We start from the raw sequence: 54,525 nt of genomic DNA on the forward strand, positions 1-54,525 counted from the left end.
GACGACAAGTCAGCAGCAAAGGATAATTTTTTGTTTAGAATAACTAAATCTTTGGGTTAAAAATTTTTTTTAACTGTTTTTTTAGTAATTTTGTATTTATCTATTTTATTGAAAAGCTGTTATCGAAAATTTTAGTTTAATAAAAAGTAAAAACATATGGACATTATATATATATCCATTCCTATGTAACATGTAGTTACGTTTGTACTTTTTTTAGACTAAGTCCAAAAAATGATAAATTCTATTCTCATTTTTTTTTAGGACACTGTAACTAATTTTCAATTTATTTTACTTTAAAAGTGCTTTATAAAAATTATTACGTTTCTTTTAAAATATTTTGAGTTAATTTAAACCTTACAGACTTGAAAACATATAACTTTTGAAAATTTACTTTATGTCTACGATATTAGAAAATTTTCTATTCTATAGAATAACTTTTTCAGTACCTACTTACATCTTTAAAAGTTAGTCTTTTTAACAATTTTTTGTTGAATGAATTTATACTGTACTTAAGTAAATTTTTTACCTTTATAATGATAATTTATAAACTATAAAGTGAGTAGCTTCAGACATGTTATGTAAGAAGAACTTTACCCTCTACCTGTCCCATTCAGTTTATGCATGGATGATAATGAATCGAAGCGTAAACAACTCTTTTCAACGTTGGATTTATAAATGTGTTGAAAGTTTTGAGCTACGCTTCTAGTTTTTTACCTTTACAAATTTTTTGTGTTGAGTCTTTTTCAAAAAAGTTTCAAAGTTTGTATTTTCACCTTTTGTTTCTTTTTTTACCAATGTTTAAAACACTTAGACTTTTAGGTGTATAAAAAGTTGTATTTTAATTACTACTTTAACTTTTTTGTAGAGATTCTTTAACTTTTGGTCTGTATAATTCTTTACAGGCTTTTTTAAATGTTGATTATTTAGATTTAGTGATTAATACTGAGTTTTAATTAAAAATTTAATTTATCTAAGCTAGTTTTAAATCTGAACTGTAATAATATGATTTTCTTCAGTCAAGTTCTCAAGCCATTTAAACTGCAAGGTCCTTTATTTTTACAAACTTCTGGCTTTTGAAAATATTTATGTATTTATTTTAGTTGCAGAGAACTTTTTAAATTACTTTAATCGACAAAAAAAAGCTAAACAAAAAGACCGTAAAGTACTAAGGAAATTTTATGCTTTATTTTTTATACGAAACTGACCTCGACATATGCTCAGTGTTATGTACAGAAAACGTAATTACTACTTTAGTAGCTCGCCAAAGTTTTTTTTCAGTGGCAAAAAATGTTTTATGTTTGTAGTATATAGAAGCTTTCAAAGCTGAGTAATATTTAATATTTCAATAACAATAATAATTTTAATTGCAAGTACTTTTTTTTACTAATTATGCTTACAGGATAATAGAGCATCAAAAATTTACACTTAACGGTTTTCAATGCTTCAATAAAAATTATTACTATTTACTTAGAAAACGCCACTAATAACACGTTTTTATTACATTAAACATCTTTTAAACCATTGTTATTTTAGGTTTTAATTTTTGATAACATATAGGTTTTAAAGTGCGTATCCACTTGCGAGCTTTATAAAAACCTTGTCAGTTAAAAAAGTTAAAGAACATTTAATACATACATGTTTGCATATATTATACAAGTATATTTTTAGAAACAAAATAAATTATATCAACTATAACTTTAGATTTAACGTACTTGAATTAAAATGGCAAAGAAAGTGATCTTGTGGTCGAGAGTAGTTTTGTGTATTTTGATGGGTGTCTGTTTTGCTTTAAACACTTATGCAGCATTAAGTCCTTATTGGAGCAAGCCTGAAGATAGTAGCAGCATTGAAGTTTGTTACTTAAATTTATTCTATCTATAAAAATATCAATAAAATTTATAAAAAAAAATTATCTTGTGAAGTTTTTTTCAAAAGTGTAGATTAATAATACAACTTCTTAAAACTAAACATATATACGGTCTTTTTATCAGTATAGTAATAATTAAATGATAACTTATTGAAAAATGTTTTTGAGGTTTTGAAAATTAAAAATTAGTCGAGCTTAATTTTTATTATAATAAAAATATTTTGTTAATTATGTAATGTGGTGATGCTTAATCTATCTAAACCAAATCTAAAACTAAAAGTGTAAAGTTATTTTAAGTTATTAAAAATGTTTTTGTTATTTAAATACTGAGAAGAGCCTATTTTATGTTTATTTAGCAAGCAATGTTTTATTAAACAAAAACTAACTAAACAATAATAAGAAAGTATGGTTTTTTGTCAAAATAATGCTTTATTTTTTGTTATAAAAAATATACAGTATTCGGTTTATACTTCGAAATTATGTAAAAATTTTATTTTTAAATATTTGCAGTACGATGGTTTTTGGGCAAGCTGTAGAGGTTCAAGTGCCGAAGACTATTCGTGTGAGGCAAATTTGAAAATTGTAGGCGTTGGTAGTGATACTGTATTCGGTTAGTTATATTCAGGATTTTTTTTTTTGAACAGGTTGATTTTTTTTTGTTTTTGTTATGAATTTGTTAGTGGTTAAAATAAGTTCATATTTGTATTTATCTCAGAAAAACTTATATACTAACAAAACTAAAAAAATAATTATATAACGCTACGTTTAGTACTCTTATATAATGTTTCTAACAAAATATAACTTTGTGAACAAAAAATACTACAATATTATTTGTTTTAATTTCATATATTTTTGACATTACTTTAAAGTTTGCAAAAAAAAAAACGTTTACTAGTCTAAGTGTGTATTATATTAACTTTAAATTTTTGTTGGTCAGGTCGAGCTATGGGTTTGTCATCTGCAATTTCAGCTTTTTTTGCATTCAGCCTGATGATGTGTCTGACTTATCAAGTATCCAATGTAAGACTTTTGCAACTGATTTATGCTTTATATAATGAGTTTAGCGACTTAATTTTACTTATTTCTAAAAGTTGTTTTAACTGGTAGTGTTTTAAGTAAAATTTAAAAGTAATAAAATTTCGCTTTATAAAATAAGATTGATTCACACCTATTTTGTAGTAGTTTATAACAATGATATTTGATTTAAACTTGTTTAAAATTAAAATTAAGTTTATGTTTGTCAAGTTTATTAATTTTTTTTGTCTATAGAGCTTATAAGCAGCATTTTAAAGTATCTTTTACTATATAAAAGGCCTTTATAAAATTAACTTTATGACTGAAACTTCAAGGAAGCTTTTTTTTTTTCGAAATTTATTAATGGAATTCTTTCTAATGTATAAAATATTTTAAGCTTATCAAATTTATGTAGCTTAAAGTTACTTAAATATAAAATGAATTTTTCTAATCTTCTTTGATTAATATGATAGTTTTCAATTTAGTTTCAACATATCTTATTGCCAACAACTGGGTTTTTAATGTTGTCTCTACCTTTTAAAATGATAATAAAAGTTTACCTTGAAACTACAATTGTATACACCTTAACTATATATCTACTAATTATATAAAGTAGGTTATTTGAATGTTTTAAACTAGAAGATCGGGATCATTTTATAATTAAAAGTTCAGTTTCACCAAAAATCATGAAAAATTGCTGATAATTCAACTGCAAAAACTTATAACTGGTTTTATCAATTTTTTTTACAAAACGAAAACAACTGATGCTTCAAAACTTAAAGTTGCTTTAAATACCCTTCCTTAAAATTTATTTTGTTTTTAAGTGATAAATATTAATTTGTTTCAGTTTTATATACACTTTCTTTTTATTTACTGTTTTTACAAAATAATAACTGCTGTCTATTTTATTAACTCGTTTTGAAGAAAATGTTACCCTGATTTTGGTTTATTACATTTAATTTATTGTTTCAGGGAAAACCAGTGCCAAAGTGCACGTTTGCCGGATCAGCAGTGTTTTTGTTCGGTGTGACGTCATCTACCTTGATTTCGGCACTGGCTTACTGGAAACTGAACAAGGTCACCCAGTCCTACCAGTCAGATACAGTCCACATGAGCAGTGGTGCTAAAGTTCTAAGGTTTTTTTTTTGTTTTGAGGGTTTGAGATTAATCAAAGTTAATTTTTGAAAATTATGCTAATCACGTCACTGAATGAATAATTCTGTGTACTCTTAAGCATAGTTGCATTGTGGCGACAAGCAATGAAAAATACTCCAACATGACATTTTAAATTTTTAAGTTAAAATAGACTAACGTTCACTAGTTGTTCAGAATTCTTTTTCTGACAATCTGGCAGCCCTGCACTAAGGTGTTAAACATAATGTTAAAAAAATAATACTTAAAATGCAAATAAGTTGAATTAATTGATTCTAAATATTAAATGCTTAGAACCAAAAAACTTATTTTATATAAAACAACAACCATACTTTTTTTATTATTCAACACTTTTTTCTAGACAATGAAATACTTCATACACACAATACTACACATTATACAACATAGATAATAAATTTAAGAAACACTTCTATTATATAAGCTTGAAAAATAACTTAGTAAAAAGGTTAACACACTGAATTCGAACAATTTGAATGCAGTTCATAAAGATAGTACTATTTCTTTATTCAACAAGCTGTTGTTCTATTAATTTCTGGATTACAGTAGCTTTGAGCTTTCTTATGAGCTTAATGCATTCCATTTAATTTTAGTTAAAAGTTGTACAGCCTGTTTTTAATTAAATAATTTTCGAATTGAAGTGTTTTTATATTACTATTTTTATGTAATTTTATTATTACTATTTTATATTACTATTGTCCTGGACAAGACGTTAAAAGGTATCCAAGTGAGATGCAGCTCGATAACCGAAAGGTTCTTCAAGCACCAGGATCTTAGGGCAAAATATTTTGAGCGCTTTTTTTGTCTTTCAATAAACAATATATGTAATAAGTAATTCTTGATAACTTTAAAGAATATCAAATTGAAATGTTAATGTATAAATAAAATATTGTACAAAGCTCAAATTGTCGAAAAAAACTTTTTAGGCTAGTAAACTTTTTAAGGTGTTTAGAATACTGAAAAACTCATCTTTAAAATTTAAAACTATAAATGTGCTAATGCGTAAAGTTTATAGCGAAAGAGTTGTAACTCGATATATTTTCTCATCAGCAAGTATTGTGTAAACACTGAAAGTTACTTGCCTATCAGAGTTTAATATGCTGTGTTTGCTTAAAGTTTTTCAAGATGAAGATATGCATAAGTGTATTACGGTTTCAAACACGTAAATTCTTGAGTATTTAATTTTGAATTATTTGAGTATATACCGAAATTATAACTTTAAAACTTGTTAAGCTTTAAAATGAAACTTAATTAGCATGTTTTTAAATAAATTTATTATGAAATTAAACAGGTTTAGTCAAAACAGCTTCGTAATAAAAAACAGAACTAATTTTTAATTTAATGAATGTTTATGTAAGTTTATTAAACATCTTGTAGTGCTTTAAGAATGTTATACTTTTGTACAGTTGACACTCAAATTTATATTATTGTAGATTAAACTTATTTTAAATATACAAACTTATTTGTTATAGCTAAACGTTTTAATAAAAATCACAAGATATAAAAAAAAAGGTTACTACAGTTTTTTACACAATTAGCGTATTTTTGTGGTCAATTATTGTATAATGTTAAAAGTTTAATAAAAAATAAAATGCAGAAAAATTGTTTTTTTCTTAGTTTGGTTAAAAAATAAATTTATTTGTTGTTACAAAATGTACTTACGTAATAAACATGGATTTTATTTATTACGAAAAAATAATAAGTACTACTTATTGTTTAAGTAAAAAGTAAGATAAAAAACACAAAAATATAAAGTTTAGAAAGTTAGGTTTCTCGTAAGATTGTTGAGCTTTACTGTTTTATTTTTATTTTATGTAAAAGCACTTACAGGTTATATATTTGTAAAAGAAACAGTTTTTTAAATCATGCTATAGTTTTTAATTTGAGTAAAATAAAAAAAAAATGAATTTGAGTAAAATCAACCACCTCACGGATAATTGCTGTTACTTTGCGCGAGTTGATGGTTACCAGAAAATTTAGAAGCAGAAATTTTTTTTTAGTAATATTTGTAACTGACGGTTCTTTTCTCTAGTTTAAATTAAATAGTTTCGTTTATCTTGTATTTTCAGAAGAAAATTTTCATTATATAAACAAATTAATTTGGGTCTATTATGGAGTTTTTAAGTAATTTTTAAAGTTCTGTCCTGGAAAAGACATTAAACTGTATCCGTGGAGTTTGATGCTATAACTGAAAGGTTTTTTCATACACCAGGTCCTTGGACCACATATTTTTTTAACCAATAAACAATATATACCTATACACTATTAGCTTTTAAGATTTTTCTTCTATTTAAAAGATTAAATATTCTGTTAGTTGAATACCTCAATTTTTTTGGATTTAAATAGTAGTAAATAAAATTTTACTATAAAGTTTGCATAATACTTATACATGTATAAACAGAACAACGATCGGCGAAGCATTTTTCGTAGCTTGCGTGGGAGGGGGTCTCACTTTGGTTGTGACTTTGATTCATCTGCTCTACGAGATGCAGCTGGTTGGTATTCTTCCTAAACAGGTTAAAACTGGAGCGGAAAACAAAACATTTGAGGAGAATGACTCAAGTGATAGTAAAAAGGAAATTGCATCTGTGTATGTATAATGTGTTAAATGTTTTTGTTTTTGATTGAAGATATATGAAAGTTTAAGACTTTATAAAAGTTGTTTGAAATAAAATATTGTACTATCGTTTTAAATTAGGAATAGTTTTGACTTTTTTATTTTAACCTTAATGAATGTTCTTAAGGCGAATACTTTAAGTTGAAATTAATTAGATTTAAGATAAATTTAAAATTTATACAGTTTACAGTTGTGTACGACTCGATAACCGAAAGGTTCCTTTGTACACCAGATCCTTAGACCAAACTTTTTGAGCGCTTTTTTTTTATCGTTCAATAAACAATATAAATGTTTTAGCAAATTATTTGAATCGACTTGCATTTATGGAACAAATCTAAAAACTTATTTTTTTGTTATTTTCAATTAGAAAAAATTACAAAAAGATTAGATTAAAATACATTTGTCCTGTTTAAAATGTATTTCCATATAAATAAATTCGTAGTTTTAAATATGCTCAGATTAAGAGCTTTTTAAAATATTTTTGTAGGTTGTATAAACATTTGACGAAGAAAAAATTGTTATGTAAAAATTAATTAATACTAAACTAATTTACCTTAAAACTATAGTTACTAAATTTCTTAAGTAAAAATGTCTAGACTTAAGTTTTTCACCGTAGGAAGTTTTATATTTATATTTTTTTTCTCATGGGTATTTAATTAACAAAGCTATAAAAAATTTACAACATAATTACTTTGAAAATAAGCAATAATTTTTTATAGGTTTTTATAGTTGCTTAATGTTTGCTCATTAGAAGTATACTTACAAACTTTACGGTTTCTTTTAGAAATAATTTAATCCTTTCTTTTAAATATGACAAACAATATTTAAAAACAAATAATCTAAATATCCATTAGCAGCTTTTTGTAATAAATACAGCTCACATAGTTTTCGACATTTCTCTTAGCTTTTGATTTATTTTAAAGCTAGAATCAAAAAAGGGAAGTTGTTATCATAAATTTTTTCAAGTAATTTCAGAAGTCAAGTAATAGCACACAACAATAGTGTATTAAACAAAAACAATAAAGTCGATATAAGTACCACAAAAGATTTGAAATTGCCGCAAAGAACTTTGCCCTTAAACAATCAATGTCTAGTCTCAAACGTAATATATAGAGCAACAATAACATCAAGTGAAACAACAAAACTGTATTTCGGGTCCACAGGAAATACTTTCAAACAAATATACAGAAACCACAAATCATCATTCAACAATACTAAATAAAGACATACAACAAAGCTGGCGAACTACATTTGAAATTTAAAAGATAACAATACAGAATACAAAATTAAATGGGAAATATTAAACAGGACAAAATCAAAATTCAATACTAAATTCGGTTGCAAACTTTGTAACTTAGAAAAATAGAAATTGATAAATGAAAAGATTGATAAATCACACTAAATAAGAAAAGCGAAAGAAAAAATTTATGCATTCATTACCAAAAATACTTTTTTAGCAAAATTAAAACTAACTAAATATTAAAACAAAGTTAAATTATGCCGCAAACACGAATAATTTAAAATAGTTTTCTAATAGCTTAAAACATTTTTCTAATATAACATTTTCGAAACTTTCCAAAATGCATAAATAACAAGTTCAGCGTATTTTTACAAACTCAGCTTACTGTAAAATAAACTCTATCTACTATTACTACGTCATGATTATTATAAAAAATTAAATATAAAAAATTCAAATTCTAAATTTCTGTTTTACATTGCACTTTATATATGTTATACCGCAATAAACTTTAGCTTACTGAGTACATGGGATTTATATCTTATATACGAAACGATCGTCTAAAAACTATTGTTTTTTATATGATCGAATAAATAATTAGCTCTAATTCAATTTGTCGAGCACTATCGACCAGAAATTTTCATAAAATTTTCAATATATATATATAAGTTGGCATGCGTTTTATTTAATAGGATCATTGAAAGTATGTTAAGTAATAAAAATGTTCCCTTTTTAAAAAAAAAAAACTAAAAATCATTTTGTTTTATGCACTCTAAAAATGTTTAACCTTTATTTAACTTATCTTTGTATAACTTATTTAATGTTTCATAACAAAGCTAATAGAATTAAAAAGCATTAAACAAAAAAGTAGATATCCAAACTAATAATCTTATATTTTTACAACAAGGTAAAAACAAAATTATGTTCGGAGTGTATTTATTTTATTTTTAGAGTGCAGAAAACAAAACAATTTTTAGTTTTTCTTTAAAAAAAGAGGGAAAAAACTTATTACTTAACATACTTTCAATGATCCTATTAAATAAAACGCATGCCAATAAAATTTTAAATTGAAATTAACGTTCAAGAATTCATTTAACACTTCTAAAACTTCTATAGTAAAAATAAAACACTCGCAAATTATTACAAGATAGTTCAGTGACTAAAAGTATCTAATACTATATATATATATATGTCTGTTTGATGGTTTGCTTATAACTGGTGCCTTTTCAGGGGATTGTTTCTTATAAAATTGACATAAATACTTTAAAAACTTTAAAACGTGAAACTTCTTGAAAAACAATTGATTTCTAGTTTTCTAATAAAGACATTTTCTAATTATTCGATTTGGTAGTTTATCAAATTAAGATCTCACCGGATCAGACTCGGAAAAAATTTGCGTTTGAAGTGAATGTTGAAAGATAAAAAATAGTATTGAAATTTATCCTTCTGGGATTATTTCCCGCAGTGATCTAAGCTTACTAAAATGTTTTCAGTTTAAAAAGGTTTAGCAATAATCTTTTTTAACTGTTAAGATTTAGAGATTGTTATTATAAAGCTTAAGTAAAAAAGGCTATTTAGAAGTGCATTTTTAACAGCTAAGTATGAGAAAACTTAGTTTCTACCAACACTAATCTTACTAATAGGTTGATGCATCTAGTGAATTATAACTCTACAAAAATCTTATGTATATTTTCTATTGTTATTTATAGTTTAAAATTTAGCATGAACGATAGTTTTAAATATGATAAATAGTATGTGAAACAATACAGATTTTATTCCTTATATTCCACATTAAAAGTTAAGTTTTCCAGTGTAACTACTTTAAAACTTGGTAAAATATTTTTTATCATTTTCAAAATATAATTCTGATTTAAAACTTATTGCTGCACAAGTTGCGCACGAATTCGAATGAAAATGCAATGTTAAATAATTATCTAACACAGTCTGGAAAATCAGCTCACTTTCATGTAGTTAAAGCTAGAAAAAAAATTTAACCAGTCGAATATTTGATTTAAAGAATGCTTTTTTCGTTTAAAAAGTTATAAAAAAAGTCAGTGATCATTACAGCTATTTATTGGAAACAGTACATAAACAACAAATAACAGCAACTAAAAATACCGCATATAAAACAAAGTTATAACCTTTTTTACTAAGTCACAACTAAAAAAAAAAAATATAATGATACAGGAACTGCTGTTTTGAAAGCCAGCGTAAGTTTAAAGCGTTTTTATAACTTTTCTACATAGAATCTCCTTCCTTCAAACTGCTTTTGAATCCATTCAGTTTCGCGCTTAGTGCTTGCAACATACAAGGCTCGAAAAGCTTCAGGGTTTATGAGCAAGATTAGAATTGCGTAGTTACCATCCCTCATCATAAATATTTTAAACTTTAAACTTTTACTACCTTCAGGCTCATTTAAAACTATTTTGAATTCATTGTACAACCGGAACTTTCAGCAGACCCAGTTTTGTTTTCACTAACTTTCCAAATCGTGCTTTTAACGTCAAAACCTGATTTTTCAAACTTTTTCTGAACAACTTTTATACCACTCGTGAAATCTTGCTCACTTTTAGAAAAATTAACAGCCAAAGGGTTCCCACTTCTTTTCTCTCTAATCACTGCTACTAGCTTGTTTACTTCGAAATAATACTTTTTGGGTCCATCACGGTTTTGCAACTTTTAAGAACTTTAAGTTTATACTTTGAGACAAATTTTTACAAGATACAGCTGTTAATAACTCTATTGTTGAAACGAACTATTTATACTATCAGCAATTTAATTGCTCTTTTTGTATCCAATCGATTTCCTTGTGGTCATAAAAGGCTTTTCAATGTTTTCATCAGTTAACAAGTTACAAAGGTAAAACACTTTTTGTAGGGTGGCTTTAATAATAATTTAAAACTGTGTAACTAAAAAGTAAATTTAAAGTGTTTTTGTTATCATAAAACAACAACATATATTTAGTTGTTGAATTTATAGCCAAAAGATATTGTCGGTATATAACTAGACCTTTAAATTGTATGTTTCGATTGTTCTAAAAACTTAAGCTTTTATTAAAACTATGAGCTTAGATTTTTAATAAAACAGCTGAGTTAAAAAGTATTACTGCGGTTAATAGTTACTTTGTTTTATATATAATAATTTTTTTTAAGAATTTTTTTTTTGTTAACTAAACTTGATTTTTACGACTTATGTTTAACAAATAATTAATTGACTACTACTTACTTCAAATTGATTATTAAACTATACTTGTTTCTACACTAAAGTTTTTAGTTGTTCATAAAATACAGTTTTGTATAAAACTTTTTTACAAAGCCTATAGTTTATACGTCATTAATTATGCTTAAAAAACATCTGAAACAACAAATAAACATGTAGTATTTTTACTAAATTAAAAAATTTATTATCTTGGAAGCTTAAGTTATGAACTAAAGTTTTGTATTTGTATATGTCTATGGAAAAATTTAATGTGAAAAAGTATCGGTTATTACTTTTTAGTTTATATATAACAGATTGTTGTTTGTTTACAATTTATTACTAGTTTAAAACTATTAATTTAAATATTTTATAAAGCTATAAGACAGTGTCGGCAAACTGTGGCCCGCAAAGCAAGAGTTTTGGTCCACTACGTGCATTTTGGCTAAAACAACTAACGCACTTAAATGATGCTCTTTTTTGCATGTTAGTAAACTTCTGTTGTTTTATTTTTATAGCATTACGAATTAGTTTCTACATATGTGATTTTAACAAAAAAAAGTTTTCGGTAAGTCTGACTCGTTACTAGTAAAGATCGCTGACTCCTGGCATAAGATTAATTAATAGTTTTAACAAAGTATAAGTTGTTTTAAAACATTTGTGAAATATATTCAAACGCTTGTATTTAAAAAAACATATACATATTTTTTTTATCTATCTAGCACGAAAAGTTAATATATGCAAAAGGTGTTTTTTATGCAAGTTTAAGCAATAACATCATGTGCCTTTTGTTTACTTATTTTTCATTTTATACATAACTTATATTTTAGTTTTCAATTTTAATACTTCTTTTATTTAATTGATATTACAACACTTTATTTTCGGTTTTAGAAATCCGGTCCGCAAAACAGATATATCGCCCGCTACAAATATTTAGTTTAAAATTAACTCGTGAAAAACAATCAAAAATAAGCTACCTTACAACAGGTTTAGTTTATTTTTCAGGACAAGTTGGACAAATTTTATTAAGCTAAAATTTTTTCGACTAGTTTAAACTAGATTTTAAATCAATGTCGTTCTAAATAAAGTTTCATTAAGTATTTCAATAAATTTTTTTTATCTATTTTCTTTATACTCTAGACCAGGGGCGTGCCAGACTTTTTTCAGTGGGCTTGCACAACTTTTTTTTTCAAGTTTAGAGTATTTTGTGTACAGGGTTCGTGCGCGAATTTTTTTTCATTTAGCCTGACTGAAACCAATTTAGCCTGACAATTTTTCAAAGTAAGGAAAATCCCCTTTAGAAGTCATTTTAGGTATTGGATGTCTTGATTAGTACTATTGTAGTCTCCGACTTCAACCAGCTTTATCTCAAAAATATTTTGAGCTTTAAAAATCTGCAAAAAGCAACTCATAGCGTAGTTACAACTCAATAAAATAAGACTAAATTGTGAAAAGGATGATTTACGCCCCTAAAGTACCAAATTCAGTTATAAGTTTTAAAATAAGTGTTATATATAATCTGTTACTTGTGTAAAAATTTAATGTATATTACTAAACACAATTGTTCAATTTAATTAAGCACTAAGTAAAAGCATTATAACCAGAAGATTTATAATAAAACAACGTGCATTGTCGTGTTTTATTAAAGTTAAAAATGAAACGCTTACACGAGTATTAAAATAAGTAAAAAATGTTTATTATAGTATTTTGACTAATACTTAAAATTGATACATAATTATTAATCCTAAACTCTAAATAAGTATAGTTATTGTTGAGTCATATCAGATTTAAAAAGCTTATACTTAAATTTAAAAAAAAACCTTTAATATTTTGTTATTGTATAGAAAAATGAATTGTACCTAAAATTTGTACTCCCACAAAACTTAGTACTTTTATCTTAAAGCTAAGTTTTAGTGTTGTGAATATCTCTAATAATTTTAAACAAACAGTAAAATATATGAATAAACTGCTAAGAATTTTAACCTAATAAGTATTTGGTATAATTATAAAGCCTTTAAATTTGAAATTAAAACAGTTCAATCAACTAAGCTCTGAAAAACATATGTAAACAAATTCAAACAAACAGCTAAGTTGCTGAACTAAACCGTAATGTTTAAACTGTATTTTTTATGAATTTTCATAATTATGACGTATATAATCTACTCAATACAAAATAATGAAGATTCTTAAATTAGAGATCCAACAAAAGGTTTTAAGCATTTATTTTTACAAATACTGACTTATTTGGTGTTTAATAACTAAATCTTTGTTTAGAAATAGATTCACATCTAATTTGATCTTAAAATGATTTCTCAACTTTTTTTTATCAAAAATTTTCAAGCATTTGAACTGAGAAAAACTGAGATTCTCAAATTTTTAAATAAAAAAACTGATTTAGCCTGACGCTTTTCAACTTTTTTCAAAAAAACTTATTTAGCCTAACACGCACGAACCCTGTGTGTAACAGATTTTAAAAACAACTTTAGAAAGCTCAGTTGATAAAGCGGTGTACTGTAGCATGTAGTTAGAAAGTTACATAACTGTCTACAACATAACTGCCTAAAATTTCTCAGGGACATAAAAGTTGTATAAATTTTAAATATTTTTTTAATACTAGTAAAAGAGAATGCAAAATCTTAATTAGCAATCCAGCTCTTTAATTTTTTACAAATGTTTTAAATATAAACTTAATTCCTACATTATTAACAAAATAAAAACTTTGTCTTGCATTGTAAAGCTTACATGCATAACGAAACCTTTTATCTATAAGAAACTAAAAACAAAGTACTAATCAAAATACTAAGTTGCCTTAATAACATAAAAACATAGTGATAACTAAACAAATTACTTAGTCAAACACTTCTCGTTTAAATAGTTTAGCTAAAATCAAATTCAATTCAAAAAGGTATTAAAATTTTAAATGAAAACTAATAACAGACGTAAACGATTGTTTTCAACTTGACGAAAAGAACTAAATTGTAAAACTTCGATTTTTCGAATTTTGTAAAAATAAAAACAATATGTGATTTAGTTAAAAGTTTCCTAATTAAAAGTGAAACCCTTAGAATCGTAAATTCATTCAAAAATAATTTTTTGAAACTCTTTTGTTTGGTTAATTTTGAATTGAAAATTTCAAATTTCTATATTGTATACAACTATTAAAAATTTAATCATTTGTTAACAAAAGATCATAGTGAAACAAGTTCACTGGAATATATAATAATAACAAGTTATACAGTATCCTTCTTTTACACTGAGATATGTTTCTGTGTGTTAAACAAGTTAAAACACTTCAACTGAGCTCTGTAAAAAAATAGATACTTTAAGGAAAGTTTAGAAGCTAAAGTAGGTATATAAACATGCGTCCATTAAAAATTAATAATTTATCAGGTTATAAATAATTAGGCTAATAATAGATAAAATATTTAATGTTTAATCCGACTGTTATTAAACTATATAATATTAGTAATTATCAAGTCTTAAGTGAAGTAAAAATACAAAATAAGATAAAAATCATAAAATAGACTACTTACAGGTAAATGAAGGAAGTACTAATTCTAAATATTTAATAGTTACTGATCGTTGGAAAAAATGTATCTAATAATTACATCACAATATATATGAACATTACGAAGAGCTAGTTTATTTATACTACAAAGTTAGATAACTTAAATTAAGTATCAGTAGTATAAATTAACTAGCTAGTTTATTCCAGTTTTTTGGAGCTCGAACCTGAAACAGTGAACTTGTCAAAACACGCCCCTGCTCTAGACTTATAACGAACTTAGTTTAAGCGGCCATTACATTAACAGAAACTGTTGCTATAATATGAAAAACTTAAACTTGACAACTAGTCACAGTAGTGCTAAATGAGGGGTCGCAAAACTGTGTCTCGCGAGCATATAAATATAGAATTTTCACTAGACATTTTAGGGCCTGTAATGAACTAACATTAAAGCTGCGTTTCGCAAGGACTTATTTTTGAAATTTGAACCGCGACAATCAAATTTCTACCTGCTTTATTTTTGACACTTGACTCTATTAAACTGCTTAGTTTTTAATGCAAAAATATTTGTAGAGCTGATACTTCTACGTTGTAAAACTCTATCATTTTTGAAATTTCTCCCAGTTTTTAGACTTCAAAAATATGGAACATTTTCACTGCAATGTTAAATTAAATTCATTAGTATATTTCCTAAAGCTATTTTATAATGAAGGAGTACAACTTGTTACGTAACTAAAGAGTTGATCATACCAATTCGAACATCAGACCACAAGCTTCAGTAGACTGAAACCGGTTTCGTCCTCATTAGTCAGTTACAACCGAAAAACTAGCAGTCTTCACTCTACAAACGGTTTATAAGGCTTTCGCGTTAAGCAACCATTTGATGGCATTGATCAGTGACGTCGGCAAAAGACAATAAAAACAAAATAAACAAAGACAAAAAAACTTTAATGTCAGTTTTGTAAAATACTAACGCTAAGCGTAGGTTTCAATACACATTTTTTATAGATATATTTCGAATATGAGAAAAAAAAAATTCAATAATTATTATCCATGAAATTCAAATCCCACTTATTAGGGGCGAGCAGCATTTCACAAAGTAACTGATCAGATTTTATAAGAAGCTATTGCATTTTAAAAACTCACAGTGAAAAGAGAATAAACTTTGTTCAAAACAAAATTATTTTTAACTATAAACTTAGTTAAAATAAGGAGCCCTATTTTTTTTGAATGTACTATAAAAAATAACTTGAGTTCGTTTTGAACAAATCGTTATATATATATATATATGACACGTTGCGCGCTGGGTATATTCGCTTGACAAGACCGAATCGCGTTTTGTAATTGCTGATCCCTGCCTTAAACTGTTTAAAAAAAATTCTATAAACCGTCACAAACATTATTTATTTTTACGTGAAAAAGACTTGCCTAAATTAATACTACTGAGTGCTTCTTCCAGAAACCACCATCATAAACGAGTAAATAAAAAATAGTTTATAAACGATTAGATCTTAAAATGCAGTTTAAAATAAGATCGATTGAAATGATTTTTTGCTATCATATAAAAAAAAACTTGACCACTGTAAAGCTTTCACCCATAATAAGTAATAAAATATCTTGCTAGATACATACTATTTTAAAATACTATAAAATATGGCATCAAAGCTATCCAAGACGCAAATAGAGATTAAATAAATAACTTTTCACTAAATCACTTAAAACCACTAACACCGGAGCTTGTATATCAGAAACCAGATGTATGTCTGATTAAGAACTACCAAATTTGTAAGTTGAGTTTGCCTAATTAAGGGAAGGTCTATATTGCAAAAATTGAATTATGAGGTATTTTTTAAATTACATACTAAAAAGTTAGAATACCCATAGAATAAACTTCAGCTTAGTTCATAAAAAAATTTATTACAACTTAAGTACATTTACTTTCACTAATTAAAACTTGCATAAACAAAAATGTAAGTCGATCTATTTTCAACAAAAATAAAGCTTGAGACTATGAGTGTAGTTCGTTAATGAAAGCAATCGACCTGAAATCGCTGTAAAGGGAAGTTTATAAACAAATACAAAAACAATCATTGGTATGTAAGAATTTCTTAAAAATATGCGAGGAAAATGATGAACAAAAAGTATCACTAGTGCAATTTATATAGCCACATTTACCATCTTCATGACGGTGTATATACAATATACATGTTTACTTTAAGTAAGTTAAAATAGTGAATCGTACAAACAGAACTTGCACTTACAATTTAGAATAAAACTTAAGGCCGTTTCAAGCACTTTTAGAACAACAAAGTTTTAGTAAAAAGTATTCTTAAGTTTAACGGATGAAGAACACGAAATACAAATTTGAATTTTTCAACCCAGGTCTTATCTCTCACAACTCCTTACTCCACTTTTCATGAATTTTTTTAGTACTTTTGCGACAACTTACAAACAAAACAGTTAACAATCAATTTAAAGTTCCTCTGCAGTTATGTGCACCGCAGTAACACGGTATCTTTTCGTCTTCTATGGGAAACTTGTAGTCGTATGTTATTTCCTCGCCTACTTTTATTATGTCTTTGCTGTATATAACTATCTTGCTTTGGTTCTCAACTGTTATCACTTTGGCGTAACATGAAGGCTGTTGAAAATGAGGTATTATTACTTTGTCTTAAAATAATATAAAATTTAAAGATATCGATGAAAAACTTGTAAAACAAACTTACATTACACGAGTGATTCATGAATCTGGCGTAATTTCCCTTCTTGGTGGCGTCTATGATGTGATCTTGATCAATCCTGAACAAATAGGAGCTTCCAATTCCTCTCACTGTGTAATCAACTTCGCGTCTTTCCGCTACCTCCGATCTACAGTTGGTTTAAATATTTAACCAAAGTATATCAAGTATTAGTTTTAAGTAACTAAATACTTTAAGGGCATAAGGGGGGGGGGGGGGGGTAAACACCCTTTTTTGGTTTTTGATCTTATTTTATATAGTTTTTACTAAGCTACAAGATGCTTTTTACAGATTTAAAAAAATCAAAATAGTTTTTGAGATATAGCCGGTCAAAGTCGGAGGCAACAGTAGGATCCTTATGGGAGGCGCAAACTAAAAAGGCAAATAACTAGAAATCACTAAAAATCTATCTCCTCCCACGTTTTTTGAGATAACTACTTCAAATTTTCAGGAGATGTTCCTTGCAGTATTTAGAAAATTCTGTCGGAACAGAATTTTAAAAAGTTAAAATATTATAACAAAAAAACAAAAAAAAAACTGTTTTTTATGTTTATTTTTTATATAAAATTTTTATTTTTTATTTTTTTTTAAACTCCTTCTGACAGAATTTTCTAAATATATCAAGGAACATCTCCTGAAAATTTGAACTAGTTATCTCAAAAAACGTAGGAGAAGATAGATTTTTAGTGAAATGGTCTATTTTTGCCGTTTTAGTTTGCGCCTCCCATAAGGAATCTATTGTTGGCTCCGACTTTGACCGGCTATATCTCAAAAACTATTTTGAATTTTTTAAATCTGTAAAAAGCATTTTTTAGCTTAGTAAAAGCTATATAAAATAACATTAAAAACCAAAAAAGGGTGTTTACCCCCCCTATGCCCTTAAATAGGTAATCAAAAAAAATTAGGACGAAGTTTAGTAGAAAAGTTAACTTAAGGAATAAACTATAAAAAAATTATACAAGATTGACATACACAACAAAAACACAAACATAAGAAATTTTCTAAATTCATACCTGACAAGTTCACCCACGTACTCAATAACCATTTCATCAGCCCTGATTATTTCTTGTGCGAATAATCCCCATCCGTGTATTGAACTTCGCTGGAACTTTACTGCCTTCTTCCGTAACTGTACATTTGTTTTTGACGATTAATACTTTAAACTTATGATAAAACTTCAACTTCAATAACTGAATTAAAAAAGACATCAACTAAATGATTCTACTTAAAACTCACAAAAAATAAAAAACCCCATTTCAATAACTGAATTTGCTTTAACAGTTTACAATTTAACTAAGACTTTTGCAAAAGCTTCAATAGAAACTGCTTAACTCACCATTAGTTGGTTATACTTTAGCATGTCGCTAGCTTCGTTGCCAAACTCGTAAGCAATTCTTCTCATCATGTGCCTGGCTTCCCTTGACTTTTCCAACACCTGTTCTTCTTGCTGTTTGATGCTATTAGCTAGCGATTGAGCATGCCCCGTATTGTCCGCTTGTCTGTACATTTTACGTTTCTGTTTCGCTTTTGCACTGTCGTTTAGTTTGTAGTAACCTGTCAAGATAAATAGGAAATCACTACAAGCAAATTGTTTTTAAAATAGTACAACAGCCATTACTTTTATATAAGAAGTATTTGAAAATAGTGTTTTGAAGACAATGAATATTTTGATTTTTTTTAATTTCTTCCTTAATAGCAACTGAAGGGAGAATAACAAAATTACACATTTTCTAAAGTACTAAAACAAATATTTGCTCAAAATATATCACACTCGAACCTTCGCTTCTCGCGCAGCCGGTCTTGTGCGGCTCGGGAGGTCGGAAATTTTTCTTTCTTTTCTGCGAGGGCGTCCTGGCGGGAGGAGATTCCTCGCACATGTCGAGCTGATGCTGCGTGGGAGGAGGTACCAGCGTCGTAGGGTGGTTGCTCCAGTGCGTGTTGAACGCCCACGAAGGCGGCGCGGCTTGCACTTGTATGTTCTGGTAACTTTCTCTCAGCAGCTGATGATTAAAAGTCAGACTTTTTTTTTACTTCTATATAAAACTAGTGGCGTTAGTAATTTTAAACGCTTTCAAAATGCTAATGATTTACTTACAAAAAAATTAATTATGCCTACTTATTTTATTTACAGGATTGCCAAATGTTTTAAGAAATTTTTTCCAGTTTTTTTAAGTACATGGTTTTAGGTCATTTTTTGTTTAAAATTAAGTTTAAGGTTTAAAACTATGTATAGCAACATTGAAAAGATAATGTAAAGCTATTTTAAATGTGTTTTGTAATAAAAATATTTTTTAATGATGACAATAAATTTTTATCTGTATGATAGATTTTTAGTGACAAACCGAAATTTTACTACTAAGCATGTAAAAATTGTTTGAAATTCAAGGTTTTTTATTGATTTTTGATCAAAATTCAAGACTATTTTTGAAATTTTCTCAAATTCCAGATTTTCATCAACCCTGTAATTAATACTTTTTTAGTAAAGCTTGATTCATAATCAAGAAATAGTTTATCTCAATAAGGAGTTACCAAACTATTTTAGTAAATCAGTTTTTCAACTCTGTTGACAGACATGACTAGAAAGCTACTATTGGTTAATAATCAATGTTCAGTAGGTCAACTAGTTAATACTTTATTTTATCTTAAAAAGATGTTTTATATATTTTTATTTTAATATATTGTTAATATTAAACTAACTTCTAAATCTTCATCATCGATTCCTTTCATAAAAAAGTTATTCAATAAAATATTATCTTCCTCTACTGTCCTCTTTTTGAAACATTTCTTCATTTTTATTTGTAAATTATTATCTTCCCTTTTTCTCTTTAAGTTGTGTTTTTTGTTATCTTTCGCTTTATCCAAAGGTGAAACTGTTGGCTGTACATAAAGTATGGTCATAATGAAATTTAAAATTAACGTAATATCATTTTTTTTTATGTTAGGTAAAAGATCAGTTGACCTCAACAGCAGGTTAAATAACTTTAATTTTTTATCCTTAAAATACGCAATAATGTATGTTTTTTGTTTCTTATGAGCAAAATTAAACTAACAGATTTCAATTTTGTAGCAGAAGACTTGTTTTTGATGGGTTGTACATTTTCCTTGTTTGCTTTGTGAAGAGGGTGGCAACTGTTAACAGTTAAAAGCTCTAAATATTTCAAAATTATCTAAACTTAAAACAAAAAATAATTAATGCAAAAAATAAATTTAAATTGTACTAAATTTACTCAAAGCATATTTTTTCTTAATAAGACATTATATTAAAAAAGTATATATTTTTCTAATAGTTTTCTTTGTCAAGTATTGGTTAAAGATTTTCAAAGATTTTTTAAACAAGATTGTGTTTATTTCAGTTAAAAACAAATAAAAACCAAAAATGAAGCAAAGTATCATTCTTTAAATAAAACATAAACGCTTATAAAATTATTTAATAAACATGATATAATATCAAATTTAAAATATAAGTTATTAGGATATCAAAAAGTTTAATTTACCAACCATTTTTATATGCACTATTAAACTTTTTATACTAATTTTTAGTTTATCTTACATAAGTAATTAATTTAAATAATAAACAACATTAAACCCTACTTATTAAAACCGCTTACGTAATAAACTATATTAGTTATATACAGATTTAAAAAATATTTACATATAATTATGAACTTTATATAAATTATATTTTTCAACTTAAAACTTTTAATCTAATTATAGCTATTTTATAAGAAACCTGCAATAAATTTGTTTGGTACACGTTTAAACAACATTAGCAACAAAACTTTTGATCTTCAATGTAAATAAGAAGCTTACAAAATGCTTAAGCACAAACTAACGAGTATGAGTGTTCTGAAAAAACTCTTTCACATATGCTACCAGGTCCATCGTTAAATCTAGGTATTACTTCTTGTAGCCTGCAGTAATTGTGTTCTCTGAATATATTTAGAGCTTTGTTCCTCATTTCTGCCGATAAACTTGGCATTTTCGGTTGCTGTAAAAATTAAAACCTTATTTTTTTTATAAATTACAAGTAAAAAACTATGGTAGCGATTTAAAAGACAAACAACTTTTTTTTAGAAATTTCTTAATAGATAAAACTATCGTAATCAAAACTGCGTGATTTTTTGTTATGAATTGAACAACTGTAGAACAGTTTTAATTATCTGAGATAATTCAAATATGATAATTTAAAACTCTGTTTTACTTTAAAAAACAAAAGTAGGTTTTTTAATGAGCTTTATAAAAAATATAAATTGAAAATCAATATTCTTTTTAAATCTACATTAAAAAACCTGGTATTTGTACTTGGGTTCATTTTTTTCCTTATCAATTAAAGTTCTTAGACCAATTAAAATTTCGGCAACTTCAAATTGCTTGTTATTATCTCGTTCACTCATGAACCTCTTTCTATCACTCTCCTATTAATTTTATTTTTCAAAATACAGACATTTAAGAAAACAAACTAAAGTTGAAGTATGACTAATAACTACATTTACAGCTGAAGATAAAACTATTTATCATTTACACAGGACAGATTTAATAAAATAAGAAAGCTGAGAAACATTAATTTTTGTAAATTCAAGAAGTCTCTTTAAAATTATTCATTAATTATAAGAAAAGTTATACAGTATTGTAAAATCAACTTCATAACAATGTTAATTACTTTTTAAATGCTAAGGTGTTTTAAGCTCAAAAACTTACATAGACAAAGACTTTATATATGAGTAGTTTTTAAAATGGTACTCTTATATGTTTTTCTACAAAAAAATAATACTGGTTTCAAGAATAACTAATTTACTTTAGTGTTTGAGATTAATGCTTAAAAAAGTTTTTACCAAGTAAAAAAAATATACTTTTATAATGATCTGAGCAAAATTAGTTTTATAATGTATTATGTATGATTAAATAAAACCTATGACAATTGTTTGAAAAATGTTATTTTGTTTTTTAGTTATATTTTGAAGAAGTATTTTTACATGAAACATTGTAGATTAAATAAGAAAATTAGTTAAAATTTTAATGAATAAATAATTTATTGTCTTAACTTAATCTCAATTTTAAACTCATGCACAAAACTTTGGAGGTAAAGTTTTAATTCTTATAATTACAAACAAATATATGTATAAAATTATACTTCTTAATAAAGTATGAACAACATAAAGCTTTCTATTATTAATAAGTAGAGACTTGATAACTTTGAATTATTTATCAATACATTGTCATTTAACTTGCTTTACGCACGTATTGTTTATATGATGGCAGTATTGTAATGTTCAAACCAACTGATTACAATAGCTTGCTTCTGGTGGTATAAAATTAATATACTTTTTTTCGACGTAAAATGTGTAAAACGAATTCAAAAATATTTTATTCATAGATAATTTGAGTTATCAAATTAGTCACTAAAGATTGCAGTAATACAAAAACTAACAAAATTATTTTATAGACTTTCTACAATTTTAATTAACTTTTTTAGAAAAAAATATACATTTTAAACATTACTTAATTCTAAAATGAACAAACAGATGAAACAAAAACCTTAAATCCGTTTTGAAGGTTGTTGGTGTTGTTATCGTGCGAGTAGAATCTACACCTCTTCTTATCAAACATGGGAACATCGCTGTCTCCACCTTCGCTGTTGGTCAGTGTGTCATCTAAGTTGGCCTTCCTTGCCACTGGTGGCTCGTCTTCATCAGAACTGCTATATTGTTGCATTTTTATTGACGTTTTTTTTTTTTCATATAAAAACAGTATTGGTTAAATAAATCAGCTTCATTCTTTTAATGCAAATATATTTCTCTGATAACTTCTTAGTACTTTTCTAAAAATAAGTACTGCATATTGAAAACTTGTAAGCCGAATTATTTTATGCTTAAATATTATAAACATTTTTGTTTTAATAAAAAAAGATAAAATTTAAACATCATTCTAAAAATTTACATACAGCTATTTCAAATAAACTAGACTTCACTGAAAAATAAACACATTTTGAACAAAATATCCTTCTTAATAGCAAAATAAAAATTGTTTAACGTTAATGAAAACAAACTCGTTTAAACTCTCTTGATATTATACTCTAGTATTCAATTCGCAATAAAAGTTTTTTTAAACTAAATTTGGCTATAAATATTTATTTTAGAAAAGTAACACAAAAACAATTATGTTTATTTTAAAATTAAACGATACAGTTAAGTTAACAGTAGTTTTTAATCGACTTAATATCAAAATAAACAAGTATTTTACTAAACACCTGTCATTAAACAAGCTATAAAAATTGCAGTAAAATACATATAACATTTTAAACCTTACAACTTGGCATTGTACTAACTTAAAAATTTAAATAAATCTTACCTAACTATTAAGAAAAACATATCTGAAATTAGAAGATATGTTTTCAAAAAAAATAGTTTTAAATAGTAAAGTAACAAATTGTAAAACCAGTGCGCAAGTTATTTTTGACGTTTTCCTAAACAGTTTAATTTATATGTCATAACTATTGAACTCAATTACAAAGTACTTAAGGTTGGACAGAAACTACACACTAAACCTTATAAATGTTTAACACATAAAGAAATGCAAAAACTTCTAACCAAAATCATATTTAATATTACTATGAAGAAAGCAAACCTAAATATTAGTTTAGCTTTTTTGACGGGAACTTCTAATTCATCTTCAGATTCAACTTTTCTTTTGTGTGAAACATTCTTCATTAGAGTTTGAGATTTTTTCGGAGACGAAGACTTTACATCAGCAACCTTTAAAGTAGAACATATTTATATATATCATTTTATGAGTCTTGGTAACTCTAGTATATTTCTCTCACATTATTTATACAAAAAATTTATATAGTTGTTTTATAGAGAGTCTTTAGCAAGTCGTTTAAAGATCACGCGATATCAATACTTCTTACCTTGATTTCAACTTCGCTTCCCTCCTCGCTCGCACACGTGGTCGTTCCGCTGTGAATCACTTTCAGTTCGTCGTCATCGTCATCATCGTCGTCAGTGTTTTCCACCGAAGGGATCGACGGAGACGCCACAGATAAGGCCACGTCGTCGTCTTCATCGATGCTGGGGGCTGAAAATCATTTGAATTTCACTTAAAGTTTATATCTTAGAAGTAACTTTAAATGAACATTTTAAGCTGAGTACTCACACTCGAAAAATCAACGTGATCAAAATAGAATATTTAAACTAAATTTCCTACTTACATGGTTGCCACTGATCAAGCTGAGAAAAATTTCCTGACTTTTCCTGACTTTTTCCTGACATTTTACCAAAATTTTCCTGACTTTTCTAAATCAAACTCTTAAATTAAACTTATTCTTAAATACATAATCTAACACTTGAAACTATATAAAGCTATCAATCTAATTTTTACACAGGTTAAAACAGAAAGGTTTTGCTGAATTCTATCATCAAACTTCCAGTACATCACTTAAACCACCTGTATATGATCGATGTTTGTAATTAAACAGCTCTATCAAAAAAATACTTGTATTATTACCTTATAAACACAGCTTGTCTGAAAAAGACATAATTTTTTAGCACTTTCTAGCATAAATGTATCTAGATAAACAAACAACAAATAAGGAACTTTTACAATGAAAACCTTAAATCAATAAGGAACTTTCACAACTCAAACCTTAAAACAATAACAAACTTTTACAGTTAAAACATTAAAACAATGAAGAACTTAATCAAATACTGTTTTTTTAAATGTATGTACTAAAGTTTATTTTCTCCATTTTTTTATTAGCACTTCAACCTCTTCATCTAATGAAGATATGGTTTCCTTCTTCTGAACTGCATTCCGCTTCATTTTCTTGGCAGTTAAAATCATTTGCCTCATTTTATTTTACTCGCTCTCATCTGCTGCCCCTACACTTGCTGAAGAGAATCATTTCTCTAAATCAAGCCACAACTTGTGGGCTTCATTTCTTTTCTTTTGGCACTCATTTATTTTTACTTTCATTTATAAAATATTCCCTCTTATCAATAGTATAAAATTTGTAACAAATAAATATACTCTTATTTACTTTTTAAACTTAAGTTACTCTACAAAATATACAAATAATAAGTTAACTTAATCTGGGCATATACCTCTCTTATAACTTATTTTATAAATTTAAACAACTTTAAAAAAATTATAAAGAGATAAAGTATACACATCAACTTGTTAAATAAAGTACTAAACTAACTGCTTAGTTAGAAAGAACTCAATTATTTACTTAAACAAAAAACACTTTGATTCTAAAATTATGCTAGATAAACTTTTGTGTATATATCACAGTTTCTCTATGGAAGTGTCCATGCTACAGATCATCAATACTTAAAAGCTTACAAAATCTGCTTGTTCAAGTAGGGTACTTGTTAAATATGTTAATAGAAAATTTTTGCAGTTTTGTAAAGGATATTTTTTACTAATTTATACCAGATGAAGGCATTGGAAATAAAATAAAATATTTTTGTAAATTTTAAGGAAATTTTTTGAATTTTTTCTGACTTTTAAGGACTTTTAATTAATTTTTACCATTTGAAGGCTTTTGGAAAACAAGGAATTTTGTAAATTTAAACTGACAAAATCCGACTTTTTTTTTTTTTTTTTATCAAATTTCCTGACTTTTCCTGACTTTTTTTCAAAACCCCCCATTTTTTCCTGACTTTTGTCATTTTTAAAAAATTTTCCTGACTTTTCCTGACCGAGTGGCAACCCTGTACTTATTTAAACAAAACTAACCGCGGCTGGTTTTCTTTTTAACCGGTTTTACATCTTCATCGTCGCTGCTGACCACGCCAATACTAGCAGTGGCAACTTCATCGTCGGAATTCGCACCGTCTGATATTTCAGTGTCGCTGGTGGCAACTGACGCGTTGCCGGATGTTACTGAAGACGACCCAATTTTGTTGACAACTTGATCTTCATCCGATGAAGTTTCCAACAAAGACGGTGTCAACGGCTTCTTGTTTTCGTTCAATTTTATATCTTCTTCTGTTTTTTTCGCTGCTGTGTTGTATTTTTTAGAAGTAATTAAAGACCATATCATTTTTTAAGATAAATTGAAGATTTTACTCAATAAATAGTCTTAAATAAGAAATTAAAAACACTTTAAAGAAAGAAGAACCAATTTAAGTCTTTATTTTTAATATTTATTTACTTATGAAACTAAGATATACATTATTATAGTTTGATACATCTAAAACTCACTTATTTGTGTATCATTCTCACTGTTACGGTACTTCCTTATTCTGAAACTAGGCATTGCTTTGCTGTGATTGTAACCTCCAATGCCGATCCTGCTTATCCAGCTTGTATCGGTTTTGGGCGGCTTCTGCAGCTCAACGTCTATATTATTTGTCTTGTTGTCCAACTTTGTCGATACTGGAGCTTGATTGTTATTGCTCGCAGCACCTAATTTAGGGGTAATATAAATATTATTTTATAGCTAATAATTTAAATTTAAAATAACTACTATCTCTATTGTTAAATAATGACTTTTTTTTTTGAGCTAATTGCTATCGAGTTGTACAGTTAAGTTGATATCAATAAAATTGATAAACTATAAAAAACTATAAATTGCCAGTTACAAAACTTTTAATTAAAACTTTTGTCGTTTACAAAAAAAAATACCTTTAAATACGAACAGCTTGTGTTCGTACCACTCTTCCATTTTTCTATAGGCAACTTGCTCTATAAACTTCTTCATCAGGTCTTTCTTCATTACAGCTTGAAAATCTGGACGAAGCCTGGCCATCACATTATCGATCAAAATCTGAAAAAATAAAAATAAAAGTATTTCAAACTTAAGTGAAGAAGCAAACCTAACTTTGCTTGATTTTTAATATGCAAACATTCTTTTAATTAATTTTTTTTTTCTATAATACTCTTAAGCATTAAACATTAGTTGATTTTAAAGGATAATATGTATTTTAGATAGCTATTATAAACAAAAGAACAAAAAGTATAAAAACAAATTCTATACCGGTTTTTGGTCAATCACCGAGGGCTCATTCATTTTAGGATAATACCGGTCGATACCCTGCTGTTGGTAGGGGCCCGGTATGTGGTTGTAGTATGCATGTTGCGGTTGTTGGGGAATCATGGAAGGGTGCAGATAAGTGCTGGGTTGCTGATTCGGCCATGTGTGTTGCTGGTGACCGTGCTCACTTCTCAGTCTTTGATCTAAAATAAATTTTTTTTAAATAAAATTTAATATATATCGTTTAGTGGTAACATGCAAGATTTAATGCAGCTTGTATCAATTGTAAATTAACTACAACTTTAGATTGTTATATCAGTAATATTTTCTATTTTAATCGTTTTTAATTTCAAACACCAAACTTATGTGTAGAACCCAACTCATACATACCAAATTTTTGTAAATATAACCTAAGTCAGGAAAATTACTTAATTTAAAAAACTAAAATAGAATATTTAGCTAAAATGTAAAAAACATATATAATTTAATTTTTTAGCTAAATATCCTTATGCTAATATAAAAGTTAGTGTTGTACTTAATAAATTAATACTCTTACTAGACTTTGAAAATTATTATTTACTACATTAAATGTAAAAAATAACAATTTACTAAGAACTACTTTAGATAAACAAACCATTCCACTGATTATCAAAAGCATACGGCTTATGATGTCTGCTTGGTGGTGGCATGAATCTCACATTTCCACTGTTAGGGCCCCACAATCTTGATTGGTCTTGTGGTGGATATCGACTGACAAAATTAATTGATCTAATTTAACAAAATAAGAATTTTTAAATCATAAAAAACAAACATTACTACCAAGCATATTTTAAGTTAATCATCAAACAATAAAGCTTTAATCACCTTACATCACGGTACTGATGTCGAACAGCATATTGATGACTATTAGTCCAACTATTTCCTGGGTACGGACTACTGACATCTGCTCTGACATTTTGTGATGGTCCACGAAAACTCTGTGGCTGTGGCTTCGATAAAACCGGTGGTATCGGCTGTGCAATTGGTGGTCTTGGCTGTGTGATTTGCTGCTGTGGTATTGCATGGGATGGTGGCTGGTCTGGAGTTGTTTTTCTTTCCTGAATGTCTTCAGGTTCTGATGACATTTCCATGTCAACTCCCTGGAATAAAAACGTTGTAATAACATATTTCGAATTTTGCATGTGGAAATGTAAACAGCACTTAAACATAATATAACTAAATAGCTTTGTTTTGGCACTAGTTTTTATCAAAAAGTTTATACTTAAATCACTCATAAAAAAAAAATCAGAAGTTTGTTGAATAATTTTATTAAGCACATCGTCGGAATAAGGTTGCTAAAAACTGGTAAATCTGTGGTGTAACTATTTTTGGCTAGATATTTTTAAAATAATTATGCATAACTAAAACTTATAACATATATTTATCAGTTTTTAGCAACCTTATTCTGACGATGTGCTAAATGAAATTAATCAATAAACTTCCGAACTTTTTAAATATGAGTGATTTATATATAAACTTTTTAATACAATAAAAATACTTTGTCTTTTATTGCGTTAAAAAAAAAGATTTTAAAGTGAACCTTAGTATGGTTTTAATAACCTAATACATGTTTATGGCTTGTAATTTATAGCTTTTATTAATTAAACTTACATGACAATAATATATACTTTGACTTTGATAATATAACTGAAGTTTTTCTAATAAACACAACATAATATTTTAGAAAAAGTAACACTTTACATCAATAATATACTAACTAAACTGTTCTTAGTTACTAGGAACATGTAGGTGCAACAAATACAATGAAAAGTACAACAAAAAGTTTATCAAAAGAAAAATATACAATAAAATAATTGAACGTTTATTTACAAACCTTTAAATTAAACTTGTTATTACCGCAAAGTACTTGGTACCTTAGCTGATTCTTAAGTATATACTGATTCGATGCATTAAACTTTTCGAAAGTTTTAATAGGAAAAGTCTGTTTCTGTAAAAACATTTTCCCTAAAGAGCAATCAGTTTGCATTGGAAAACTGTGCTGAGTCAACTGATTGTTAGTTGATGAGTTGGTTATAAATTTAGTGAGTTTGGAAGTAGTAGTATTTAGACGCACCGTCTGGTAGTTTGTATCTAATATTTTAAATTGAGAGTGGCTTTTCAAAAAACTTTTTGCAGCCTCAGCAGTCTGTTATTAGAAACAAACGAAAACAAATTTAGTTTAATAACATTACAATCTCAAGAAAGAGTCTTAAAATTATTAATTTATTAGATTATTTAATTATAAAATTGTTTAGTACAAAAACATAAGTTAGTGTAAACATAAATATTAGTCAAACATGCCAAATAGAATTTATTTTTCATTTAAATAAATGCTCGTTTTTATTTAAATTATATTAATTATTATCTACAACAACTAACACTTATATTCAAAATCATAAAACCAGTTTATAACAGAGATTTTTCAAACATTATACTAACTGAGTACTTAAAGACCATTAATTGAAATGCTTTATCTATAATGAGGCTTAATAAATAACAATAAAACTTATTTTAATGAAACTATAAAACAAATTGTTTTTGTTTTGTGAGAAAACTGTTGTATAGATTTACGTGAAAAGATATGAGACAAATCTTTTTTTTAACTTTCTTTCAAACTCTTAAAATATTGTTAAGTTACTTTATCTCAAATTTGATAAAGCTTACTTTAAAACAAATAAAAAACTAAAAATCATACCTATCGCTTTAGTATTTAACAATCAAATCTAGTTTACAAGTAAAGAAAAAGATATTACAACACAAATAACAAGCAGTAAGTGAAACTATTTTTTTTTTACTATATAAAATGTAAAATATACAGTTTGATATATAAAACTTTAGCTTTATTAAACTAAACTAAACTTCCTACAGCTCAAATATTAAAATTCAATTATTGAATCGGCTTAAACTTCATTATCTCTTAAAGTCACACGAAAGACAGAGCTTCTAAAATAGATAAATACATATCTTGTACTAAAACAACTTGTTTTTGAACACGTAAACTTAAATAAAAAAATTTCATTTAATATTTTTTTTAAATAAATATTTCTGGTATTATAAATACTAAAATTTCTCAATCAGTATTTTTTAATTAAGTGTAAATCAATGCTTACATTTCAAAATATTGGTTCAATATTGTTGTTAAAAATTTCTTTTAAAACTTATTAAAATTAACAAAATAAACTTAGTTTAAAAAACTTCTTAGACTTTTGAATTATTAAGTTTAAACAATTCAAACTTTATGTGACAAAAACTAGAATGCGGATCAAATTTTATTTCCTACGGAAACTTGTATAATATTAAAACTTTGTTAATATAAGATTCGTCTAAAAAATTTTGAATTTGCAATTTAAGACTACAACTATTCTCGAGCAAACTGGCTATAATGAATAAAAATATTGATTTTTAAACTTATTAACAACCTTCAAAAAATAAGAACACCATTAAAATAAACAAACTAAAAAATTTTATAAAAAACAGATTTAGAAGGCAATCTTGTTCTTTGAAAGTTGTCACTAAATATTAGTGCTTAAAAAATAATTAATATTTGCACATTTTGTATAAAAATTGTAAACTAAATTCTTTCTTTTAATTTAAAAAAAACACGGATTACAAAATAATAGTCTAATTAAAATACTTTTAACTTACTTTAACACTATCTTTGTCATTATGATCGTCTTCCTGAGACATCATCATTAATTCTGCCAATCTTTCATCCAATGTTTGCTGAGGTTTGTCATCATCACTGTTAAAATTAAATTGAAACAATCAGTTTCTTACATTAAAAAATAAAACGTTACTGCATTTTTAACTAGTTCAGATATTTACTAATTTAGTCGTCAAGATTTAAAAATTTCGTTAATGTTTAAACACGAAACAATTTACATATACTCATATATTACTTATTGACATAATGCGTTGAGAATTCGAACAACAAAAAACCTGTCTTCGTTGGCAGAGGTGTTGGTGGCTCTCGAAGATTGTGAGGATGAGGAAAAATCGGAATCACTCGAACTCGTTGCATCGTCGCTATCGTCTGATGAACTTGAAGATAAACGTATTTTTCCCTGCTTATCAACTGAATGTGATCTCGAACCTAATATTTCAAGAGGGATAGCTTTTGTTCTTTAATGCACGTTTTGTTAAACGATTTACATCACAAATGTCAATAAGTGTAAGTATCAAATTAGCTGTTAATAAAAAAGCAACCTTTGTATATCTCCGATGTATTGAAATAAGCTAAAATTAAATTTAATACTAATTCATAAGTAAAGTTTTTATAAAGAAATATAAAAAACAACAAAAAAACTTGTAGCAGATGCAGATTTATCACCGGGAGAGTACGGTTTTTCTGAATGGCTTGTTACAGCACCTCTGCAAATATTCATTTTTAGAAAAATTAGTCATTTTACATATAACTGATTTGGCCTTAAAAGAATATTTTTTACCAAACTATTATTTTCAACTGTCAACTAACACATTAACTACTTCAGCTGACAAAGAACCGGAAGAACTTCTTTTCTTCTCAACGGCTGCAGGATAGGGGCGCGGCAACGCATCGTCGCTGGGCAGAAACGATATCGGAGTTGCCAGAGCCGCTGTGGCAGGCCGTCTCCTGAGGTCGACATCGGCCTTGATGTTCGGTGGCGCTTCGGGAACTCGTTTCGGAGGCGGGAAGAAACCAGACGGATACCTGTTGAGTTGTTTTTGTTAAGTCGCATAACATTTTCTAGCATCATTATGTAACAAATGATGTTAGAGTTTTTTATATCGTTTAAAATATTCAAGCCTTTTTTTAACTGTTGCTGAGCTAAATACCATCAAAATAAAAAACCGAACCACTAGACAAATAATTAGTTTTCAACCTTTGATGGGGATAAGGGTTGTTTGAAACCGCTGAAGATTTGTTCAAGTAGTCGAATTTCGGCGACTCTGTTGGAGATGGAACGTTGTCAGCACCCGAAGAACATTCGCCATCTTCCAATTCATCTTCATCTTCTCTCATTGGTTGAAAATTTTCAACGCATTCTTCTTTACTTTTGCTTGTTTCTTTTTCAAGAGGCTCTAACATTGTTTTTCCTTCGGGGTTTTCCCGTAGATGATCCTTCACTAATAAGTTGACGATCTCCTTCCTTAATAATTTTACTTTGTTTGGATATGGTAATTATTTATTTTTTTTTAAACACTTTCATAAAATGTTCAAGTTCTTAACTAGAATAAGATACTGCAAAACATTTATTAATGTTGCGTAAATGTAATATCTAAAAACTAAATTTTATATTTTTTGAAACGTTGTAGTACGTACTGCAAACATATGACTGATTAAAAATGTTGAGATGCGAGAAAAAACTACTTTTACTGACACTTCCTGCAAATAAGTACTTATGTAACACAAATATATTAATTCATATGCAACAAAGTAGTATAAAATTCAAATACTTGTTTTTTTTGTGCTTCTTTTTATGGCTTTTTCTTTTCTTTTTATGCTTTTTACTTTTCTTAGTACTAGCTTTTTCTTCCACCAACTCCGCTTCAGATTCAGTTTTCTTGAAATCACCACCGTCATTTTCACGATGGAACGGTGGTGTTTGAACGAGCGGACTTTCTTTATCAGCTTCTTGCTCCTCAAAACTTTTTATTGGTGGAGTCTTAACAAGGGGTGATGCTTCTGTATTAATATTAAATTCAGGCCTTAGATGGGGATGCTCATTGATTCTTTCCGTGCTATCATTCTGTGTATTAACTTAGTAAATTAGTATCTACAACAACTTATTAATTTTAAAACTATAACAAAGAGAGCATGCAAATAATTTATAAACAAATATTTTATTTAATGCAATACTCAATTAGGGTTAAGTTGAAAAGTTATTAAACTAATGATTTAACAACTCTTACCTCTAAACATCTTTTCTCATGAACAGGAACATCATTAGGTTTAAAATTTTCTGAGTGGTGGGTTCTTTGATAAGATCTTCTATCATTATGGTACCTATCATTATGATAAGTATCATTACGAAGATTTCTGTCATGAGCAAATCTATCATCATAACTTCTGTTTTCATGGTACCTGTCTTCAATACGTCTGTCTTTCAAAGAATCAGCTTTTAACCGTTCCTCATGATTGACATTCTCAGAATATCTGCTTGCGTAAAACTGTTCATTAGAATGTCTGTCATCAAAGTAACGGTTTCCATGGTGCTTCTCCCCACTTAAATGCCTTCTTCGCCCCGTTTCACCACTGTATTGCCTACTTCTATGGTGTGGGCGCTCCCTACCTTTAAAACCGTCATCATTGAGGCGCGTGCTGGGTTGATAGTGCCTTGAGTTGGTGTGGTTTTCTTCACTAGACAAGCGTGATCTATAAATAAAGTGGAAACAATATTGTAAATATTGCTGTCAGAATATTGACATTTGTATAGAAAAAAATTAATGCATAATGTAGTGAAATAACTTTTTAAAGTTGGTAAGTACTTACAACTTTTTAATATCATTAAAAAAATATTTAACAGAAGTCAAAATAACTTTATTATCAATAAGAATAGACAAAACCATTATTTTAACAAAATTTAAAAAACAGTAAAAAAAAATACAATGTAGTACTTTTTACCTTGATTTATCAGTATGATCTTCAAGTCTGGTATTTTCAGAATGATTGACTTCTCCATTAACCCTTGGTTGCTGTGACTGCTTTATGACATCAGGCAATGCTTCTCTTCTCTTTTCAACCCCGTGCCCTTTGTCAAAAAGTTCTTGTAGTTTTTCTCCTGTTGTAAAAGTTTATGTCAAACAGATGTAGATATGGTTTTAATTTCATATAAAATTTAACTAACGAGCTCCCATCCTACAGGCTGATACGATCATTCCCATAATTGGTGATTCATTCACAGCATCATAACATTTCCTTGCTGCAGCTATACTTTTAAATCGGACCTATTAAGTTTTTTGGATTTAAAACAATAGATTTTATGTTAATTTACAAAATCAAATTATGAAAAGGTCATATGGGGTCACCTCATTTTTAACAAGTCGGTCTTAGCTTTCATATATTTTTAACCGTTAACAAAATTCAAAGAAAATTTTAAGATATAAACCAGAGTTTCCCAAACTTTTTTAAAAGTTGCTCCCTTTGAAGAAATTAAACAGGCTATTGCCCCCTCCAACAAGACTACCATTTAAAACACCTAAGACCTATCTGCAACTCAATAATATCTAGTGTAAGTTTTAAAATTTCAAAATCGCCCCCTTTCGCCTCTTTATTTCCCCTTAACTTCAGGGTTTCCACTCTTTGAGTCAAAAATCTTCCCTGAGTGACCAAAACTTTCCTGAGTATTTTTAAACTTCCCTTAGTTTCCCTGAGTTTTTTTCAAAACCTTTAAAATTTTACAATGTTTTATTTATTAAAAAATTACAGTGTTAATTCTAAGAATGTTGAAGATCTAGCCGCAAGGCTAAAAAATTTCTAAATAAAAACAAAAATTAAATAAAATTAACTTATTTGAACAAAATATTGAAACTGGATTAACTAAATCTCATTCTAGATTTAGAAAAAAATTTTCCGAGATAATTTTTAAATTCTTAAAACTTCCCTGAAATTTTCAGAAAAAAAAAAACTGCGCAGAGTTTCCCTGAGTTAAAAAAAAAACAAAATTCCCTGAGTTTCCCTGAGATTTTCTATAACTTGAAAATTCCCTGAGTTTCCCTGAATTCCCTGAGACTTCACTTTAACGTTCTTCTTTATTTTTAACTATGTTTTTCAAGTTTTTAAAGTAATTCGATTACTAATATTTAAAACTTTTCAATGCATAATTTCAATGCTTTCTTATCTTTTACTTTTTAATAATAAGTTTCCAATAGTAGAATGCTTTTAATGTTATATTTACAGTGAAATTTTAAATTTCCGAGAAAATTGATAAAAACTGTATGTCCATAGGTTCGTATTGGAAACTTATTACAAAAAATTCTATATCTCAAAAGATAAACATACTTTTTATATTCGATAAAACCTGACATATAGTTTATACTTTAAGCTTTCATATATGAACAAATTTAAATGTAATATAAAAATGTTCTTATTTCTTCCCGATGCCTTTAACTGGCTTCTATCAGGGTTCGTGCGCGAATTTTTTTTCATTTAGCCTGACTGAGACCAATTTAGCCTGACATTTTTTCAGAGTAACGAAAATCCTCTTTAGAAGTCATTTTAGGTATTGGGGGGTCTTGATTAGTACTATTGTAGTCTCTGACTTCAACCAGCTTTATAAACATTTTGAGCTTCAAAAAACTGCAAAAAGCAACTCATAGCTTAGTTACAATTCAATAAAATAAGACTAAGTTATGAAAAATGTGATTGACCCCCCTCCCCTATGTTCTTAACATAACAAATTCAGTGATAAGTTTTAAAATAAGTGTTATATCTTACCTATTACTAGTGTAAAAATTTAATATATAATACTAAACACAATTGTTCAATTTAGTTAAGCACTAAGTAAAAACATTATAACCAGAATATTTATAATAAAACGACGTGCATTGTTGTGTCTTATTAACATTTAAAATGAAACGCTTACACAAGTATTAAAATAAGTAAAAAAATGTTTATTATAGTATTTTGACTAATACTTAAAATTTATACATAGTTATAACTCCTAAACTCTAAATAAATACAGTGATTCTTGATTTCATATCAGATTTAAAAAGCTTACATTTAAATTTTAAAAAAACCTTTAATGTTTTGTTATTGTATAGAAAAATGAATTGTACCTAAAATTTGTACTCCCACAAACTTAGTACTTATATCTTAAAGCTAAGTTTTAGTGTTGTGAATATCTCTAATAACTTTAAAGTAAACAAACAGTAAAATATATGAATGAACTGCTAAGAGTTTTAATCTAAAAACTGTTTGGTATAATGCCTTTAAATTATAAATTAAAACAGTTCAACCAACTAAGCTCTAAAAAACATAGCTGATGTAAACAAATTTAAACAAACAGCTAAGTTGTTGAACTAAACTGTAATGTTTAAACTGTATTTTTTAATGAATTTTCATAATTATGACGTATACGACCTACTGAAAACAAAATAAGGAAGATTTTTAAAAATGTTATAGACTCAACAAAACGTTTTAGGCAATTATTTTTACAAATACTGACTGATTTTGTCTTCTATAACTAAATCTTTATTTTTAATATAAATTCACATTTCAATTTGATCTTAAAAAGATTTCTCAATTTTTTAATCATAAATTTTCAAGCATTTGAACTGAGAAAAACTGATATTCTCAAATTCTTAAATAAAAAAAAATGATTTAGCCTGACGCGCACAAACCCTGTTCTTATGTAATTTTAAATTAAATCTACTGAAAATAACGCATGAACATAACCATTTCAAAGAGCTACAACTTAAAGTCTGATAACTGCTGTTCTAATATGAAGTTTTTATTTAGCTTGAATATTTCAAGAAATATGATCTTGAATTACATAAAAAATTAAAACTTAAAAATATTAACTACATATACTGATTTTACACAACAATTTTTTTTATTTCCAGTTTAACTCCATTTGGGTCCACTTTGCACCCTTATGGTCTTGAATAACTATTGTATTGGTATACCTTATAGATTATTAAGGGCATAGGGGGGTTAACACCCTTTTTTGGTTTTTGATATTATTTTATATAGTTTTTACTAAGCTAAATAATGTTTTTTACAGTTTTATTCAAAATAGTTTTTGAGATTTAGCAGGTCAAAGTCGGAGCCAACAATAGGTTCCTTATGGGAGGCGCAAACTAAAACGGCAAAAATAGACTATTTCACTAAAAATCTATCTTCTCCTACATTTTTTGAGATAACTACCTCAAACTTTCAGGAAATGTTCCTTGATATATTTAGAAAATTCTATCGGAAGGAAAAAAATAAAATAAAAATTTTATATAAAAAATAAACAAAAAAAAACGTTTTTTTTTTTTTTAATTTTTATTTTTTAATTTTTTTAAATTCTGTTCTGACAGAATTTTCTAAATACTGCAAGGAACATTTCCTGAAAATTTGAGGTAGTTATCTCAAAAAACGTAGAAGATAGATTTTTAGTGATTTCTAGTTATTTTCCGTTTTAGTTTGCGCCTCCCATAAGGATCCTATTGTAGCCTCCGACTTTGACCGGCTATATCTCAAAAATTGTTTTGAATTTATTAAACCTGTAAAAAGCATCTTGTAGCTTAGTAAAAACTATATAAAATAAGATCAAAAACCAAAAAAGGGTGTTTACCCACCCTATGCCCTTAGTTTCATACTATTAAATAATTCTATATAATTGTAGTATTTAAAATTTTTATATTTCTCACAATTAAATTAAACTATAAATATATTGGTACTTGAAAGTAAGTTATTTAAACCTCAATCCAATTTCATCAAAATTTTAAACTATAACTTCGTCAAATACTAGTAAATTATTTCTTTTATTGTCAGCAGAGGTTTTCTCTAACTTTAATAAAAAACAAAACAAATATACAAAAAAGTAAATCAATACATATGTTTTAAAATTTTGTAGCTTTTTTGTAACTAATAAACAACATACAATTCAATAAAAAAACTAATGCAAAAAAACAATAAAAAAACATGATGCAACAATTAAAAGTTGATAAGTGCATGACTAAACTAACGTAAATACTACCTTGCTTAAGACATACAATACTTTCTGTGTTTAACTATAAACTTTTCAGTTAGTGAAGTGGTATTATTTTAAAATAGATGTTAGTTTTTTAATTGTTTTAGTCAATTTTATTTTAAATATATGAATAAATAAGAAAATTACTAATATATTTCAAAAATTTTTTAAGTGTAATTGACTTTTGATGCATTAAGGTAACAAAGTTGCATAAACTTTTATGATATGAAAAGCTTTTATGTAAGCTTATTAATTCATTTATTTATTATTATTTTCTAAATAGACTAAAATCAAAAAGAAACACAAAGTTTATTTTTTTATCAATAACCTTCCCAAACTGTAGATGTTTATTAGTAACATTGTGTCTGTATACTTTTATTCTAGTTATTTCACCATAAACTTCACAATGTTTCCTGAGAAATTTCTCATCTATATTGTCATTTAAATTCCACAAAACTACTTCAATAGGCGGTGGTGGCTCCTTTGATGACCATTCATTTTTCTGCAAAAGTATTGCAAATTAAAATATTAAATTAAACCAATCAAACAAAACCTATTTTATGAGTTTGATTAAAAAAAAGTATGTGTAATTAAAAAGTAATTAAAATGTTATTGAGATTTTGTTGTAATAAATATCATAAAACTAGATTAATTGTAAATATTGCAAAATTATAAGTATGTACAGCCGATCAAAGTCGGAGGCAACAATAGGATCCTTATGGGAGGCGCAAACTAAAACAGCAAATAACTAGAAATCACTAAAAATCTATCTCCTCCTAGGTTTTTTAAATAACTACATTAAATTTTCAGGAAATGTTCCTTGGAATATTTTGAAAATTATGTAGGAACAAAATTTTAAAAAATTTTATAACAACAAAACAAAAAATAAGCTGTTTTTTTTGTTTTTTTTTTATAAAAATTTTTAATTTTTTAATTTTTCAAAAATTCTTTCCTACAGAGTTTTCTAAATATATCAAGGAACAATTTCTGAAATTTTTAGGTAGTTATCTCAAAAAACGTAGAGAAAAATAGATTTTTAGTGAATTAGTCTATGTTTGCCGTTTTAGTTTGCACCTCCCATAAGAAACCTATTGTTGCCTCCAACTTTGACCGGCTATATCTTAAAAATTATTTTGAATTTTTAAAATCTGTAAAAAGAATTTTATAGCTTAGTAAAAACTATATAAAATAAGATTAAATTTCAAAAAAAAAGCGTTCCCCCCCCCTATACCCTTAAAATACAAATTGAAATCAATTATAAGTCATAACAAAACTTTGGTTTTAATTATTTTTGTGGCAAATTTTGCATGTATAAAAATATTTAATAATTCAAGTATTATTTAAACTATTTACAAACAAACATCTAATTAAATTAAGAGGAATAAATATCTACATGGACTTTGTTTAAAAGAATCTAAATTTTAACTAATTAGTTTAATTTAATATCATAAAAGAAGAAAAATTTTCAATGAAATATGTAAACAACTACTAATGTTACTCTATTTTTAGAACACAACACACATAGCTTACTCTTAGTAAAGAATGAAGTACAATATTATAAAAACATTTAGTACGAAACATTTATTTTAAAAAGAAGTAAGAACTTGATAAAACTGGTCTAAAAACAGCTTACTAACTATTTCATGTAGTAAGTTTAAGTTTGTTTTTTTTAATCTGGGAAAACTCAAAAGAAAAGTCTATCTAAAATGTTTTGATATTCCTCATTTAACTTTACCCTTGGTTTTAGAATTAGTTCTACAACCATACATTACTTTCAATTCAATAGTTAGTAACTTTAGAGTGCTAGAGGTAAAAAAGCTGTTTTAAAACTTAATTTTAATTATAATTTATAATTTGTGTAAAATTTTTAAATAATTTTATTTTATAAATTAATGAAGAATAAGTACTTACACCTATTTTAAGTTAATTTAAAACTTAGAGAATTGGATTCAAAAATATTAAGTTCATTTATTTAAAATACTTCATTTAACAACATTAGTTAAAACAAATATATTCAACTAATTAAAGTTTATCAACTTTAGAGAAAAATTGTTATTAATTTCTTTTTAACTTTTTACAGACCTCAGATAAAATTTTAACAGCTTCTTATTAATTAAGTTTACTAAAAACACTTGGCTTATTTTTTTTATATACTGCTGAGCTTATTTTATTTATTTCTATTTATAACTAACATGTTGTGATTATTAATGTAGTAGTTTAAGTAATCTTGTAATTAAAAAAAAGATAGGCATAAAATATATTTACCTAAAAGGACATTTTTATTTATAAAAACATAACTACTAAAAACTAACAACATATACAGGGACTTGTAGTTTAACAACAGGGCTGCACTTAATTTCAATTCTTGGGTCTTTTGGTATTATTGGCAGTTCTGCTCTCAAGAATTCATACTATAGAGATATAATGAACAATATAAAATAAGAAAGACTCATTATATATATACAACCAAACTTCTTTTCATTATAAAGTTATACATGTTTATTATTTAACAAAAAGTATAAGCTAAAAAGGCATATATAAATCTAACTAAATGTTTTATTTTAATTATAGAAGAAAAATCTTTGAATTCAATTTAATAAACAAGTACCTCAGAACTGAAGGCTGTACCCTCAAATCGAAATACTCTTTCTTTAAAGCGTTTGTCTATATTTGGCTCGATAACCACCTTCCAAAACTTTGGCTTTTCAGTGGTTTTGTCCATGTATTGTTACTTAATGTTGTCTTCTACATAAAAATAAACAGTATATTCAATCTGTTTTGTGTTATTACATTTATCTATTAACTTGTTAGTTGTATATTTTTACTATTTATTAGCTATTGTTATACAAAACAGTAAGAATATTATACCTTAAGGTTATAAGATAACTGTTTTGTTTAATTTTACAGGGTATTCTATCAATAAAGCTGCCTTTGCTATAATTTAAATCTCTAAATACTTAAAAAAAAAGTATAATAAAAGAAGATGTAACAGTCCATATCATTAATAAGCTAAATAAAAAAATCTAATATATGATGTTTCTATTTTAACAATATTGAATAATCTTAAAACAATTTGCTGAAAATTTAAAATACAATTTTAATGAAATTTTAAAATAGTTCTTTTAATCAAGTTTTATAATTTCAAAAGTATTTTCTTTAAAATTATATAACTACTGTACAATATTTTTAAGTTTTTTGAGATGTAAAAGACAACTTATTTTGAATAATATTCTATGCCTACTTAAGTAACTTTTTTTTTCTTCTGCTGTAAGTATTGGTAAAAGAATTAAACATTAAATTACATTAGCAAATTCTAAGTATAGAAATATTAATAGTTCAGTGTAAATCTAAAATTCAAGTAGACGTTTTTGTTATACTTTCTTAAATTAAAACTTAATAAAATGATTAGAATGCACAATTTTACAAGACTAAAAATAAACTCAGGCACAAGTTTTTTATATAAGTATTTATATTTCACAAAAAAAAATCTTAACAGTTCCAATTTTAATTTAACTTAAAAGTTTACATGATGAATATTCATACTTTATTTAAAAACATAGAAAGTTAGACTCTAATTTATTTGAACTTTAAGTAAGAGTTTCCTCAAAGATATTTATAAACGGCAGTACTGAAATATTTTATTTATAAAATATATGTGTTAGTATATTATTTCAAGTTCATAATTCATAATTAAAAGTACAGAAAACTATATAAAGAACCTGCATATTAATAAAATATTATAAGACAGAGTTTAGGAATTAAAATAAAACACATTTTTAAAATTAAAAATGATCACACAAATTGGTCAAAGATAACACAAGTACTTCTTTTTCTTTTAGAAATGGTTATTAACAACTCTAGACAACATTTGAAAGTTATATTACCTGAAAATATTTAAATATGATTTTCAATTAAATTCATAAAAAGTGATATCAATACTTTTATATCAAAAATTTTTAAATCCTGGTTGCTATGCTTGCTTATTTAACTTTATAAACACTTCATTTTTGTTTAAGGCCATAGGAGGATCCAAGACTTCTTTTTTTTTTCCAAAAATAAATTTGCTATTTATATGAAAGCTTAAAAATATTAACTACAAGCCAGTTTTTATAGAATTCAGAAATATCATTTAACTTTTGAGATATCTTATTTTGGGAAAAAGTTTCTTATACAAACGTATGGACCGCCAATTTTTTAGGGTCAATTTTATTGGAAAATTTAAAAATCACTAAAAGTCTATCTTCTTTATTTTTCAAGCAATCTTCTTCAGACTTTCAGGAAATGTTTCTTACATTATAAGAAAAAAACAATACTTATAAATTTAACTAAATTTGAGAAAAAAAATCTTTTTTTTTAAGGTATTTTCACTTGAAATTTTCTAAAGTCTAATGTAACGTTTTTTTGTTACTGTATAAAGATTAGACTGAAAACTTGGATTGCTCAAAAAATGTAGGAGGGGTAGATATTAAGTAAAATAGTCTTTTTTTGCTATCTTAGTTTTCTTTTCCCATAAGGAACCTATTATGCGGCCTGACTTTGACCGTAATAACTTGAAAACTAATTTGAGTTTTTTTAAACAGTAAAAATCAACTTGAAGCTTAGTAGAAACTCTATAAAACAAGATCAATTTGTAAATAACATGTCTACCTTAATTTTAGAGCTATAGGTTGGTTCTAATTTGGTAGAGTTTTATCTAAGCTATCAGACATTTTTAACACTTAAAAGTAACTTTTAAATATAAGCAATCAAAGAAATCAGTGTGCTCAATAGGTTCCTTATGGAAGGAGCAAACCAAAAATGTGAAAAAAAATTCATTAAAAATCTATATTCTCCTTTATTTTTTAACAAATTTCCTCCAAATTTTCACAGTAAGTCCATTACTAAACTAAATAAATAGATTAAATGCAAAACATTTTTTTTTAGTTTTGAAAATAAACAATTTACTTGTAGTGATTTTAAGTTTATTTCAAAACTAGAGTTTTGCAGTGGTATTACTGCCAGTGCTCTTTAATCAAAACAAAATTGCAAAATCACTAAATATGATCAACTTAGACTAAATCGTTTATCAGAAGCTCTTTAAAAATTTTTTAAATGAGCAGAGTTATATTAGCTTATTATAAGGTGATTAAGTATTATAATTTTGGAAAATAAAATTTATATCAAAAAAAAACACTTTTTTTTGTCTTTTTTATCTGAAATTTTTTTTTTTTCTAAAATCCAAAAGTCTTTTAAAATATAAAAAGTGCATTTTCTAAAAGTTTGAGGTCTCTAGCTCAAAATATGAAGGAGAAGACAGTTTTTTAGTGATTTTCAAAATTTCTAAAAAAATTGACCCTGAAAAGTCTACTGTCCATATGTTTGTATTAGAAACTTTTTAGAAAAAATAAATTATCTTAAAAGTATAATAAATTTTTTCAATTCTATAAAAACTGGCTTGCAGTTTATATTTGAAGCTTTCATAAAATAGCCAATGTTATTTTTTGTAATAAAAAAAATTTGGACCTCCCTATGCCGTTAATTTAGCTTTTAATTTTTCATTAAAAATGTTGAACTTAAATGCAATTTATTATAATAACATTAATACTATAAAACACTGAAAAGTTACCAGATTTTAAAAAATGGTAGAACTGATTTTTTAACATAGAACTCATTTAAAAATCCAAATCACCTCTGACAAACCTATTGCAGTCTATGAAAAACTAAACTAATTACTGAGCACCAATATTCTTTTAACACAAGAAAGCAAAACTGTCAAAACAACAGCTCTAAAATATACTAAAAGAAAGTATTTTATTAAAATTAGTAATAATCAACAGCTTGTTAAAAAACAAAAAAAAATATACAAACTATTTAAAATTACAGTACCTAGAAAAATTTGAATTCAATTAGTTAAGTTAAAGTGATTAATCACTATTTATATAATCCAATCACTTTTTTAAAATATCAAATAATTAAACTTAGTATCATCAAACTATAACACAGTTGCATAAAATAACACTACAATATCAAGTGACAACAACAAAATCTTAAAATATTATTTCAAATATTATTAAAAAACATGTGATTGAAGAACTAGTCCATCATATCTTTAGGACAAACACTATTTAACATATATTTTATTTTTAAAGACAAAATTAAATCACACAGCATAACAAGAATAATAAATATAGAATTATAAAGCACAAACATTTAAAGATAGATAACTGGACCATAAAACACGCTTTAACAACAAACTAAACAACATATATTTCTATATTTATTTAAGAAAAGTAAAAGAAAGAAAAGGTTACCTATAACATAATACCACCTATTTTTTACAAGTTGGTCATAATTTACAAAAAAAATATTTTAGCTATCAGACACTTCTTATCTTGAAAAAAATCAAAATAAATAACTTTTGAGATATAAACAATCAAAGTCACTGGGTTCAAAATATTATTAATGGAAGGTGAAAACTATAAACGTAAAAAAAACTATTTAACTAGAAAACATTTTTTCTTTCATTTTTAACTTTTTTTTTCCTAATATTTACAGCATGTTAAAAGATTTTAATCTTTTTTAGTATAGATAAAGATTTTTCTAACTTAAAAAATCAAAAGGAACACCCTTTTTTTTGTTTATACCATCTAAAACTTTAAATGTTTAATATTTTAGAAATTCTTATACTTGAAACCTTTTTAACTATTTAAGGAATATTTTCTTAAACTTGATATAGATATAACTTATAGTTCAAAAATTTAAACAGTGATTTTTTAAATTTTCAGCAAAAAATTTAATTTAAACATTTGTAAAGAAAACATTTTGTTGTAACAGTATATCTCAAGATTTATTATAAAATTTTGTATTTTATAAAAACTTACTTATAGTCTATATTTTTAAGCTTTCATATAAGACCCAAGGGTATTTTTTGTATAATAAATGCATCTAGACTAGACCCTATGGGTTTAAGAGTATACAGTTATGGTTTTCAATTTCAAAACTAATCAATCATTTTACTCCACCTCTAATTTAAAATAAATTGGGTGAAAAAACGCAAGTAGATAAAAATATTGTTTTAAATTATTGAAATAAACTAAGTGTTAAATAAACCTCCTAAAACCCAAAAGTATTCCTAAACCAACAGAGCCAGGGTAAAAATCTACAAATTTTGAACAATTTAAAGTTTCTAAGTTTACTTGAGTTTAATAAAAATATAGAATTTTCAATATTAACATTAAATCAATTAAGCTTTGGTTTTTGTAACAGAACCTTCTACAAAACTAACTGAACCACAAAAGTTTATTTTGAATTTATTTTTCAGAAAAAGTGACTTTTTACTTCATACTTTTATCTTTCATTGAAGAGCTTGTGTTATTTTTGGTAAAAATAATTATCTTTAAAATTAACCTCAACAAAAAGTTTCCAACTATAGATATTTTTCCCTTGTCTAGATAAAATATTTAAATTTGTACAACAACTGATAATTTTACAAACTTTTTATACCCTTACATAATCAAGATTTTGTTTATCATCAAGTTGAAAGCAATTGAAGTAATTTATAAATAAAAAAACATTAAAAACAGTTTTTTCTCATCTATTTTTTTTGAAATTTGTAAAACTCAGGAATGGGTAATTACCTAAACTAATAACAAATAAAATAGTTATGAGAATGTCCTATTTAGACAGTGAAATCATAACAATGTATCTTTTAACACTGAAAACTGAACTTAAAAAACTAAACTTTCAAAGCTTTAAATAGGCTATAACAAACAAACTAAATATCATATTTCAAAAAACTGAATTTTTACCTAAAAAATATAGATAATTCATAAGTCTCTTATTGCTTTTAAAGTTTTGAACAAAATTCATTATAGGTCATAAAAACTTATTAGTGTAAAATATTACCATTCAAAAATTATATAAACTTAAAAGGATAATTTCTTCAAGTTGTTATACAAACTTATAGTTATAAAATAAAACTATGTATAATTTTACAATTAGATATATTCTAACTAGATGTATATACACGAGATTTTTAATGAGTTCTTAATTAACTTTATAATAGATTTAAAAAACAATAATTTACTAATTGCAACCTTTTGTCTTAGATGAGTATATTTATTTAATATAAATGAAAAAATTATACAACACTTGGTTTTTTAATGTTATGTTCATAGATGTCTAACTATTGATAATATAATTACTAGATCTAAGTTTAATATTTAGTGGTAAAAAATTAGACTAATTAAAGAAACAACCTAATTCTTTAATTAACCTTTTACCTGATTCTAAAGCATTTAAAAAATAATAGTAATTAGTATTTATATTTTGTAATTTTTCATATTTGAGTTTTAATGTATTTCTATCAGTAATTAAGCTTGGATAAGTAAAAAAAATATTTATAATAACTTACATAAAAACTTGTTAAAATATATATGAAAAAAAAATCAAATATAGCTGTTTGTAACGGCATAGAATTAAAAAAGACTTCAACTAAATATGGAAAACTAAAATTGAAATTAATACTTTATTATATATGTTAATTCTACAATGTAGGTTTCTTTCTTAGCTACTACATACCTCTTTTAATTATATAACAAAAAACAAAGTATTTTTTTATATAAGAGATGAAAATTGGTAAGTTTAACTTATCTTATGAGAGCTAGAAACTAAAATGCAAATTAAAGCATTTTTCACTTTACTACAAAAACTGAATTATTTTTATATATCTGTGTATATAAAAACATGCGCATTTATAAAATTATTATTTATATAACTATACGCATTTATCAACTTTTTTTTATTTTTAATTAATGTTAGCAATAGTTTGTTTTAGTTATAATATTTTATTACTAATCAACTAATTGAATGCTATTTAAATAAAGTTTTGAGGTCCTTATATCTAAAAAATTGTTGTAACGTAGTTTCACATTTTATAATTTCCATTTATATAATAAATTCTACAAACTTATACAGAGCAGAACTAGAAATTTTAAATACCAACAATAAAATTAATTCAAGTAGTATCTGTTGTAGAAAAAAAAGATATAGGACTAAAAATAAAATAACTCTCTGAGATTGTAAGGTTCAAAAGATTAAGTATCAAATTCAAAAATTCTAGGTAGAAATGTATCATGCATGGCTAACCAAATAAAATCATTGTCGTAAAAAGTATTTTACGCTTGCCAACAACTTCTGCAGATCAAAAAAAAAAAGAGCTTTTTTAAAAAAATACTTTTTTTTATTACACAGAAGTGCGTATAAATGATTATCATTGAGCTTTTTTTAACTTCTAGCACAGCTTATTTATTGTTTAATCATCTATCCCACAATTTTTTTGTAAATTTGGCCAGACAGCCATCTATTTAAAACTACCACAAAAATATCATAACTTGTAATTTTTTATTTAGCCAACAGACAAATTTTACTATTTTTAAAACTTTGTACTACTTTTTTGATTAAATGCTTCTTTATAAGATTACCTGCTCTGTGCTATAATAAATATTTAATTACTTGTCTACTATATAAACTTCTTATTGGAGGACAGCTCTAGTGCATCTCTAAAAAAAGGAATCTTATTCTTGGCAAATTTACTGTACATATAGGTATAAAAATTTGTTTATGTACTCTTAAAGACTTTCATCTCTTTTTTTTGAATATTAAGTCAATCTACAAATAAAAATATGTTTTGATTTTAATAAAAACAGTTTGGACTGTACTTTTTCTTTATTGAACTGTTATATGTTTCTCTGTGTTAAGGAAGTTAACACAGTTCCACAGAGTTCTGTAAAAAAATAATAAGTATTGCAAGAAAAGAATAGAAGATAAAGTAGGTGAAATGTGTATTTACTAAAGATAAGCCATAATTACTATATATAATAGTTAATATTAGATACAAAACATGTTGTATAATCTGACTGTTATAAATATATTATATATTAATCTATATTAATTATGTTAATATACTATTAATTAACCTTTAGTAAAAACACATATTAACCTACTTATCTTCTATTATAATCTTGTATTACTTATCTTTTTATACAACTTGATTAAACTATGAAAACTTGTTATATATAACTTGCGAATATAACTTGAGTTTTACAAGTTAGTTTTATTTTATAGAGTTTTATTTTGGCTAAAAGAAATAACTGCTAAACAACAATCAAAGTAACTTTTGAGAAATAAGCCATCAAAGTTAGTGAACTCAATTGGTACATAATGAAGGTACAAACTAAAAATGAGAAAAAAGACTATTTCACTAAAAATGTATCTTCCCTTTCATTTATCAACCAATAGTTTTCAAACTTTAAAAGGAAATCCATTACTAATATGCAAATGCAGAACATTATTATTTTGAAACATAATTTTAAGCCACCTATTTTCTATCTAAAATTTTATTTTTACTTTTTATTAAATCCCAACATTTAAAGTCTTTAAAACTATAAAAGGAATGTTACCTGAAAGTTTGAGGTATCTAGCTCAAAAAATAGAGGAGAAGATGGTTTATTAGTAATTTTTTTAACCTCCAAGAAATTAGTTTCTGAGAAATTTAAGGTGCATATGTTTATAGCAGAAACTTTTTACAAACTTAACAATATCACAAAAGTTACTATTTTATTGATACAGAGTTGCCAAATGTTTTTGACAAATATTTTCCAGTTTTATAGTTCTTTTAGGTTCTATATTTTTGTTTGTTACTTTTTTTTCTTTTTTAAATCATATAAAAGGTTAATTTATTTGCAAAATTCTGGATGAATTTTAAAACTAAAACTCCAGATAAAAACTTAACCTTTTAACGTAGAGTTAGATATATACTTTATGTGTATATAATGTTAGATATATGTGTGTATAAAAATTCTTTAATTTTTTTAGAATAATATTTAATGTTGTAAAGTTAATAGTCTAATTTTTCATAGAGCTTTTCGTTTTGGAGTTAAAATTTTTTTTCTTTTAAATTTTTAGCTTATTATAATTTTGATTAAGTTTGGATATGCAACTTGATGACCAAGAGGTCTTTTTGCTATCCAGGTCATTGAACCAAAAAATTTTAAAGCATTTTTTTTTTGTTTTTGTTCAATATACTTAACTAAACTAAAACTTTTTGTTCGAGATTTCAGGTTTTTTAGTGATTTTGTTCCAATTCAAGGTTTTTTTCAAATTTTCTCAAATTCTGGGTTTTTTCCGGTTTTTATAGCCTAAATTGTCAAATTCCAGGTATTTTCAAAATTCCACTTCCAGGTTTTTTTCCAAACCTGTAAATACTGGCTTGTATTTCATAATGAAAGCTTATATGCATAGTTTTATTTTATTTTTTATTTAAAAAAATGTCGTACCCCTTATGGGCTTAACACAGACAAACGTAAAAATTAAATAAGTAAAAACTTTAAAAAAATAATTAATTATGTGAATTTTTTTTTTATATATTTCAGCCAACTTGCTTTGCTAGGATCTGTATTAACAAACCAATAGCTTGAATTTTTTTTTATTATGAGAAAATTTTAAAATAAAAGTTTTTTAATTGATTTTGAAGTTAAAAAAAACTATTTTGAAAAAAAGAGGAAAACTTGTTTTAGCCTAATTTATCCAAAAAATTATGAAATTTTAAAACTAGATTGAGTTATCTTGGGTAGCCAATATGAGTAGCAGCCTTGTTTGAACCAGAACTGTTCTATTATAAAAAAATTACAGTTTAAATAAGTATTTTTGACAAGTTAACTAACAACATTGGCATTTATGTAGTATTTATGAAGAATAACTTCAAAAAACTTATTTGATAAGCTTGTATTGTAACTACTGTGTTTTGTTTAAACAAAAGCATTAAACACAAAATAAAAATTTGTTTCTATGTAACTTGAACTTAGAAATTTGTACAGCACCAGTGCCCCAATAACTTAAACTTACCCTTGACCTACACCACTAAAAATTAATATCACATGTAATTGTAATTCTAGATATTATAGTCCAGATAAAGAGGGCTAGATATGAGGTGTAATAAGCAAAATAAATTAAAACAGTACATGAAATATACAAAACTTGATAATTTAAAATACACTGGATATAAGAAAAAATAATTACTTTTTATAAAACTACTTGTTTACACTATAACACTATTTAAATGTTTAATACTTTATTAGAATAAATACAGTTTTCTAGGAGTTTTTTGAATTAATATTTCTGAAATAATTTGGAGTTATACACAAATACTAAATAATTAATACTAAACTTAATTGGTATACTAATTAATAATCAATGGTTCATAAAATAATTCAATTTTTCAGATAACTCTACAAAGAAACAATATTCTCATGTAAGTAGCAACTAAAAGATAAAACTGCAACAAACATAAATTTTTAATAAACAAATATTATAAATTGAGTATATGGAAAGAAAAACAAACTTTTAGTTTTGCATGCAAAAAAGACATTTTGTACACAAACCAAGTACCAAAGATTTTTTTACCCATATAAAACAACTACATTTGGTTTTAATAAATAAGAGGCAAAATTAAAAGCTGTTTCGAATTTAAAGATAAATAAAGCTATACAATTAATTTTTAACTAACCGAGTTGTTTATTTGTATCCAAAAGTAAACACTTTATAAGTAAAAAATGTATAAGATAAAATATTCAAAACTTTCAAGTTCGAAGTACTTTAAAATTGACTTTTTAAATGTAAACGTTGTATAACTTACTAATGCTTTTAAATAATAACTTCATAACTATATTCGGTTTATACTAAAAACCAGTTTACTTTAGAAACATTATTTGAAAAACTTAATTTTTACACAATTTAGTTACTGAACTAAAATTTTAACATAGTAATGAAAAGATAAACTTCAATAAAAGTTTATGATGTTTTGTATTTGCATTAGTTTTCCGACTACTTGGTAAAGGTTTTTAGAATTCTAGAAATCAAGAGTTTTAAACGCTAAATAAACTTTGTAGACTGAAATTTTCCATGTTTTATGACATAAAAAAAAACGTAACAAAATTATTTCTAAATTACCATATTGTCAAAAAAAACAGAATATAACTTACTTATAATATGTCAAGTATTAGCTACATGCTTATATCAATTTTATTACATTAACCTTACTGTTAGTTTTTCAACAATGACATGTACTTTTGTTATAATGCTGTGTAAATGCATATTATTTAAGACAGGAAACAAATCTGATAAATGTAGCATGAATCAAATGTAGTAAGTTTTTAGTAAAATTTAGTATGTAAATAACTATCTAATAAAAAAAAACTGACGAGGTTTTTGACCGATACTTAGTTTGCATAGTAAAGTCTAAAAAGAATAGATATTTTAATTTTCCTTTAGTAATTCAGATCTCTTTATTTGTTTTCTAAAAGTCAAAACATTTTAGAACTGTTCTTAATTTTTAAGTTAGCATTTAAAAATTTTAATTTTGTTAACGATTAAAAAGTTAAATTCGTTAAACTTATTTAATTACTTAAATTAAAAGTCATAAATTTTCAATGAAATTTCATTTTTTAGTTAATGTAATATGCATATAGTAAATAAGTTATTAATTATTATTACACAATAAAATTTTACGAGCGTGAACTTGGCTTGAATGGCTTTTTTAGTGTTTTTTTTAATGCAAACTTTATAACCAATTATTTTCAATTTCTTTAATGCTAACTTAGAATTTTTTTTTTCTAAAGAAAGTACTTTTGCTTAGCTTCTCACAATAATTTTTATCAAATTGGAGTTTTAGTTTTGTAGTGGGGCCCCTTTAAAAATTTAATGTTTTTTTGCATTTTTCCACTTTGCAACGTTTTTCTTAAAAAATTTTTTTTTCAAATTTTTATATTATAAACATACTTATTAAATTGAGTTTTAAGACGTTATAATTTTTTTTTTCCAAAAAGTTTTTTTATAACATATGCTTAAATAAATTTTTCAGGAAAGTTCCAAATTTGCACGGTTTTGGTTCTTTTTTAAATGGTCTTATAGCAAAAGTAAGTTATTTTTTTAATAACTTTTATAATTATAAATATAACATATATAACTAAGTTTTATAACGCTATTATATTTTTTCCCAACTAACTATTATTTTTCAAATATATGACCCATACAAGTTTTACCTAAACTTTTTGTTTACGTAATTTGATGGATTTATTGATCAAATACTAAGATTTTAGGTAAAACTTTAATGGGTCATATATTTGAAAAATTATAATAACGTTATAAAACTTAATTACATAAGTCTGTTAAAAATAAAAATTATTAAAAAAATAATTTATTGTTGTTATAAAACCATGTAAAAAAAGAACCGAAACCGTGCAACTTTAGACCTTTTCTAAAAAAATTTTTTAAGCACATTTTTACAAAAAAAAATTTTAAAAAATAAAATTAATAACGTCATAAAACTCAATTTAATAAGTATGTTAATAAAAAAAAAATATATATATTTATATTAAAAAAATATACATTTTTTTTTGGAGAAAAACATAGCAAAGTGAAAAAATGCGAAAAAAAACAATAAATTTTTAAAGGAACACTTTACAATACAAAACTAAAACCCAAATTCGATGAAAATTATTGTGAAAAGCTATACAAATGAAGGTTCGTTAAAATAAAAAAAAGTTTCAAGTTAGCATTAAACAAACTGAAAATAATTGGTTTTTTTATTTTGTTAAAAAAACAACAAAAAATCCATTAATGCCAAGTTTTGATTTTAACGCATTTAACCTCACAACACAAATTATTTTTTTATTAATTACGACGTGGATGCTTTTTATTGTGTATAAAAAATTGTACAACTTTAAGTATAATTTTTTTAAAATTAAATTGTTAAATTGCAGTTAGTTTACGGTTGTTTTATATTTATGAAAACAATCACTCGCGGACGCTGTATTTTTTGTAAATTTATATAAATAGTGATAAATATTTAGTAAAACAATCACGTTATATAGAAAAAGTTATTTAATTTATAGTGCAGGTTTTTTGTTTAAAACAAAATACTTTTGTCTGAAATTATTGAAATATTTATCAGATTAAACTGTGTTAAACATTTTCTATTTATAAAGTTCTGCTTGACGAGCCATCTTTTTTTTTTCGATCTATAGTTGTTTTTAAAAAGAAGTTATTAGCTTTTAGATGGCAAAAAAAAACTACAAATTTCTTTTAAGACTGACTGATAAGTTAATATAGAAAAGAATATCAACATTCCAGTTATTAGTCTGTGTGGTCTGTTGATCCAAATGGTATAATAAATGCTTTATTTAACTTATTGATCAGGGTTCTTCTCGGCACGGCAGCCTTCTACAATATACGGACAACTTTTCCTTAAACATAATACATATGGGCCACTACTGTTTTTGAATTGCTTTAAAATCATGCAAATAACACTTTTTTGAAAAAATTCCTACGCGGGCCGCATTTATTAAAAAAAATTAGAACTAAACTATTAGAATACAATATAAACCACATATTAAAAAAAAAATGCAAAAATACAACACTACTAATGTGTTAATAATAAATGAAGAGCCTAGCTGGAAGCTCTTATCTTACTGCTGAATCTTTTCTTTTTTTACTTTAAAAAATAATTTTTTGGCTTTAATGTACCTTCGGACCTAAGATTTTAGCTTTACATGCCGTTTGTTAGTTTGCCAGTGAAGAAAGTTTTATTATATAACCAGAAGTTATTAGTATTTATTAAATTTTCTGAGAAGGAAATGAGAAGATCATAAATTTAAATATCAAAATTCGGGTGGCTTCAGACTAGTGATGTACCGGACCCACAATTTCGGGTCCGGCCGGACCCGGATCCGGAATTTTTTTTCAAGCTAGAATCCGGCCGGAACCGGACCCGGACTTTTTTTCAAATTAGAATCCGGCCGGAACCGGATCCGGACTTTTTTTTCAAATTAGAGTCCGGCCGGAACCGGATCCGGACTTTTTTTTCAAATTAGAATCCGGCCGGATCCGGATATCAGACAAAAATGGCAACATCTGGCCGGAACCGGATAGTGAGTCCGGTACATTACTAAAATAAACTAGCCTGAGTCAGAATGAGGTTTTTAAAAACTGAAAAAAAGAACTTTAATCTAATAATAAGTAGAACAACTAGCCACAAGGTTTACAAATTTAGAGTTATTTACAATTAAAAATCTGAAATCAAGTTCATGAACAAAATACACTAGAAAATTACAAAATATTGAAAACTGGATCAGCTCAAACTCATTTAAAATCTAAAAGAAAACTAGCTTGAGTTTTTAGAAAAAAACTAAACTAGCCTGAGGCAGTTAAAGATTTTCTAAAATTCCCAAAAATTTTCAAATTAGCAGGGTTGCCACTGTTTAATTCAATAAAACTAGCTAGAGTGAGTATAAACAAGCCTGAGTCAGAATGAGGTTTTTAAAAACTGAAAAATTACTTTAATCTAATAATCAGTAGAACAGCTAGCAAAGGTTGACAATTTGGTAGTAAAGTTGTGGACTGATTGTGGTACACTTAACTTATTAGTACTACTTATCATAATTAAATCCTACCTTTTTAAATTAATATCTAACA

General features: G+C 25.9%; 1 protein-coding gene across 3 annotated transcripts; it reads right to left on the reverse strand.

The window, feature by feature from the left end:
• Positions 1-16,619: 16,619 nt before the first annotated feature.
• LOC145833835 (uncharacterized) lies at positions 16,620-40,783 on the reverse strand. 3 transcript variants are annotated; one of them, XM_082941039.1, is made up of 30 exons: positions 40,625-40,783; positions 40,329-40,427; positions 38,345-38,518; positions 34,186-34,285; positions 33,963-34,119; positions 33,251-33,713; positions 32,795-33,087; positions 32,221-32,487; positions 31,833-32,048; positions 31,665-31,729; positions 31,298-31,451; positions 31,004-31,100; positions 28,184-28,458; positions 27,954-28,069; positions 27,323-27,522; positions 26,971-27,112; positions 26,548-26,751; positions 26,080-26,343; positions 24,251-24,417; positions 23,968-24,095; positions 22,879-23,041; positions 21,633-21,758; positions 21,177-21,331; positions 20,394-20,472; positions 20,041-20,220; positions 19,121-19,343; positions 18,680-18,897; positions 18,357-18,472; positions 17,332-17,473; positions 16,620-17,246 (listed from the first exon to the last, which is right to left on the reverse strand). In XM_082941039.1, exons 1-30 carry the CDS (start codon positions 40,736-40,738, stop codon positions 17,073-17,075), a joined length of 5,271 nt encoding a protein of 1,756 aa, XP_082797165.1. In that variant the 5' UTR covers positions 40,739-40,783; the 3' UTR covers positions 16,620-17,072. The 3 variants fall into 3 exon arrangements, with proteins under 3 accessions (XP_082797165.1, XP_082797164.1, XP_082797163.1); XM_082941038.1 differs by having other exon boundaries at positions 22,879-23,038; positions 26,080-26,346; XM_082941037.1 differs by having other exon boundaries at positions 26,080-26,346.
• Positions 40,784-54,525: the final 13,742 nt, after the last annotated feature.

Source organism: Thalia democratica, chromosome 4, assembly GCF_965202585.1.
Source record: "Thalia democratica chromosome 4, ktThaDemo2.hap1.1, whole genome shotgun sequence".
NCBI lineage: Eukaryota > Metazoa > Chordata > Thaliacea > Salpida > Salpidae > Thalia > Thalia democratica.

What these genes read in the sequence shown, in the direction of transcription:
- LOC145833835 (XM_082941037.1), bottom strand. Translation starts at nt 40,738, where the DNA reads ATGGACAAAACCACTGAAAAGCCAAAGTTTTGGAAGGTGGTTATCGAG. An exon ending in CGGCTGCGCGAGAAGCGAAG is followed by an intron (nt 18,898 to 19,120) that starts GTTCGAGTGTGA and finishes TTATCTTGACAG; the next exon opens with GTTACTACAAACTAAACGAC. An exon ending in TACGTGGGTGAACTTGTCAG is followed by an intron (nt 17,474 to 18,356) that starts GTATGAATTTAG and finishes AACCAACTGTAG; the next exon opens with ATCGGAGGTAGCGGAAAGAC.